General features: G+C 39.2%; 5 protein-coding genes across 5 annotated transcripts; 4 read left to right on the top strand and 1 right to left on the bottom strand.

Moving 5' to 3' along the window:
* Positions 1-7,920: 7,920 nt before the first annotated feature.
* Positions 7,921-10,385, bottom strand: evx1 (even-skipped homeobox 1). Its single transcript, XM_034160958.1, has 3 exons — positions 10,028-10,385; positions 8,898-9,124; positions 7,921-8,471 (listed from the first exon to the last, which is right to left on the bottom strand). Exons 1-3 carry the CDS (start codon positions 10,383-10,385, stop codon positions 7,944-7,946), a joined length of 1,113 nt encoding a protein of 370 aa, XP_034016849.1. The 3' UTR covers positions 7,921-7,943.
* Positions 10,386-30,770: 20,385 nt separating this feature from the next.
* LOC117501877 (homeobox protein Hox-A13a) lies at positions 30,771-32,257 on the top strand. The gene is made up of 2 exons (XM_034160844.1): positions 30,771-31,477; positions 31,796-32,257. Exons 1-2 carry the CDS (start codon positions 30,820-30,822, stop codon positions 32,041-32,043), a joined length of 906 nt encoding a protein of 301 aa, XP_034016735.1. The 5' UTR covers positions 30,771-30,819; the 3' UTR covers positions 32,044-32,257.
* A 10,407-nt stretch (positions 32,258-42,664) lies between these two features.
* hoxa11a (homeobox A11a) lies at positions 42,665-44,710 on the top strand. Its single transcript, XM_034160765.1, has 2 exons — positions 42,665-43,424; positions 44,210-44,710. Exons 1-2 carry the CDS (start codon positions 42,746-42,748, stop codon positions 44,440-44,442), a joined length of 912 nt encoding a protein of 303 aa, XP_034016656.1. The 5' UTR covers positions 42,665-42,745; the 3' UTR covers positions 44,443-44,710.
* Positions 44,711-49,750: 5,040 nt separating this feature from the next.
* On the top strand, positions 49,751-51,896 carry LOC117501785 (homeobox protein Hox-A10). Its single transcript, XM_034160743.1, has 2 exons — positions 49,751-50,757; positions 51,471-51,896. Exons 1-2 carry the CDS (start codon positions 49,890-49,892, stop codon positions 51,743-51,745), a joined length of 1,143 nt encoding a protein of 380 aa, XP_034016634.1. The 5' UTR covers positions 49,751-49,889; the 3' UTR covers positions 51,746-51,896.
* A 3,949-nt stretch (positions 51,897-55,845) lies between these two features.
* Positions 55,846-57,474, top strand: hoxa9a (homeobox A9a). Its single transcript, XM_034161408.1, has 2 exons — positions 55,846-56,485; positions 56,724-57,474. Exons 1-2 carry the CDS (start codon positions 55,939-55,941, stop codon positions 56,963-56,965), a joined length of 789 nt encoding a protein of 262 aa, XP_034017299.1. The 5' UTR covers positions 55,846-55,938; the 3' UTR covers positions 56,966-57,474.
* Positions 57,475-72,089: the final 14,615 nt, after the last annotated feature.

Here is a 72,089-nt window from a genome sequence, read left to right as displayed (position 1 = left end):
AGATATCCTGACCTGGATATGTTCCCCCCACCCCTGCACCCCTGTACCATTATCACCCTTTTCATCCTACCCAGATTTACATAGCTGAAACAGTGGAAAACAACATTTGCGTTCTCCATTCTGAAATGTCTGACCCCTTTTTTATGTAAATTCTCTCTTACCTCCCACCCCATCATGGACAGATGTTCTATCATATTTCAGGTTGACAGTCAGGTCCACATATTTGTAGAGTATATTTAGAAGGGGGACTTAAAGATACTTCAGAATAGGAAATATGTAGAAAGCTATAGATACATAAAGAATTCCAATATTGTTCACCGTCAATCAAACTGTGCTTCATCTAGGACCATAAAACATCCATGAAATATAGAATTTAAAGGTTGCTCTATCCTGATTGGGCCTTATCAAGGTTTAGGTAAGCTTTAATCAGTGCTGCCCTGTAGGAATGTTGCCTTTCAGGGGTGGGGGGAAGATTTCCAGGAGAGAAGATATCCTAGGGGGAAGATATACTGTTACACCGGTACCATGAGTGAAAACTGTAGTGTGTTTGATGTTTTCCACCACCCTCTCTGTTTCTGCCTGTCTAAAATTAGAAGCCCTTTGCTTGCGGCAGAATGCGGGAAAGACAAAATGGAGTGCATGCGTGCATACGTGTATCTGTGTGTAACTTAGATTTGGTATGCTTATCTATTTTGGGTCAAGGATGAATGCTGCCAAAATGGAATGTTGAAAGGACAATTTTTTTTTTTTTTTAGAGAAGTTACGGATGTTGTATAACAGCTAAGTGTGGGTTGTATGTCACATGACATGGATTATTCATACAATTTGCCATTGTGTTTTATTGTGGTAGTTCTTTTTGCCGTGCAATTTTGGTGCTATATGAAATGTGCTATTGCACGCCCTGACCACCGCGCACGCTCACACTACCAGGGGCGACATTTAGCTAAATGTGGCGGAGTTTGTTTTGCTGGCAGATGACAATTTGAAGGAGGTAACTGATGCTACTAAGTCTTCTAACACACACATACAAAAAACAAAAACAGATCCACTACGCTGTAGCTCTGGAGGCATGAAGAGCTGTTAGGCTGAAAAGCTGGATACATTTCTGATGTGATTTTTTGCTGGACTGACTTTTTTTTTTTAAGTACACGAAGTGCACGGCATCACGGACTACATCGTCATAATTATTTTTGAACTAGCTAACTGTTTTTGCAAGTTCCAATTTTGAACTCCAATTTAAAGTTCGTGTTGGACTGTTAAGCACCAGTGGAAAACCAAAATGTAAGTCCCTTTTCTGTTGTTTATAAATGAATAAAATATCAAATGACAAACATCTATTTTAGGCATTATCTAAAACAAATAATTAATGATTTTTCATTCTTTCAATGGAACAAATATTTAATTTGGTGAAAGATGGAATGTTCCATCTTTCACCTCATGAAATATTCATATCATTGAACTCATAAACATTCATTATTTGAATATTAGCTAACAACACTGAACAATGGATGTTGCTAATTACATTCTGGACTCACATGCTATTCCAGCAGGGGGCAGTAAATCATCTATATATTAAAAGCGTGAGGACGTGAGTGATTTTATTAAGTTCAATGTAAGTACATAATATAATTGTAAATATGTTAAAAATACATGGATGACACAAGAAAGTGAAAAAACTTATTTCCATTGTGGTCCATTAAAAAAAAAAATATGTGTGTATATGATAACAAGAAGCTAAACAGTTTATAAATGCATTAAGACAGTAAATTAACATAAAAAATTACATAATTAACAGGAAATAAAAGGGTTGAGTTCCTCGTCTAAATATTGTTGAGATCTAAGGTTCTAAAAGCATTATGGACTCACACATCATTCCAACTCATTATACAAGCTTTGCTTAATTTGTTACCACCCTTGAAAAATGTCAGCTACCTATTTTATAAACACTACCCAATCCAGATCCCATGGATCCCTACGGGCAATGCGCTAGTACCTGATTTTTGTACTATCAGCATTTTGACTCTGTTTTCTTCATCAGTTAGTTGTATTAAGTAAGCAAAACTTCAAAGCATAACTAAAGCACAACTTAAAATAATTAAGTAATTATGTACGTAAAAAATTTTAGTTGACTCAATGAACACTTTTAGCAGGGGTGGTGGCCAAGTGGTTAGTGTGCTTGGTTTCAATACAAAAGGTTCTTGCTTCAAACCCCACACCTACCACATTTTTCTGTGTAATGTGGAGTTGTGTCAGGAAGGGCATCCGGCGTAAATCATGCAAGATCCACTTCAGATCTGCTGTGATGACCCTAAATGAAAAACAAGGGAACAGCTGAAAGGTCTTCCTTTTACTTAATGAACACTTTAATTTAATTATAATTATGAGGTAAAAGTAGCCTATAATCAATTTTTTTAAGTTCTGGGAACAATTGACTTAAGTTCATGAACTCAAATTTTTTGTTCTCAGTTGATTGCCTCAATATTTTGAGTTCTGCTAACTTTTTCTGGTTTACAGTTTAGAACTGTATAATCATGCCACATTCGCTCATATGGTGACCCCAGAATCTTCTTTCTCCTTGCCTAAACATCTGACGGGTTGGTAGAGATCGGAGGAAAACAACTATCACTTCTTCAAGAAACAGCATCCAATCAGCAAAACATTACTGTATGATTAATTTTGTACCTCTAATTATAAGGCTTTTTTTCCCCATTATTTTAAGCATTAAATTGAGCGTCCCTTGTGCCATGTCTTGATACTGAAATATGTTAATGTGGAACTGCTTGTGTTTGGTGGAGCCACTGATCTCTCTGGAGAGCAGATGTTCCTGCACCTCATTGTGACAAATGTTTGCATCTTAGCAAAGCTACTTCACAAGTCACAAATGTGGAGCATTTTACTGTTTTGGAATAGGAAATAAAAACATTTTTCCTGCATTTTTCTAATGTTGCCTACATTTCGGGTTCAAGCCAGCTGTTGAAGCAGAGCAGACAGTTTGAAAGTTTAAATCAGACCATACAGAGCAATTGCAAGCTTTGTCTGAAAGTGGTATAAAAATAACAACAAACAAGTTATTTTTATAATTAGTATTATTAGCATTATAGCCAGTGTGATCTTATTGGTTGCTATATATTTGAATTCAGAGTTTTTATAATAAAAAATATTTTACATTTTCCTTTCATGTGAATATTGTGGCTTTTGTCTGAATTCATGTTTTATCAATGCAATAAATCATCATGAACTCATTCTTCAAATGTGTTGAAACTCTACTTGATGTTTGATGAGATGTGAAGAATTTCTCTGGATCTCCATAAACAGCAAAAATTGGTGAATTAAAATATCAGCATCCAATATTTCAGAGTTGATTTCTGCCTCTCAAACTGTTATTTTGAGACTCTTAGTGTTAAACCTTGCACAGTGTTGGAGTTGTTTATCAGAGTTGATCATATCAGTGTTGATTGAACTCTCTGAGGAGTTCTTGTGACATGAGTTGGGGCTATACGCAGTAAATGTAGCATATTGAAAATGCAGTGAATACATAGGATCCCATTCCCAATAGTGTTAAATCAGTTCTATTAATTGTTAAATTAACACTGTAGTATAAATAAAGTATATTTGTGCTATCAGAACACCATAGTCTTATTGATTTGAACCCACAGCCTTCCACCAACACTGTCTCAAATTTAGCAGAGTTAAATTAACTCGAATGAGAACAAACAGTCTCACTCTAAACAGTGTTAAACTCTATTGTGCTAGTCTACCATAAGTGAAATATATTATTGTTATCAGAACACCATGAAACAGGTGGGATTTGAACCTGCCACTTTCTGTTCTGTGGCAACAACACAGTAAATTTTGCAGAGTTTAACTGACTCTCCAGTGACAACATTTTGTCCCACTCCAAAATATTGTAAAATTAGATCAATCCTTGGATAAATTTTATTGAGTCACTCAACTTGATTTAACAATATGAGCCTTAAGGTTGTGGTTCAAACCTAACCTCACTCAAACAAGTGACTCATTGGATGAACTCAATTCAATTATGAGCAGAATTTCCATCTGATTAATATATGTAGCCCCAACTCAAATAAAGTACATGCATGCAAGATGAATTAATTTAATTTAGTTGGGACTACATATATTTATTAGATGGAATCCAATCCAATGAGTCAGTTTTGTTGAGTGCTGTTCTGATATACAATACCCAAACAACTACACTAAAAAAAAATAACTCATTGGATGAACTCAATCCAATTATGTCCAGGATTTCCATCTAATAAATCCCCAACTCAAAGAAAGCACATCCGTGCAAGACAGTTGGGACTACATATATTTATTAGATGGAATTCAATCCAATGAGTCAGTTTTGTTGAGTGCTGTTCTGATATACAATACCCAAACAACTACACTAAAAAAAAATAACTCATTGGATGAACTCAATCCAATTATGTGCAGGATTTCCATCTAATAAATATAAGTATCCCCAACTCAAAAAAGCACATCCATGAAAGATAGTTGGGACTACATATAGTTATTAGATGGAAATCCAATCCAATGAGTTTTTTTGAGTGTACACTTTTTAAAATCCCAAAACACTGTTAAAGTATAGTACACTTTCATATATCATAAACTAAGATTGCCAGTGCCAGAAAGCTATTTTTATGCTGTTAAAAGTGTAACTATAATTTATAACCAGTTACAATTGCATAATAAAAATAACAAATTTTGCAGAGTAAAATTCAGTCTACATGGACATTTGGTCATACTCCTAATACAGTTAAATAAACTCAATTATAGTGTGAAATCAGCTCTATCATCTTGTTAAATCAAGTTTTTCAACCGCAATAAGAGTCATTCATAGCATGATAGAGTTGATTTTACACTGTGATAGAGTTTATTTAACTCTGTTTTGGAGTGGGACCAAATGTAGTCCTGGCAGAGATTATTTTGCTCTACAAAAGCTGAAGTAACACTGAAAATTGTGTATGTGAATTTAAAAAGGAATATGGGTTTGAAACCAAAAGTTGTTTTCCGGCTGAAATTGAAGTATATTAATAATAATATTATTATTATTAAAGAGCAATATTACAGTATTACTTTGAACAGGAAAAAAACTGCATTTTCTTCTTATTTTAAACAATCTGCAAGCACACAAGCCCTGTTTCTGTCCAGACTCCATCCTTCTGTTTTGGCTCTGCGCTTCCATTCGTCCCATTTTCCTCCTGCGCACTAACTGTCTCCAGTGCACCGTAAATAATGTTGATAAAGACGCCGCCGAAAACGACTTTCACGCGTTCCCTCGATTGATTTAACGTGACCTCCGTTTCCAAATGATACCGGGAGCCTATTTAAACAGATGAAGGCTTAAATTGTCTTGCTTGTATGCGCATTAATCTCCCATTCATCATCATTACTGTGTGATTGGTCCGTCCACGCCTTCGCCAGCCCCTTGCGTTACGGCAACAGCCTGCAAATTAGTAATGTAATCCAATTTAAACAGCAGCAGCCACACATCCATTTTTTTCTCTTTTTTTCTGCTGGTGGACAGCTGCATCGTTCCGCCTCCATCAAAACGTTTTGTGCTTGTTGAGGGAGCCTGGGAGTCCTGAGCCAATTCGCACTAATAGATCTTATAAGCCTGGTGTAATTGCTGTTATGTGCGCATATAGCCGTGAGGCCATCATATCTTGAAGCTCAGTCACACGCGCTTGTTCCGGCGGTTAAACGGCGCTGTTGGCGCACGATTGGACCGCTGAGGATTGCGCCGTTTATGTAGTGTGGAGAAATGGAGATCCATATGCGTGGCTGCGTAAATGTGGCCGTAATTCGCCTCGCTTTAATGTGTCATTTTGACGCAGCGTTACGCAGGGTTGGAGAGATGATCGCGCAACCAAACGGAAACGCGCAGCTTCGAGGATGAAGATTTCGGAGAGGTTATATCCGAGCGCACGATTCATCCGTCTTTATTTTATATCGGGCTACGATTTTTTATTACGCGCAAACCAAAAGTCGTTTTCTTGCGTGACCCTCGTGTTCCCATCAGCGGTTAATAGTTTGCATAAATCTGCCTTGTGGTTCGCCTCGATCCGGGCGCCTTAAACGGTGTATTATTCCAAACATATGCATTTTAATCAACTCGGTCACACTTACAAGAACTGCAGTTAATAAGGCCATCAATCAAAGGAGGGAGCTGGAGGAGGAGGAGGAGGAGGAGGAGGAGGAGGTGGGGGGGCGCTTGTGCGCGGTGTCTGATTAGGATGAACCTCTGCACCTCAGAAGGCATCCTGCGCATTTTGGCGCAGAGAATTCGTTTTGAACGAGCAGATAACCTGCGAAAAATAAAGTTCTAATTTTCTTAACCCGGGTGACAGCAGTTTGTTTGAAAGCATTTCACGCAGCATTTAAGATGGTTAAATCATAGGCTGTGTAATTTTTTTTTCCAGGTGTGACATCGAGGCTCACACTGAACGCCAGACATTTTTCCACACGAGCGCAAAAATTATTTTTTTATACCACCGACGACGTAAAAACGTGTTTTTTTTGTTTGTTTTGTTTTTAATGCAATTTGGTTGTGTTTCCACGGGCCTCGCCAATCCTATTACGCGCGGAAAAACTCCAATTTAATACGCGAGCAATTACAAGGTGGCGCTGATTGGCGACCCTCACCTCCTCCAAATCATCGATCTCGTTTCCATCTCCAATATCTTCAGACAGCTAATTCTGTCGTGCCTATTAAGTGTTTGGGGAGGGAGGGGACAAAAAAAATATGAGAGGCGTTAACGGAGCCCGGGGACCACTTAACTGTCACGGTCAATGTAACGGTCCCATCAGGACATATGAGGGCACCCTCTTGTTTTGACACCGACCACTTGAGAACAAAATTAGTGTTATTACCGGAGGAACGAGGAGGAGGAGGAGGGGAGAGGAGGAGAGGGGAGGTGCACGTATAAGAGGATGCTTCATCCTTTTATGCGTAATTGCGCAAAAATACATTTCATATAGTTTTCTCAAATGTGTAAGAGAGACCGTTCGTTTAAGTTTGCTTGTTTGCTTTTAAAGAGGTGTTCGGTAAGAAAGACTCCAGTGATGCTTTGACAGTGTTTATTGCAAATTAGAGGACAATCCAGGGGGGGAAAATCATACAATCAATTGTGTTATATAGTCTGATTCCTTCATGATTTTCTGCAAAGCGAGGAAAGTATTTAAAAATGGATTCGTTTAAACGTATAGTCTCAGTGTCCAAACTAAAACAGACAAAATAAGCAATTTCCGATTTTCTTCCCCTCTCTTTCCATCCTTCCTCTTCTGGGTTTACTCCCTCCCCGCTCCTCCTCCTCAAACCTTGTTGTAATCCGCTCCCCTGGCGCCTTGTTACCTTTTGGCAGCAGCGATCCCTTCGTAGTATTATCATTAATTCAATACTCAAAATTCACCCGGTCGTACATATACATCACTTCTACTAATTTTACTAGCATCTGCACATTCGGGCCCGGGGCCGCCACGAGGGCCCCGGCGGAGAGCTGCTTCTAATGAGACGTGGCCAGTCTGTTAACAAATCCCCTTGTTAAAAAGAGAGATGGAAAACATCATTCTCGTGTAACTAACAATACATGTAGGTCGATAAAGAGACTACAAATAATGATAAAAAAAAAACCTTAACGTCATCCATCACTGAGGACTAAATGTTTCTCCGGATCCCCCCCTTCCTCCTTTCAACAAATTAATCTTCGGAAAAGAAAAAAAAAATCATATGTGGTATTGCGTCCTCGCAGTCATTATTCAAGTCACTGTTTCTGACTCTACGGATGATTATATTTCCATGTTGTGAAAATTATTCTGCCTCATGTTGAGCTGACTTTACATGCTGCTTCAGTTGTTCTGATTCTATAATTTGATTTTTTTTTTTTTTAATGGGAAATTCTCTTTTATAATAAGAGCCAACGGTTTTATCTGGTCAGAGGCAGTTCTTCCCTCTGGTCTAATGTCAGCGATGGAGACTTGCTGAGCACTGAGGGCGTGAACGTGACAAAACCGTCAGTCCTGCTTGTCGGGGAGCAAGCGAAGTCCGAACCAGAGGGCCTGGATGAAAGCCCGTTGGATTGACTGGAGTGACAGGCTAGACAGGAGCAAGGACTCCCACCGGGACCGAGGCCGTGGGTCGGACCCGGGTACAAAGAGGGGTGTCTGAAGGCGCAGAGGAGCTCGGGTCTCTGGTAAGGATGGGACAGCATCCGGAAACTGTCGAGAGACCGCAGGGGACTGGAAAAGGGGGCGGCGGCCGCAGCCGATCCCGCCCCGACACCCAGGTGGGAGTAGTAGGGCAAAGGCAGGTGGGAGGGGAAGGGGTAAGGCAGGTTCCCCGTGGCCGCCGCGTGGCTCATCATGTAGGTGTAGAAGGCTGGGTCGGCGGGGTGAGGCCACGTCATGGCGAGACGCTGCCGCTTATCCTTCATCCTGCGGTTCTGAAACCACACCTAGGACGGAGACACATCGGAGCGGGCATTAAAACAACTCAAAAAAAAAAAAAAAAAAAAGACGAAATTTGGAGCCATCCCACAAGCCCAACACATGTGCGTAATTTTACGCACGAAATCAGTGCAGGATATCATGAAATACTTACAAAGCAATTAAGTAAAAATTAATTCAGCTGCAATCAACCAACATAACCAATTGAACCAACATAACCAATTGGAAGAAACAGCTATTCAGCTGAAAATGCATTTCTAAATCGTGCACATGTATGAAATTGCGATTTTAGTTTAGAAATGTTACATATTTAAATGTAATGCGTCATTTAAACATATACAAAACCAGCGCTTATAGAAGCGATTTATTTTCCAGAGCTGTCAATCACGGAGGCCTTATGACGCGCCACCCTTTATGACATCACGTTTGCTTACCTTGATGGTGGTTTCTGGGAGATTTAAGGCGGCCGCCAGTTCGCATCTCCGCGGCCTGGACACGTAGTTCTCCCGGTAAAACTCCTTCTCCAGCCGCGCGATCTGCTCCCGGGTGAACGCTGTCCGGTACCGGCGGATCTGATCGGCTGAAAAAGACAACGAACCCTGACCCGGGATAGCCTTAACCGGATCAGAACCACTCTCACCCGAAGAATCCCCATTTTGACCTGCAGCAACACACAGAACAATTAAAGCTCTTAGGATATTTACATACAATGCAGCATATAATCAATATTTTAAGAATAATAAAAGTAGCAGCATTTTAACATTTTCCTACTTTCAGATTTAATTTCATATTTTGAATTAAGGGCCATCTTTTGGTATGATTTTATTCACGCGGTGTTTTGCATGTAATTATGACAGGCCTTGCACAGGAAGGCCTTCAGATTGGAAAGATCCATCAAAACATCTTCTTAGCGACGTTCCTTTTTTTTTTTTTTTTTTTTTTTGCAAACATCTATAATAAAAAATGTAATGGTGATTATAGTTGAACATCTGCTGGCATTTTTGCTGCTCTTTTGATTGAATGATGCAGCGTCAATAATTTGATCATTTTTGTGACTATTTTTACAATTTCAAGGTGCCAATATTTAACGTGCACAATGAAATTCTCTGGAATTTGCAGGTGCATCATATTGCGATAATATTTCGAGTGGAATAAACAGATTTATGCAGCAGTTTTCTTATTCGTTGTGCTGTGCGCTCTGCGTAAATATTAATGCAAATATCTTATGTTTTCACGCAGCACGTTAATTTATTCCACGAGGTCTTAAAAAATAAGTCCAGCGGAAGTGGGCACGCTCTCAGTTTTTGTTAAAGTCGTGCTTTCTTGCTCGTGCTGTAAATGAACATTCAGGCTGATCTTATTGTCAGAGTCGGTGGTTTTGATTGTGGCTGTCACCTCAGCGTGCTTGCAGTTTGCAGCCACGCTGTCATTGGGCACAACTGCTGTCCCTGCAGCAACATTTCTCCCTTTTATTAAGAAGAAAGCCCGATTCTGACACGTTTAGTTTTCTTCTTCTTTTTTATTTTTCAATTTGCACCATAAAGCACGCAGCTGCCAAACCCACCTTTAGCCGTTGGGTAGTCCATGCTTTCAGGCGTGCAGCTGACATCTATTTCCTCGTAGAAGTCCGACTCGGTGTCTGAGCTGCTGCCGTCTTTGTGGGGGTGATCAGTCCGGTGTCTCTCTCCGGAGGACGCGCCGACCGGCCTCATATCGGCGCACATACTCCTCCGTGCGCTCTCCTCCGCAGCCTCCGTCCTGTCCCGCGTGTAGGGCGCAGCGCCGGGGCTCAGGCAGCTCCTGTGTCCCTGCTTCCCCTGCGGATCTCGCGCGGGGTTTCCGATCGTTTCCGACAAACTGGAGCCGGTCTTGCCGAGCTGACCTCCCTCCGCCAGCATCACCAGCTCCACTCTGCTCTCCATGAAGAACCCGAATTCAAGAAGCCTCCACTTCGCGGGAGAGAGAGCAAGCTGTCAAAAAAGGAGGCGACCGGTTGTCAGGCTGGAGGGGTGTGTGCGTGTGCGCGGGCGTGTATGTGTGGATAGAAAGTGGGGGGAGGGCGGGGGGCGTTGAGTCCCGAATAGAAGGAGAGGCTTGTGGAAAAAGAAAGGATGCGATCCGGTCTGACCCCGACAGGAGAGTACTACCGACTGCGGAGAAGGAGCTCTGCGAGGGATCACCATTTACCCTCTCTCTCTTCCTCCACAGCTGTCATTCTTAACAGGCCAGTCGTCATAATGGTCCCCCCGATGACGACACGAATTGATTGGGTAAGAGTAAACAGAAGGAGCAATGGAGGAGGAGGAGGAGAAGAGGTGCCCCAACAGTATCTATCTATCTATCTATCTATCTATCTATCTATCTATCTATCTATCTATCTATCTATCTATCTATCTATCTATCTATCTATCTATCTATCTATCTATCTATCTATCTATCTATCTACCCCCCCCCCCCCCCACACACACACACACACAATCATTAAAAATCCATTCACAAAAAGGTGAGCTGGTATATAAAATGCAAATGCAAATGAATGCAATGATTCTTACTTTTATTTTTACTTTTATTTCCCTGCAGACGGTGTAAAGTACCCAACATCATTCATGTCTTATAGGCAACTTCATTTAATTTGTTATTATACATCAATTCCTGCATTTTAAAGCCTGCAACACGTTCCAAAAAAAAAAAAAAAAAAAAAAAAAAAAAAAAAGAAGAAGAAAGAAACAGAAGCATTTACTACTTTGTAATGTTACCATTCCTTCTCACATTTGAAAGACTTGAGGATACCAAACAATGATGATTGTCAGGTGTTATTTTGTCCCATTCTTCCTGCAAAGGTGTGCAATGTGGTAATATTGATGGATTTTTTTTTTTATTATTTCAAACTTCTCCACACATAGGGATGTGATGAAGAAGAGTTCAGTGTCTCTTCTTCAACAGCTATGCCTTTGAATAATGTGTGTAGAATGTGGTTTTGTATTGTCTTGTTTAAAGATGCATGGATGTCCCTGGAAAAGGTGTCATCTTTAAGGCTCTAAAATCTCAGTGTTGTTTTCTGCATCAATTTTTCCACCACAGACGTGTAAATCACCTTTGTCAATGGCAATGTCACAACCCCATACCAAAATACACCTTGGCTGTTGGACTTGTTGCTGGTAACATCTGTGTGGTTGTTTTTGTCTTAGCCCGGATCACACACCATTCATTTCTTCCAAAAAAAAAAAAAAAAAAAAAAAAAGATCTAGACTACTGCTTTGTGTGACCACAATACACATTTCCACTGTGTGATGGTCCAACCCAGATGCCACCAAGCCCAAAGAAGTTGATGCCACGTCTGGAATGGAGTAAATTCATCTTTCCCCCTCAAAATTCTACTCACAACACTCCATAATGACAACATTAATTTTTGCAAATTTATATAAAAAAAGTGTTGCTGAACATCAGATTTCTTTTTTTTGTATTGTAAGCATTTGTGAATGTAAGTCTGTATTGTCGTGGTTAACAATGGTTTCCCAAAGTAAGCCCTTGCCCATGTGATTATATCAGCTATTGATGAATGATGGTTCTTGATACAGTGTCATCTGAGAGTTCAGAGATTACAGGTGTTCATCTTTGGCTTGCATCTTTTCTCACTGAAATTCCTCCAGATTCCTTGAATGGTTTCATGATATTATACACTTCCAATAATAATAGGAAAACTATTTTTAAACATTTCAATAATTTTCTCACACATATGTTGACAAACTGGAGATTCTCTCCCCATCTTTGTTCCTCAAAGACTGGTCCTTTTGTGGATTCTGCATTTGTACCAAACATGATATATATATATATACACACAACATACAATGCATCTGGAAAGTACTCACAGCACTTCATTTTTTCACATTTTTTTACAGTTTTGTTCCAAAATTGATGAAATTAATTTTTTCCCTCAAAATTCTACTCATACTACCCAATAATGGCAATGTGAAAAAAAGTTTATTTTTTTACTTTTTTTTTTTTTTAGATTTTTGCAAAGTTATTAAAAAAAAAACTAAGAAGTCACATGCCTATAAGTATTCACAACCTTTGCCATGAAGCTCAAAACTGAGCTCAGCTGCATCCTGTTTCAACTGATCATCCTTGAGATGTTTTTACAGCTTAATTGGAGTCCACCTGGGAAACTACAGCTGACTGGACATGATTTGGAAAGACACACAGCTGTCTACATATAAGGTCTCACATTTGACAGTGCATGTCAGAGCACAAACCAAGCATGAAGTCAAAGGAATTGTTTGTAGACCTCCAAGACAGGATTGCCTCGAGGCACAAATCTGGGGAAGGGTACAGAAACATTTCTCGATCTTTGAAGGTTCCAGTGAGCACAGTGGCCTTCATCATCTGTAAATGGAAGAAGTTAGGATCTACCAGGACTCTTCCTAGAGCTGGCCACCCATCTAAACTGAGCAATCGGGGGAGAAGTGCCTTAGTCAGGGAGGTGACCAAGAACCCGATTCTCACTCTGTCAGAGCTCCAGCATTCCTCTGTGGAGAGAGGAGAACCTGTCAGAAGGACAATCATTTCTGCAGCAATCCACCAATCAGACCTATGGCCAGATGGAAGCCACTCCTTAGTAAAAGGCACATGGCAGCCCACCTGGAGTTTGGTAAAAGGCACCTGAAGGAGAAACAAAATTCTCTGATCTGATGAGACAAGATTGAACTCTTTGGTGTGAATGCCAGACATCATGCTTAGAGGACACCAGGCACCATCCCTACAGTGAAACGTGGTGGCAGCATCATGCTGTGGGGTTTTTAAGTGGTGGGAACTGGGAGACTAGTCAGGATTGAGGGAAAAATGAATGCAGCAATGTATAGAGACGTCCTGGATGAAAACCTGTTCCAGAGCGCTCTTGACCTCAGACTGGGGTGAAAGTTCATCTTTCAGCAGGACAATGGCCTTGGGCATACAGCCAAGATATTAAAGGAGTGGCTTCAGGACAACTCTGTGAATGTCCTTGAGTGGCCCAGCCAGAGCACAGGCCTGAATCTGATTGAACATCTCTGAAGAGATCTGAAAATGGCTGAGCAGTGAGCACTGATGCTCCCCATCCAACTTGATGAGCTCGAGAGGTGCTGCAAAGAGGATTGGATAAAACTACCCAAAGATAGGTGCACCAAGCTTGTGGCATCATATTCAAGAAGACTTGAGGCTGTAATTGCTGCCAAATGTGCATCAACCAAGTATTGAGCAACACTTTGTTTGTTTTTTTTTGTTTGTTTTTTTAATAAATTTGCAAAAATTAATGTTGTCATTATGGGGTGTTGTGAGTAGAATTTTGAGGGAAAAGATGAATTTACTCCATTTTTGAATAAGGTTGTAACATAAAATGTAGTAAAATAGTAAAAGTGATGCGTTGTATACTCACACACACACACACACACACACACACACACACACACACACACACACACACACACACACACACACACACACACACACACACAAATCTCAACTGAAAAGTGTTTCTGCAAATTAAAACATTTCTATTTTGATTTATTCTTTAGTTGTTAATGTAATGGAAAATCACATTTTAAGAAAGCAATCAAAAATAAATTATAAATTATTAAAGAAATAAAAGGTTTCTTTGCAAGTGTAATGCCCGCAGCATGACATCATTAAGACAACTGAAGAATGATTGTAATCATCTGATTAAATGCAGGTCGATTTTCTTGTAAAATACAACATGAAAAATACATATTGCTCAGGATGAAAAGTGTTCAAACATTATGCTCATTTGCATACATTTAAAATATTAAATAATGAGTAACTTTCCATTAATAAAAACGGTGCTGTTTGTCTACATCATCTATGAATTTTATATAAATCATATATATGTGTGCATATATAAAACAGTCTGAGCTTTGAGTGGTTCGATGGGACGTTTCTGTCTTGACGTGCCACGTGATTTTCACACAGGGTGGCGCCGCCATGATGACGTGATGACAGAATCTATTTCTACGTTTTTAAACTGACTCTAGATGTGCATCACGCGGGGTCACGTGGCACATGGATGACGCTGCCCAGAGAGGTGGGGTCATGTGGTCCTAAAGAGGAGAGGGAGGGGAGGTGAGGGGGGAGGCAGCCTGCAGGCGGTGGGAGCTCCTGCAGACTTCGCTGTCCTCGTGCGCCCTCGCCTGTCCGAATGTGGGTAAAGACCCCGGAGGCGACGCGCCCCCTCCCCCTCTCCCTCTCCCCAAAATTCCTCTGGTTTCTCTCCACCAACTCTTTCATCTGGCCTGTAAAGGATGTTGTGAGGGGGGAGCAAACACACTCCCCCCCTCCCTCCCTCCCTGTGTGTCCTTCTCTTTCTCTCCCTCACGTGGCTCATTTTAACACTTTAGACAAACTGCTGTGAAACATTTCAGAGTCTAGTTTTCTAACATGCAATTTGATCTTTCTGTGTTATACATTGTGCTCATAAAAGTCACGATGTTTCAGCATATGTCTGCTCTGCATGCATGGATCTATATGTATATGCAGACTGTTTGGCCACATTATTAGGCATGCCTGTGCAACTTCTCATTAAAGCACACAAGCAGTAACCCACTGCAGTGGAAGAAATCTTCACCAAGTCCAACAAATCGCTGTGCAAGTGCAGCAAATCCAGTGAGAGCTGCACTGCTCACGGGAGACTGACGGAGCTTTGACTTGCCGGAGATATACAGTGCAGGAGAACCTGCATATTCTCAGATAACTCCAACAAATGGCTCGCACGAGTTTGGTGAAGCTCACTGTTGGTCATAACTTATGTTTGTGTTGCATGCTGGTGAAGAGAGATCCTGCATGTTTGCATCATAATGGTGCAGACATATTGGGTTGCAATGTATGATGGGAATTGCGTAACAGAAGAAAAAGCATGAAAAATGTGTGAAGCCAGATATTGTTCAGCCCTAATTATCAGACAATTTCAATTCAATTTATTTAATTTATATAGCACAAAATTGCAGCAAAGCTGCCTCAGGGTGCTTCACACAAGTAAGGTCAAACCTTACCAACCCCCAGAGCAAGCACACAGGCGACAGCGGTAAGGAAAAACTCCCTTTGATGATTTGAGGAAGAAACCTCAAGCAGACCAGACTCAAAGAGGTGACCCTGTGCTTGGACCATACTACCAACACACTTGACAATACAAATATACAGGAAAGTTTTGGAGTCCATGGCGGCGTCCAGGACAGCAGGCCTGCAGAAGAAGATGCCCACTCCCACCGGATGGAGCCATATCTCAAACAGAGAGGAAAAAAAAACAGAATTAGGTGGCAGAAAGACAACAAATACGGTATAAATTGTCAGCATTAAGCAACAAGAAAAAGAGTAATACTAAATACTAAGGTGATCTCCGGCCACTAGCCCTACGCTTCAGTAAAAGCCAATAGTGAAAGGTTTGGGGGGCTGGGCTAGCTTCAGGTGAGGGAGTTGGGGGGTTGTGCCCCAGAAACTTTAAAACATAGTGTTTTTCCTGCATTCTAAAGCAATCTGGGAAGCTAAATATGTCATTTTTAATACACAATTTTTATTTTACACACTGGAATTCTGTAATTGTGCATGCAGCAGCTTTTATCAACCATTCATTCATTCATTTTCTATACTCTTGTACTCCAGTTAAAGGTCAGGGCGCTGGAGCCTGTCCCAGCAGACATAGGTCATGAGGTGAGTTACACCCTTTGCAGTCTATCGCAGGGCTTTCGTCAATCAGCTGTCGTGTATATATGCAAGCCCACCCTGCATCACTGTCACTGGTTGGCATGTTCAGTAAGTGGATAGCTCGTTATAGCTATTATAATATAAATTTCTTATCTCCCAATCATGTGACAGAAGCTCACGTCATGACGTCTGTGGAGAGTCACACTCATCTCAAGTCATGAGTCAGGTGAATTGAACTTTTCCATTCCTTGAGATGCTTTGCTCATCATCCAGAAAAGCTTCATCATCTGTTGTAGTTGGAGTAATGAGAGACTGAAATATTTATCTTCTGTAGGGTGAGTGATGTCACAGAGAGGTAATAAAAATCATTCATTGGTCAGCAGAGGTCACTTGAATTGAAGTGTGAGTTGGTATAGTTTCATTTGATGAGAGGTGAGGACCATGAAAGGATCATGCCATGATTGTGTCAACATGGATTTGTAGACATATTTAGGAAGATCTGCTGAAGATTAATCCAAGTATCAGAATGGGGATCAAAGTGACTTTGAACACATGGTTTCCATGTTCTAGAAACTGTTGATCTACTGGAATTTTCCAGCTATCACTAGGGACTATAGAATGGTCAGAAAAAAGACTACACTGTTTCAAGCTGACAGAAAGGCACAGATAACTCAAATAACCACTTCTTACCACCAACATATGTGGAACACCAACTCTGAATGCACAACATCTTAAACCTTGAAGTAAATTGGCTACAGCAGGAGAAAACAACACCGGGCACCACTCCTGTCAAGTAAAAGCAGGAAACTGAATTGCACAGGCTCACCAAAATTGGACAATGCTTAGGTCAGGACTGGAAGCATGTGCCAGTGCCTCGTGTTGCTACATCCACCAAAGTACAGAACTGCAACCACCCAGGAGGACAACATGTTCATCTCCACATCTTGAAAGTACCACCTATCTTCACCAGCTAGGTTAAACATGGGTATCTCATTGGCCTTTTCCAGTTGCTAGGGACCTCAACACAGAAGTACCTGTGAGCTGGATCACACCCAGAGAAGCCTCCATATAGCCAAAATGTCATAGTTGATATTCCCTTCATAATGCAAGTGGTACACCTTATCTGAGTCTCATTAAGTAGCATTTCATTTGAATCATTCCAGTAGTGCCCAAGGACCCTATGAATCGATCAAGTACCAAAGATATCCAGGCCTCCAAGGCTCGCAACCATACAGTAAGACAGGAAGCACCAGGGCCGTAAAGATTTGGACTTTTGTTCTCCTGCATTAGTGTCACAATCACCAGACACATATCCAGGAACCCCAAGACTCCAAAAGCTCTCCCCAGGTTTGTCACAACCTCAAAGACAAGGAACATTGGAAAAAATGTTGCCAGATCTGATGTGTCTTGACTTCTGATACAACAATCAGAAACAGGAAGGGAAGATGTGTGAATGGCTGAATATAACCCACCCTCCAAAATTGCACAATTTGAAGTACCGAATTGAAAATACACTGAATGGAAACACGTGTATTTAGAATAAAATTTTTACACTCTCCTGATGTGGTTTTCAGGTGACTTAATAAAGCCACGTTTTTCCATTATTATAGGTTACATGGCATGCAGAAAAAGTCACAGTCCCTGTACAACTCCTCACTCAGGGGGAGGAGGAGTAACAGGAAGACAGAGGTCAGGAATGAGAGGAAGAGTAGTAGCCAGTAAACCAGTATTAATTAATATGTCTGGTATTTATCTTGTGTATTTCAACCGTGTCTCAAGGCAGTTCAGGAGACTGGGTTACGAAAAGTACATTACTCTATGGGTTCGTGGCAGGGGCACAAAAATGGGGCACTTTTCGTGAGGGGGGGGCACAGATTAATTTTGTAACAGAAGAAGGAAATGTGAGGTAAGGGGGGTCTGGGGGGATTGTGGTTAGAGTTTGGGGATGGTAGACACTTACGTTATGGTTATGGTTATGGTTAGAGTTAGTCACAAAAATGGGCTGTTTTTCGTGACGTATCTAATCTAATCTAATCTAATCTAATCTAATCTAACATGACATTCTAAAATACATGGTTTAGTGTGTGGGAACAGACAGTTTGTCAAACCTTAGAAGAGACAATGTTACAGCAATACTGGATTTGGAAAAAATAAAAAAAACATAAACATAATAAAAACAGATTGGTCATATAATGACACAATTTATATGGCAGAATCTTATAATGGCAGAATTTACCCATCTGTCACCATGACTATTAAAAGCTGAGTTTTTGCGAGTGCATCGCTGGAGTGACGGTTAGTGTGAGAAGACAAAACCCAGCAGTCTACATTTTGTCTACATTTTATTTTTAGTTGCACATATATTTAAATCATTCATTTTGTTAATTTTTATTATCTGTTAATTTGGTTAAAAACTACTTGCACCTTGGAAAAGCACCTTTTGGATTTGCACTCAAATCTCATTGCAATGTAAATTACAATGACAATAAAGGCGATTCTGATTCTGTTGCATTCCATCATTCAGTGTAAATGCTGTCATTTTGCTAACGTGTTTTGTCAACATTTTGAAAATAAAATATTGCATAACCTTTGCACAAATCTGTCATGAAAACACAAGAGTATGCATCAAATGGAAAAATGCTATAAATACAGTCCGTTTACTGTACATTCATAGTGTGATGGACCTTAGACCAACTCCATCCTTCTTTGCTTAACTGTTATATGAACTGATATGGTGCTGGGGAAATGAACATCCGTTCAAATAATCGTGGCACTGGATAGCTTAATTCACTAAGGGGGTATAGGCTGTTTGAGTGTGGGAGAGTCCTCCAGTTGTGTAGAAGGTAGATGTTGGTGACACCGGTAATTCTGCGTCTGAGTGTGTGGCTATGAAGTGGAATTTGCTTGAGAACAATTCCAGAGCCTCTGTTAGTCAACCTGTTCCTGTCCCTGGGGGCTAAATCCTGCTAGATGGCAAGAGTGCATATCATGCTGATGACACTCTGTTTTATTTGGTTCTTTTACAAAATGATTAAAGACCTACAGTGTGTCAACACTCTTAGAGAACCCTAACAACTAGGTGTGGTGCTATTTTTGTCATTTCAACATGAATGAGACAAAGTTTGTTCTGTGGGCTCAGGTTATTCTAGCAGGAGGTATTATTGTAGGCATCTCCGGTCTTCCACCAAATGACTGTAAAACAAATACAGCTCTTTTAGAAAGAGTTCTAACAGGAACCAGGACATGTGAACACATTACCCTTGTTGTTATTTGTACACATGGCTCTGTGTTGGTGGCAGAACAGCTTCTAAAGTGTTGCTTCTGATGTAGAGGTCAGTCAGTCAGTGTTCCTGAGCCATATTACAATTCTGGCATTCTCTTACATTACAAAGCCAGCAGGCCTCTTAGAGCCTGAAGTAGCAGTCAGTTAATGGCACCAAAAGTTAGAACCACACAAGGAGAAACAACATTTAGAGGACATGATGAGATATTGTGCAGAAAAAAATCACTTGAGATGTAAAAAATAATAATAATAATAATTAAAAATAGTTTGGTGTTTGTTTTCGTTGTCAACAATAACAACAGCAACAACAAAAACGAATTTAAATGTGGAAATAATCAAACAAATACAGTATAATGTGTGAGTATTTTTTCCACATTTATTAAACAAGATAATCAATTAAGAAGTTACAAACTCCACTTTTGTGAAAGAAAGAAATAATAAAGAAGAAAATTTGATCTCTTTGTACACTCAAAAAAATGGCTCTTTGGATTAACTCAATTCATTTATGTGTAAGATTTCCATCTAATAAATTTATGTATCCCCAACTCAAAATAAAGCACATCCATGCAAGATAATGTAATTTAATTTAGTTGTGACTACATATATTTATTAGGTGGAATCCAATCCAATGAGTCAGTTAATTCAATTATGGGCAGACTTTCCATGTAATAAATATATGTTGTCCCAACTAAATTAAATTACATTATCTTGCATGGATGCACTTTATACAGTGCAGGGGCGTAGGTTTGCATATGGACCATAGGGACAAGTCACAACCAATATTTTGGGTTGGAAAATAGTCCCTACCAATATTTAGCATTTTTGTTTATATAACAAAATCATTCGCTATTTTTTTTCGAACTCGATACTATAATTTTAGTCGTCACGTTTTGTGTTTTCGACGTGCCAGAATGACAGGGTTACCCATGTTGCAATTTCATTGGCTCACGTTCTTCTCACATGGACGTAAACAAAGAGCATCTCGTGGCAGGCAGTGCTTCATTTGTAAAGTGGGAGGTCCCGGAGCGCAGAGGATGGGTGGCTCCGGTGCAGTGTTGCCAGATGTACGATAATTATCGTATTTGTACGATAGTTTTGCCCTCTGTACGATGTACGATCAATAATGGGAAAAAACCCAAATATGTACGATAATTTCTGTTGGTTGCCCAAACACGCATCTCTCTCTGACACCCAAGAATCATTTTGCAGGCGTTGCACTCAGGCGGCATCAAAGACACAACACACACAGGGCTGCTGCTGGCTTTGGGCTGCCGGGACAGTCATTTGAATGAGTTCCCATCCAATCTCTGCAGGACAGGACAGGAAGATTCCCCAACCAACAACATTTTTTTTTTTTCAAAACTGTATTTCAACAAATGCAATAACAAACGAACAAAATACAAGAGCAAAGAGATATACAAGAAAAAAAAAAAAAAGTTCAAGTTCCTTATGGAGGTGTCAACATTTTTTCTGTGTTCAACAAAATCTGCACAAGTGGCCATGGCATCGGATGACGACAGCGACCTCGAGGTTGAATTCGACTCTTTCTAGTCTGGTAATTAACATGTTTGTGTTACTTCACAGTCTTGCTTGTGCATTTGCGTTCTTTTTGTGCCATAGTTTCCCCATTACTATAATTACTGTTTAAAAATGTGACAAAATTCTTTGTAAATTAAAAAAAACAAAAAAAACGCAAAAATAGCTACGTTGTATGCGTTTTGTTTGTGTACGATAATTTCTCCCAAAATACGATAATTTTGAGGTTTTGGTACGATAGTTTCATATTTCATATCTGGCAACACTGCTCCAGTGCAGAAAAACAAGAAGGGCGGGGGGGCGGTAGGGGTTGCGAACAATGCTGTGCGCCACACTTAAAATAAACTGCACACCCACACAAACACGCACACACACCTTCACAAATGACACTAACATCCTGCCTTTTCCTCAAAAAATACTACATTTATGTTTGCTGTCTGTCTCTGTACTTTTCTGTCACTTTTGCGCTCTTTTTCATACTTTTCCCTCGTTTCAAAAGTCACCGAACGCGCTTTACCGTAATATATGCAACATATTGGAAAGCACGGGTTCTTGGCTTGCTGTCAGTGTTGAAATTTTTCAGAGTGAGAACTTACGGTAATGAGAATCAGCGGCGCACTAGTGTGAAACTTCCGTGTTTTTCCTCTGCGTTATGACATCACAGGCTTTTTTTTTTTTTTTTTGCAAATTAGGTTGCCAGATACCTACAACTGCATTATTGATGAAGAGAATAGATTATACATCTTGTTTGCAAAAACTTTTTTTTTTGTTAGCTCCACAAGTATTTTTTTTTTTTGTTGTCTTGTTCTCTCAGGTGTAGGCCTATAGAATAGATTCGTGATTTTGGGTGCAATTTTGTTATTTAAGCTATTTGTTTGTTTGCCTACACACTTAATATTGTAAATAAAGTGTTAAATTATTCAGCATTATGTCGTCATATGTTATGTATTATGCTGTACTTGTGCGTCTAATGGTATGAGTGGGTTAGGGGGTGATGGTGGTGAGCAGGGGGGCCGGGTGGGGTGTGTGGTATTGTCCCTACCAAAGCTGAGACCAAACCTACGCCCTTGATACAGTGCATCAGTTTTTGAGTGTATGAAGAGTTCAGATGCAAAACCCAGTTTTTTTTTTTTAAATGGAGAAAAATGCAGTTGAAAATGGAAATTTAAAGGAAACCATATGCGGAAATGCACAAACTTTCATCAATAAAATGAAAACAATTTGTTCAAATTCTTTCATGTTTTGCATACTGACAGTCCCCTTGACAGCCAAGTACATGTTGGCCTCAAATAAAAATTTTTGGTTTTGAAGATACTGGGTTTTGCACCTGAACTCTTCATATGTCTGGTATAGGCACATGATTGCACAAGAATATTTAAAATGATTCTTCTTAAAACATCATTAAATACAATATATTTTCTTAGCAATTGCAACGGAGCATTCAAGCAGGGTCAGAAAAGCCACACATGGATTACTTGTGACCACCAAAAGAGAAGTTAGGGTACACAGATTTATAAAAATCAAACAGAGGCTTTAAAAACGAGCTTAAGGCCTATTTTATGTCCTTGTTTACACAGAACACCTGCAATACTTGTGAAGCAACGCTCCTCTCTGTTAGACACAATCACAGGTGAAAAGTAATACGCATGATGTCTGAACACTAAATAAATGTATTTAAGGTGTGAAAACGCCCAGAATGTATAAATGTATATACATGTGACGTGTAAATGTATAAATAAGAAATATTATGGGAAAAATATTAAAATAAATGGTATTTTATTAAGTGTAATAAATGTAAATACGTGTAAGTAAATGTAATAAAATAAATGTATAAATAAATATTATTAAAATAAATAATAAAAATATTTGCAGTTTTCTGTTTTTAAACATGGAAAACTGCAAATATTTTATAAATTATACATTTATTTCTAGTTTGTAAAATATTTGCAGTTTTCTGTGTTTTTAAAACTTTAAATATATATATAAAATACTGTTTGTATAACTATAAACATAGATAAGATGTTTTAATGCCAAAATAAAAAATACTGAATGTGAAAACCTGTCACACAATTTACTCATGTATATATTTCTATTAGAAATTGTATATACGAGTACTTAGCAACTTTTATCTTGTATCCAAAGGTTTTAGACATATTTAATCTATTTGGCTGCATCTCTCTCCATTTGTTCATCCTGCTGCCTGCAGTTATATCTCGATCGGAACTGAAAACACGACACACTAATGAAAATGCCTGAAGCTGAATGTGAATTCACATCACTCACAAGTACAAATGGCAGAAAGGAACAGAGAAAATATTTGTTGTGTGTGTGTGTGTGTGTGTGTGTGTCAGAGTCTGAGGCACACTTTTATTACGACCTGCGGATTCAAAACGCACGCCCACATGAAGTATAGATAACACGTTATATTTAATCATGTAAACCCGAGGTGCCCATGTTCTTTTCTTTGAATGGCCATAAATTTATCTGGATGGAGGGCCACGAGCCAAAAGTAAAAATGTTGGGGTGTGAATTACATTACAAACAAATATATCACAATATAGAGAAAATGAACATTCGAAATCTAAAATAAAGTAAAAATAATAATAAAAAAAAAAACTTCTTAACTGTAATTTATTTGCAGAGAGCTTGTTCATTGCCACGGTGGGTCAAAACAAGGAGAATCTGGGGCTAAAATTGTATCCTCGCTGCAGATTATATGTTCATTTTGTGCCTTTTTCTTCCACATTTATATGTGCAAAAATAAATAAATAAGAAAAAAAAAGAAGAAAAAGTATATTAATTTTAAATAACCAGCCGAGCTGAGTGTTTGCTTATGCAGAAGCAGTTTTTTTTTTCTTTTTTAGTGACTATTTCTAGAGCAGCAGTTATGCAATTTGCAGATTGGACGCAAGAGATCAACCGGGAGATAAGAAAGAGTTTTTTTGCGCAACAGTCGATTGACCTTGATGGTTTACAGTAGTCATCACTTATACTGTGTGTGTTTTAGATTGTAAATGCGGGTTGGGATGCGAGCGTGTGACTGTGCATGCACCCGTTGTGGTTAATCTTTAAATTTGCCTCGCAGACATGTCGAAGGTGGCGGGAACGGAAGTGGGGAAACTGGACTTTAATCAGTGTTTAAGCGTGTGAAAGATCAAAGTTGGGAGGGGTGGGGGGCGGAGGGGGAGTGCGCCCCCCGCGGCAGACACTGCAGAACGCGCCCCTCAGTTTTACAAGCGGAGCCCAACTTGAACTTGACCATGGAGTCTGCGCAGTATGCACGCCATCAAACCCAACAGGCATCAAGGAAAAATAAATAAAATAAAACACAAAATAAAAAAAAACTGCGAGGTTCAGTGTGGTCTGTAGACAAGGAGGCTGAAACGCCAATAAAGTAAATAAATAAAATAATTTGAGAAAGAAGAGAGAAAGCCTGGATATCTTCATCCTGTGGCCCCTCCCCTCTCCTTTGCTTCAACTTGGCCTTGAAAGTGGATGACGCAGCTACCAGGGAGTTAACTGTCTGATCTTGGAGTGAAACATGTTCTGGTGACGGTGCAGCTGGAAGTTCTGTGCTGTAAGAGCAGTTTTTTTATTTATTTATTTTTTTAATCCTTTCTCCTTTCCTGCAAACCCCACAAAGGACTTAGCGAGTCTGTGAGATCAGGCCCGCGTTTCCCCATTAAAACACAGAACATCATGGAGGATGGGAGGATGGCTTACCACCAATTCAGCAGCAGCGCGGCAGCGCGCCAGGTGCAAAGCCTCCACGGTTCACGAGCGTGCGCGCCTGAAAGTCTTTCCAGTGGCATCTTTTAGGAAAACTGAAGTTCCTCTGGTTGCAAATGGATTGTACTTAAAGAGATGCGGGGTGTCTGATTCTTTTAAATGAGACCACATTTGTAAAATTTTGGTTATACGAGTATGTATATATCTTTTTTTTTTTTTTTTTGAAACGTTGTGGTCAGATGACGACATTTTTCCTCCTTAAATTTACAAGGTGTGGTGCAGATGGCTTCAACACGACCGGGCCGTGTGTTTAAGTGACGTTCCATACGTTCACCTACTAACACACACACACACACACACACACACACACACACACACACACACACACACACACACACACACACACACACACACACACACACACACACACACACACAGAGAGATACGCGCGTGTCATTTAATATTACTCATTTAGGCGGATTTTCGATTTATTTTTGGGCATTGTCAATTTAAATTTGTGTTATGATCATCCAGGCCTTCACTTATATATAAATATATATAAATACGAGTATATATATATATATATATATATATATATATATATATATATATATATATATATATATATATGTTTGTATGTATTTCAAAAGTTACTGCAAAGAACCAATGCTGCGTTTGGCCTAAAGGCCTGCTTGTAAGGATAAAAAACAGCAATGACCAGGATGCATTTTACTGCAGTAAAAACAAACAAACAAACAACAACAAAAACACAAAAACAAAAACAAAAAACCAATATATATATAATTTATATTTATAATAATTAATGTATAATTCACTTTTCCCCCGCATGTAAACCTTATTTCAAAAGGCTTAAATAAGGCTTTCAAAAAAATAAATGACTGTATGAGCGAATAGATAAATGAAGTGTTTTAACATCTACTGTTGTTTAATTTAAATATGTCGATATTTGGTGTTTAACACTTTATCGACCATACTTTCTGTTTTTGCTTCAGCACCCAAAGAATGGAAAAATTAAACAAGCATCTTCATTTACATTTAAGCAGCGTCAATGTAGTTGACATTAATGCTTATCTGTGAAGAGACTGTTTTTTTTTACACTGGTAATATTTGCCCAAAAAAGTGTTCTTGTTTCACCTTGTATGTGTGTACTTGGGCCTATCTCATTTTCCTTGATAATAGCACATACGGGGGGGGGGGGGGGGGGGGGGGGGGGGTCAACTCCATATGACACAGAAATTTCTCAATGTCCACATGGGTTTATTTAGCAACATCTGGTTATTTCTTTCTTAAAGGTGCATATATATGTGCCATTTATGAACATTCATCTTAAAATCTCTGTCCAGCCACTGCAACCACGAACACTGCTCCTCTTCGTGCGTATATGTGATGAAGCTTTCCCTGAAAATAAACTATTTATTCTGATATTCCTGCATGTGCCTACAACCTCTGGCAATAATTATGGATTCACCGGCCTCGGAGGATGTTCATTCAGTTGTTTAATTTTGTAGAAAAAAATCAGATCACAGACATGACACAAAACTAAAGTCATTTCAAATGGCAACTTTCTGGCTTTAAGAAACACTATAAGAAATCAGGAAAAAAAATTGTGGCAGTCAGTAACGATTACTTTTTTAGACCAAGCAGAGGGAAAAAAAATATGGAATCACTCAATTCTGAGGAAAAAAATATGGAATCACCCTGTAAATTTTCATCCCCAAAACTAACACCTGCATCAAATCAGATCTGCTCGTTAGTCTGCATCTAAAAAGGAGTGATCACACCTTGGAGAGCTGTTGCACCAAGTGGACTGACATGAATCATGGCTCCAACACGACAGATGTCAATTGAAACAAAGGAAAGGATTATCAAACTCTTAAAAGAGGGTAAATCATCACGCAATGTTGCAAAAGATGTTGGTTGTTCACAGTCAGCTGTGTCTAAACTCTGGACCAAATACAAACAACATGGGAAGGTTGTTAAAGGCAAAAATACTGGTAGACCAAGGAAGACATCAAAGCGTCAAGACAGAAAACTTAAAGCAATATGTCTCAAAAATCGAAAATGCACAACAAAACAAATGAGGAATGAATGGGAGGAAACTGGAGTCAACGTCTGTGACCGAACTGTAAGAAACCGCCTAAAGGAAATGGGATTTACATACAGAAAAGCTAAAAGAAAGCCATCATTAGCACCTAAACAGAAAAAAACAAGGTTACAATGGGCTAAGGAAAAGCAATCATGGACTGTGGATGACTGGATGAAAGTCATATTCAGTGATGAATCTTGAATCTGCATTGGGCAAGGTGATGATGCTGGAACTTTTGTTTGGTGCCGTTCCAATGAGATTTATAAAGATGACTGCCTGAAGAGAACATGTAAATTTCCACAGTCATTGATGATATGGGGCTGCATGTCAGGTAAAGGCACTGGGGAGATGGCTGTCATTACATCATCAATAAATGCACAAGTTTACATTGATATTTTGGACACTTTTCTTATCCCATCAATTGAAAGGATGTTTGGGGATGATGAAATCATTTTTCAAGATGATCATGCATCTTGCCATAGAGCAAAAACTGTGAAAACATTCCTTGCAAAAAGACACATAGGGTCAATGTCATGGCCTGCAAATAGTCCGGATCTTAATCCAGTTGAAAATCTTTGGTGGAAGTTGAAGAAAATGGTCCATGACAAGGCTCCAACCTGCAAAGCTGATCTGGCAACAGCAATTAGAGAAAGTTGGAGCCAGATTGATGAAGAGTACTGTTTGTCACTCATTAAGTCCATGCCTCAGAGACTGCAAGCTGTTATAAAAGCCAGAGGTGGTGCAACAAAATACTAGTGATGTGTTGGAGCGTTCTTTTGTTTTTCATGATTCCATCATTTTTTCCTCAGAATTGAGTGATTCCATATTTTTTTCCCTCTGCTTGGTCTAAAAAAGTAACTGTTACTGACTGCCACAATTTTTTCCCTGATTTCTTATAGTGTTTCTTAAAGCCAGAAAGTTGCCATTTGAAATGACTTTAGTTTTGTGTCATGTGATCTGCTTTTTTTCTACAAAATTATACAACTGAATGAACATCCTCCGAGGCCGGTGATTCCATAATTTTTGCCAGGGGTTGTACAAAATATCGAGCATGCAGCTTTAGCAGACTGTAAATTCAACATTTAAGAGCGCTGCTGGAGGAACCGAAACGCCGAAACAAGGGAAACACATCTAAAACACAGGTCAAGGTCACCTTATGATTAAAGGTTTCCACGTAAGAGCAGCGGCGGCGTTCAAGTGGCTTTATGTATGACAATTCCTTTTCATGTCGTCTTTCCTCATCTCATCATCCGCTACGTCCAGGGAAAAGTCGCCGCCCTGTGGCGCACTGCTTTGACCACAAAATCATATTAATCATATTAGCCGTTATGTTATATATAAAAAACACATTTCCACCACGTGCCATAAACAACTTGGAAATTTGTAAACCGTCTGAGGGACAAATTTTATGTCAGAATTTGTGCGACATAATTTTTCCTCCATGCTTGGGGCTGAGAGGCTGAAAACAGATGAATGAGTTTTGATTCATGACCAGTAAAAACCCTGCAGTGGCGCTCAGAGTGGATTCCAAAGAATCTCCGGGGTCCTTCAAACGGTTCAAAGGCGAACATCAAAAACAAAAGCAATTTGTCTGCAAATTGCCCATATTTCATCCTTCATTGAAACTATGTGTAAGATTTTGGATGTCTGGGTGAAACGCGCGTGGTTTTGTTGGAGCGGTGCGTGCGCTTCGGGATGTCTTGGGTCTGAGCTGACAAGGATGTGCGCGCTGCATGGCGATGGCGCATTGTTACCACTGCAGCATTTGCAAGCCACAGTCTGCACAGTGATCCAAGCGTGTATAGCGTTGACTGCGCAAAATGACAAAGGGAGTAAAACAAAACACGACGTGTGTTTATTTTCAGGGTTGCAAGGGAAGGGCCGGGTGGCTGCTGTAACAGGTTCGGCCTTGTAGTCCCGTGAGTCATGCTGTAAGTGTTCAGTGTTCATTCAGCGCGTCCAGTCGGTTGTGATCAATGGTTTCACATGTGACATTCCTCAACCAGCCGAACGTGCTGGATGAGGAATTCGCTTGTATAAAAAAAAATAAATAAACCAAAACAACAAACGTTACCATTTCTTATCACTTTTACACATTAACATATCTCATAACCATTTAATAAGCACGATCCTCACATTTGCCGCATTTGAGATTCATCTTTCTATATTCTATTCTATTCTATTTCTATATTTCTATATTGACCTTTACACATTTTTTTTTAAATTTCTTTGATAGTAATAGTGCCATCAGGAGAGATATACCTTGCTTATAAAAAGCTAAAAAATGGAACAAGCGTGTAGACCCAAACAATCTACAGGTCAGCCTTGTATTGCAACAAAACAGATTTTGTAAAAAAAAAAAAAAAAGTATAAATTAAATGTTTTCTTTGATACACTGTACCAGTGTCATCAGAAGAGCTGCACTTTCACTAGAAAAAAGAAAAAAGGAAACATGACTCAAGTATGCATAATACAAATACTACGTTGTATATGTGTGTATGTGTGTGTGTATGTATATATATATATGTGTGTGTGTGTGTATATATATATATATATATATATATATATATATATATATATATATATATATATATATATATATATATATATACATACACACACACACACACACACACACACACACACACACACACACACACACACACACACACACATATATATATAAAGCCTGTCGGAAGCCACACACTGTTTTAAGTAGTTGGAGTGTCTGTTTCAATGTTGTAACATAAAATAACCTTGCAAATATATTCTCCCAAACACGTCAGCACTCGACCTACATTTACATTTTCAAACTCTGGTGACAAACCGCGTGAAAGCTCCCTATCTAACAAAGACGGAGGGCTACTGATCGTAAACTAGCAGTCACGTCCACCAGTGCTTTCTTTTCAGAGATCACAACAGTTTCACACGTATTTGCTAAAAAAAAAACAAAAACAAAAAAAAAGATTCCGAAAACATCTGCAAATTACAAGCAAGATTCTTTTTTGGTTTTTCAATGCGGAGGCGACGTTGCGTGCATGTTCGAGTAGAACGTGTAGATAGTGGGAATGATAGTAAATGTTAATGTCCACCGATTCATTGGGACAGGAATTCTCACCCCACTTCCTCTCAAACGGTTCCTTCAAAGTCTGAATAGCCCGACAGGCTGGACGGCGAGACGGTAACTTTCAACTTGACCTTGGCCTCCAGCGGCGTCTGTGTCCTATGTTTAAAACACACATACGCGCACGAAGCTACCACAACAGATTTGTCTTCACAGATTGATTTTTAAACAAAAGCGAAAACATATTTCTCTTCATTGCACCTAAAACCACAAAGTGAAAATAAAAAAAGTTATTTACAAATAGTTGCATGTGTATGTAAAAGTGAGATTTACGCACTGACGCTTACGCACTGAGGTTAGAAAAATATTAGCTCCTTGTGGATTCTAGAGTATTATACGCTGTAACGTTATAGTAACATATAGTAATGCGTGTTTAGTATGTTACACTCAGCTGCTAAGGCGACGCAGACAGAAACGGACGCTTGGCGTTCATGCGTAAAATGTCCTATTACGCACAGACAGCTCGCTCGCTGCTGTAATTTGTAATCATCAGCTACTTTTCAGGAATCGACTTTCTTTCCAATCTTACATAAATATTAGTCACCACTAACCAAATTTATCATTCATTTGATAATCTGTAATTTGACCTCATATCTAACAGAGATGTGCACATTTTTTCCCTTAAAAAAGCATGGTTCTGCTGCAACCACCTAATTCAAAAGTACCTTACTCCGCCGCATTTTTCTCCATTTAATTATCTCCACTCGGGGATGTTTACCGTCCTCTTTGCATAGCTTGGTCACGTGGTAACGTTTGAGCCAATGACAGCGCGACCTCCGCGCTCTTGAACGCGTCAGAGCGCCTTTACTCTCCGGGAACCAGTATCTCCCTTTTTTCAGTCTGTAGGCTTTTTAAAAAAGAGCCAGAAGCTTCAATGTTGGATGCCGTGCTATGACAACGTCACTGCTCCTCCGTCCTCGCTGGGTCGACCCCTCGGTGATGTTCCTCTACGACAACGGCGGCGGTTCCGATGAAGTGAGTAAGAACATGGAGGGTTTCGCTGGTGGCAACTTTGCTGCAAACCAGTGCAGGAATCTGATGGCACACCCCGCGTCCCTGGCACCAAGCTCGTCTTACTCGTCCAGCGACGTCCCCACCTCCGGCATGGGCGAACCGGTGAAGCAGTGCAGCCCGTGTTCCGCGGCTCAGAACTCCTCCAGCGCCTCGCTGCCGTACGGGTACTTCGGTAGCGGATATTACCCGTGCAGGATGTCACATCACAGCAGCATAAAGTCGTGCGGAGCGCAGCCCCCCTCCGCGTACGGGGAGAAATACATGGACACGTCCGCCTCCGGTGAAGATTTCACCTCTCGGGCGAAGGAATTCGCTTTCTATCCGTCTTACCCTACAGGTCCGTACCAACCTGTGCCCAGTTACCTGGACGTTCCCGTGGTACCAACGATCAGTGCGCCTTCGGAGGCCAGGCACGAGTCCCTGCTGCCTATGGAGAGCTACCAACCGTGGACTCTGGCTGCGAACGGGTGGAACAGCCAGGTTTACTGCGCCAAGGAGCAGCCCCAGCCTGGACACATCTGGAAACCTCTTCCAGGTAGGCTACACCCGTCAGGGCACCGGACTGAGTTGTTGGCCAACAAAAGGACACGCAGTGGGGCGTGCAGAACAGCACCAGATTAATTTATATATTATTGTTAAATTAATTATTGTTATTTAGTGGCAAATTGCGCCAATTTTATTCTTTCTTGACATGTTGATCAGGTCATTATATTTACGCGGATGTCTGCTTGATTGAACAAGTCATAGAATGGGTCTTTAAAAAGTCATATTTTTGACCACACACTTTATTTTTTTGCATGAACACAAACGGAATCACGTGAATCATTTTGATCGATCTGCTTGTGTTTTCCAGACGCGGTGTCCCACACCGGAGGAGACTCGGGCTCGTACCGACGTGGACGAAAGAAGCGCGTGCCATACACCAAGGTGCAACTGAAGGAACTCGAGCGCGAGTACGCCGCCAATAAATTTATCACGAAGGACAAACGGAGGAGGATATCAGCGCAGACCAACCTGTCCGAGAGACAGGTGACGATATGGTTTCAAAATAGACGCGTAAAGGAGAAGAAAATTGTGAACAAATTGAAAACCATCAGCTAGTCTCTCCGTGACGTGATGGACAGCGTGGAGACTAACTGTAAAAGCGCGTGCGCGCGCTGCGCAATGCGCACTCACTTGGACACCCGGATTGGAACATTTCAATCGCTTCCTGACTCAACACGATCCATTTGTATGTTGCCAGATGATTTTCCGGAGATTCTGGAAGAAAACTGGACCATTTATGTCCAAAATGTCTTGTAAAATACCGAGTCAAGTGGGGAGAAAATTATATATATATATATATATATATATATATATATATATATATATATATATATATATATATATATATATATAATCTGCAGAATGTGTGGCTTGTTTTTTTTTTTTTTTTTTTTTTGGCATGTTCACTCAAGGAAATGTGACTCCTATTATGTGCCACCGAGCTACACCTTTATCTGCAGTTTTATTGAGAGTGCGAAATGCGGAGGTTCACAGGAACTGACATGGATTTGTACCTTGGACATGTTAAATATTAATCCACCCCGCTCACACGCTTTGCTTTTATGTGCTCTCATTGATATCCAATTCATGGTGCAGTTCTTATTATAATGCTAAGATAATCACCCGGGATATTTGTTCATATCCACCATCGCTTTTATAACGTGTGCGTATTCATCATGAGGTTGTATGTAAAGTCAATTCCGGCATGATATTCAGGATATTTTGTCTGTGTGTCGGTGTTAAAGTCCGTCCCAATAAAAAATATGGACTTGGTTGAATTTTATCTTGGCAAATTAACCGTTTCAGTCCCATCACAATGAGAGACCACATCTTTTTGCTTTTACATTGACATGTCAACTTAAAGATCGAATTTAAGACGATCAAAATGTCATAATATTAGATTTATGTGACTTTTGTATGTTTTCTTTATGTTTTTCCCACAGAAAACCAATTTGACTGCAAAAAATCGACACAATTCTATAATTAAATTGCAATGTTTGAAAACACCAGAAGTTAGTTGACGCCAATCTTGGCAGAAATGTATGGTCGTATCGCCCTCTAGCGATGGTTTCGAGATATTCCCGAATAGATTATCAGTGTCCACAAATGACAATAATAATAATAATAATAATAATAATAATAATAATAATAATATCAACAACAACAACTTGGGTTGGACTTAAGCCGCATTAAACCAACACGAATAAAAATATATTATAAAACTTTCAAATAGCCAAACATGTTTTTAAAATCCGTTATTAATACTATGTATTTTACTTCCCGTTGCAGTACAGTAGAACTATAATTATTAATTCAAAATTATAGTACGATCGTTCAATTTTAATAATAATAATAATAATAATAACAACAACAACAACAACTTGGGTTGGACTTAAGCCGCATTAAACAAACGAATAAAAATATATTATAAAACTTTAAAATAGCCAAACATGTTTTTAAACTCCGTTATTAATACTCTGTATTTTACTTCCCGTTGCAGTACAGTAGAACTATAATTATTAATTCAAAATTATAGTACGACCGTTCAATTTTGTGCACGTTTGACTACGTAGGCTATATTTTTTCTTCTATAACGTTGTTTTGAATTTCTGTACAACGCCTTAAACGTCGACAGAGCAAAAGATATTTAAACTTTGAAATTTTGACAAATTTTCTTATTTAATAAATTATTTCAGCACATGCTGGGAAGTGCAGTTACCCTACGTATAGAAGTAACATTATAACTTAGAAATCTGACAAAGCGAGCAGCGTCACTTTGCCTCAATTTTCTAATAAGATCCGCATTGTTGTTATTATTATTGTTGCTGATAATAATAATAATAATAATAATAATAATAATAATAATAATAATAATAATAATAATGTTGTTATTGTAGTTGTTGCATATATTTTATGCTGATTGTTTAGGCTAAATAGCCCAAAAAGCAAAAACACAAATTCTTATAATCGTGAATTTCTTTGATTGGAAATTATAATTTAGGATTTAAACACTTAGTACACTTTAGTCTGCTTGTGAAACAAACCTGGTAGATTTTCTGAATTCTTGCGTGGTTATATAATTCATTTATTAGAATTAAGAAAACACAAAACATATATGCTAATAGATAGATAGATAGATAGATAGATAGATAGATAGATAGATAGATAGATAGATAGATAGATAGATAGATAGATAGATAGATAGATAGATAGATAGATAGATAGATAGATAGATAGATAGATAGATAGATAGATAAACATTGGCAACTGTGAGAAATTATTTTATTCAGGGTTTTCATTTGAAACCGGACATTAATTTCAATGTATCGTTCACTGATCACATCACAGATCCATGGTGCAAAATAAATAAATAAATAAATAAATAAATAAATAAATAAATAAATAAAACAAACAAAAAAAATTTACAAAACTGACATTTAAACGTGAGCACTAAATATTTTTCCTTCTTTTCTTTGTACGGTTGCACATAGAGCAATGAAACGCATTTGAGGCCAGAATTTACATCAAATATAACAATATTTATTTCTGTATGTGTGTCTGCTTATTTGCTAAAGTCGAGCGCATCGTTGTGTTCACGTGTTCTCGTGCAGCAAACGGCTGATGCGTTCAGTGTCCCACCTGCGGCCGCGTGGCACAAAAACGTTCACAATATTTGACAAAAACTATTTAATTTGACGTGTGTCACCTTTATGAACTGGAATGTCTCCTTACTGTATTTTACATGCTTGTATTTACACCTTATAGCCACATTTGTTTTCTCCCCTTCCGGACACGAAACACGTTACATGATAACGTACCACTCGTCAAACGGGCGGTGAAAACAGATATCCACACTGCAGACAAACATTGCAGCCTTGTTTAGTTTTGTCCACTTGCTACCTCTCTTTAATACAAAGAGCTCTTACAACTTTTGGACGTTGAACTCAACTTTACAAGTTGAGTTGAGCTGTAAAGTTGAGTTCAACCTCCAAAACTTGTAAGAGCTCTTTATATTAAAGAGAGGTAGCAAGTGGACAAAACTAAACAAGGCTGCAATGTTGAGTGCAGTGGCTCTCTGGCTTTAGGCTTTTAAAAAGCTGAGTGTTTAAAAATATTTTAAAAAAATAATTGCAGAACAACAACATAAATATACTCTAATTTAGTCGAAATAAACAGACAAAAATAATAAAAGAAAGAATGATATATATACATATATATATATATATACATATATATATATATATATATATATATATATATATATATATATATATATATATATATATATATATATATATATATATATATATATATATATATATATATATATATATCATCTTGAGACCTGGATTTGAACTGCAAATGTAGTTTTTGAATGAATGAATGAATGAATAAATAAATAAATAATTAAATAAATAATATATATTTATTGTATAGTTTATATGCTTTAAGACCTCAAATTGAGCTAGAAATGTAATTTTTGAATGAATGAATGAATGAATAATATATATTTATTTTATAGTTTATATCATCTTAAGACTTGAATTTGAACTGGAAATGTAGTTGTTGAATGAATGAATAAATCAATCAAACAGTAAATAATATATATTTATTTTATAGTTTATATCCCCTTAAGACTTGAATTTGAAAAGGAAATAAAGTTGCTGAATGAATGAACAAATCAATAATAATTATTTGAACTGGAAATGTAGTTTTGAATGAATGAATGAATGAATCAATAATCTATCTATCTATCTATCTATCTATCTATCTATCTATCTATCTATCTATCTATCTATCTATCTATCTATCTATCTATCTATCTATCTATCTATCTATCTATCTATCTATCTATCTATCTATCTATCTATCTATCTATCTATCTATCTATCTATCTATCTATCTATATATATATATATATATGTTATATCCTCTTAAGACTTGAATTTGAAATGGAAATGAAGTTGTTGAATGAATGAATGAATGAATAAATACATCATTCAATAAATAATACATATGTATTTTATAGTTTACGTATATCCTTTTAAGACTTGAATGTGAACTGGAAATGTAGTTTTGGAATGAATGAATGAGTGAATAAAACTCCCCGCATGTGAACGCAGGGTCTCAGGGAGGTCAAAAATATTCCAGCTCAAAATACATTTCTCTCTTTTTTATTCTTACATCAGTGATTTTATTAGTCATTTAGCTGATGCTTTTATCCAAAGTTACTTGTAGTCACGAGGAAGGGGGGGGGGGGGGGGGGGCACGTGCTGCCGTTTGATCGCTGCCACCGGTTTGGATCACTTTTGTTCTGTCAAATCTGTACTCGGCCTACTTGGAAAGGTATTATTATTATTATTATTATTATTATTATCATCATTATTATTATTATTATTATTATTGTCCTCCCATCTTATAAAGCCGCATATTCCACTCATGGGTCACAGGGAGTTGGAGCCCATCCCAGTGGTCACTGAGCTCTATTCCTATTCGTCTTCTTCTTATTATTATTATTATGACATTTATTATTTCAGCTAATCGCTATTTCAGATAATTACACAATATATATGTTTTAAAATGTTTAACCACATTAATTTAAATATCCCTGGATTAAAATAATATGCTCAACTATTATATTTGTAACAGCCCACAATGTAACAAAGCATACAATAATATAAATATATAAAGGCTACAACTGATATTCCGCTACCCTTTTTCTTACATTAATATTCTACTGCTTGTAGCAATAATAATAATAATAATAATAATAATAATAATAATAATAATAGGAAATATGCTTTGAAAACAGCTACAATCAAGAATATGTGCATGATTAAATGTAGAGGGTTACTTTCATTCACCACATGGCAGCCTTCTGCACGGACACGAGCTCACCTGCGGTGTCAAAGCACTCCCACGTCCTGTGACGTCACACACAGCGGCGCTCATGTGTGTCACATAAGGACTCTGGAACGAGAGAGGAGCGTGCTGTGTGGCTTCCCAGGACATTCCGGCGCAAACACACACACACACACACACACACACACACACACACACACACACACACACACACACACACACACACACACACACACACACACACACACACACACACACACACACACACAGTAGATTTATTTGCGACAGTAATGACGTCACAGGTTCACGTGCTCATTGGTTCATTGGGGAGAACCTCTGCATTTCATTGGCTCTGAAAGGACCAAAACAAATCTGAAACTCCCGCCTTCATGAGTGACGTTAAGCCAAAGCACCCAGCAGAATGCTCCGCCCACCCGACTGTGGGGGCCGGACGGACTTTGCCTCACTGTGAAAGATTTAAACTTTGCTGCCACACTCAGGCGAAAGTGTGAATTTTTCCTGAAGAGGTTTAAAAGGTTTAACGGTCTTCTTAAAATGAATAAATAAACATTTAAAAAAAAAAAGCTGCACATTGTCCTTTGACCAAATTCACAAATGACAGGTGAAGAAAATTATAATCTAAATGTTTATATATTACAGATATTAATAGGAAAAGCTGTCAATTTTTTAAAAATATCTTCAGCTCTTACTTAATATGCACTCAAGCCCTGACTCATTGGATTTCCATTAAATTCTCTTGCATGAATGTGATTTGTTTGAGTTGGGGCTACATTTATTTATTAGATGGAAATCCTGCTCATAATTGAATTGAATTCATCTAGTGAGTCATTTTTTGAGTGTGTAATGAAAACAGGTTCTGTTTGCTCGCTGAGCTGAAACATCTTAATTTTTTAAAGTGCATAATCAGAAAACAACATTCCAAAATTGATGCAATAGGAACTTTAGTGACAAAAAGCTTTTCAGATGAGTGATCAGACAGACACATTGACCTTCGCAGTGCGTAACGGAGACCTGCACCCTTCCAACCAAAAACCGAGCAAGAAAAGCATGAAGTAAGTAAAAACTGATCCAAAACGATGACAACAATCAAACGACAGTATTGACCGAAATTAACTAAAATCTTCCTCTGTGTCAAACCACTTTCTCTTCGCGATCTGCCGCCGCTGTTCCGTCATAAAACCTCACTGTGTGCATTTCTATATTTTATTTACTGTGGATATTCATGCTATATATGTGACATCCTGCAGCCACGTGTTAGATTGCGTTTTCCAGTGTTCTTTGTGTCTATTGTGTGTGTGTGTGTGTGTTTTGCCTTCACTGTTATTATTTGCGTGCAAAAGAATAAAATGGTGATAATGAAAATAAATACCATGCAAATCTTGAAAAAGAACAATGCATTATTATCTTACAGTGCTTATATTTTTCCGCCACAGGAAAAAGCTCTTAAAAAAAAAAAAAAAAAAAAGCTCTTCTGTTTTTGCTATCTTAATATGAACGCCACGCAATGTTCAGATTCCTATTCTGGAACATATGATGCAGAATTTATAATTAAAATATCGCGTCGTTATTGCGCCAAATAGAATAACCTCTGTGCGTAAAGGTCATATAATTTGTCTGTATTCAATTTCAGCACGAGACCAAACACGATTTATCCTGTCCTGCGTGGACCCAAATATACTAAACTTTGAAAGAATTCGTCAAATTACCACGTTCAACCAAAACAAGACGGTGTTTATCCATTTATCAGACTACAAATAGGAAATTAAAAAAAGGAGATTCAGCAATGCATCAACATTAAAATGTTCAAAAGTACAAAAAAACTGCGTTATAAGACGTCGAATTTGGAAAAAAAAAGAGGAAAACTCGGGTATTTTAACCGAATTATAAATATTATTCTGTTACTGGTGAGCAAATTAAGTCAAAGTGCAACAATGTTTAAAAAAACTTAATATTTAAATAGAATTGCATCTCCTCGGCAAACCACACCGTCATCTATACAAATACACATTCTTAAATTTGTAAATTAAATTAGTCGTGTGTTTTTGCGCTTCAGCTGAAATGCGAAAGTGGCGCGTGACGTAACCTTCTTTCTTTCTTTCTTTCTTTCTTTCTTTCTTTCTTTCTTTCTTTCTTTCTTTCTTTCTTTCTTTCTTTCTTTCTTTCTTTCTTTCTTTCTTTCTTCCCTCCACTGTGTCCCTTTGTTCACGTTCAGTTATCCTGACGCCTCCTTTTCCAGCGGCCTCTGCAGTTTAATCCAGTACTGTGGTTCAGTGGCGCTCCCGTTGACCGTGGATTTGGTCCCCGTGTGGTCTTACTGGCCCCTCTGTCGTCGCCATCGTCATCGGCCCACATTTCTGTCACCTGTGGATAAATCAGGAGTTGAACGCCAAAAAGAAACACACAAATGAAACGTGGATGTCTGTTTCCGTGGTTTGGAAGCTGTAAACCTTTAATGCAGCTCATTTTCCTTTCAGTTGTGCACTTGTGACTGCAAACTGCAAAACGGCCGTCATGTTTAGACAAACTATTTTAATTCTTCTGTGATCTTTATTGATGTGCATTGTTGTGTTTAATCTATTACAGTTGCACATTAATGAGTGAACGGTTGGCGCCCGTCTCCTTCTTTTTTTGCGCGTCGGGCTGCGGGGTGTCTATTCGCTCAACAAACCGCGCTAAAAGGCTGTTTTTATTTTCACATTAAAAGAATATACACAATATAGGATTTGTGGCGCAGGTGTGGTGCTGTTTTTTTTCCTACGTCATAAAATGAAAACAAAACCGACACCCTAAAGCTGTGGGTTTTATTTTGTTTAAAGTACAGGAGGTTTCTTTGTAAGACACTGAATGCGCCTTTTAAAGCCTTTAGGCCTACCTGCTTTGGCGTTAAACTGTATTTTCACAACTTTGACTTGTTGTCTGACAAGCTTTTACAGCGTGTACAGATTTAAATGTCTACATATCACATTATCTGTCTGCCAAGAATAGTTCCTTCTTAAAGTATTGTGTGCCACATCGAGTTTGAAACCGGCATTTAATTCAATCACATATCTTTTACGCGTAAAACCTAATTCGCATTGGCTATATAAACAACGGTGGTGTAGTTTCCCTTATTTTGTCTCTTAAAAAACATTATATTCTCAAAATCTGGTCGTTTGAACACACATAGCTCATACGTAGAACACATATAGCAGCGCGTAAATGCGCAAAATCACAAAAAACACTACATGGTCAAATCCCAATTGGTAACGCATTCAATAAATCTAAACTATGGAGAGTTTAGTTACGTAGATTTGTATTTAGACTCACGTTTCAGTCAGTCTTTTGACCTCAAGCTGCAGCGTAAATGCGAAAGCAATCAAAGTAACTCCATCCGGGGCACAATGGGGCCTTGCTCTCTGTGAAGGGCTCTTATCCCTCCCCCGAACTTGAAGTCGACCGTTCAGACAAAGCTTTGGCTTTGAAAGCTTTTCCGCTTAGACGCAGTCTGCAGTCTGGATCACCAAAATCACGATCAGAGAATCAGAACATGCTCTTTTAAAACAAAACATTAAAAGTGAAATACACCTTTGAAATACACCTTACTGCATGTGCCTGCTTTCGGATAATCATGTTTACAATTAAGCATCGGTAAGACAAGCTGATCTAGTAATTAAACAGTCTCTTTGTTACCTTAGCCGTGCGCACAATGTGATCTTTTCCTTGGTCTTGGAAATCCACCGTTGCTGACTTTGAGTCCTTGTAGGTGGCGACTTCCTATCACGCTTGGCCAGTTTTGTGATGTCTGTCTGGCCGATGGGGGTGGGGGGGAGCACAGCAAAATACGATGGCAGCTATAAAAACCCAGGTCTATGCACTGCCGGGTTTGGCTTTCCTGGGCATCCTGTGCTCAATTACAGCTTAAAAGCTTCAGCACAACTCGTAGAATTTGTCTGGATTGACTAGAGGCGGAGCGTGTGGTTGCAAAGGCAGTAGAGCTGTTTGTGCGCCCTGCATTTTATCCAAATAAAATGCTCTATAACATAGTCCTGGTCCGAGGTTTGTTTCCCTTGTTTTTATACATCCATGCGTAAAAGATGCATGTGATATTTTAAAGTTTTGTTTCAGATTTACCGCCCAGGGCCCCTTGTATGCACAAGTCTATGTCCAACTCTGGGGCCGCAGCGATATGTTTCTTAATACGAGCTGAAGACCTTCATTCACAGCACATTAGAGTCAGGTTGCAGCCTCGCCAAAACTCCTTTAAAGATGGCCTCATCTTTGAGAGGCACTGAGACATAAAAAAAGAAAAGAAAAGGAAAATCATTTTGAAAGTCAAGAAGCAAGGCAGAGTGGCCTTTACATTATTTTTTTCCCACATATTTTTCATATTTTTGCTTAAATACTTGATCACAGTAGCTACACATTGTTCACTATATTCATACGAAGAGATTACTGGAAAATGTTTGTTGTGTACTATATATATATATATATATATATATATATATAAAGCTGAGCAAGCGCTGCTTGTTAAAATGTGTATATTTGCGCCTAAAATCGTGCGTAAAATGGTAAAAGTTTGGATCCTACATGTTTTGGAATTGGCGTAATCCATTCAATGTAAAGATAAAGAAAAACAGTTACGAGCTTATTATTTAGAGGCTAAATTGGATTAATTTAAATTAAAAAAACAATATTTAACAGTCGGATTTTTGCAAAAGTGAGTTTCAGACGATTTTAGCTCATGCGCTATTTTGTGGTGCTCTGGTTTTGTTTATTATTGTGATCAAGGACAAAATATGATCCGTTTATTCATTAATTTGTTTCGTAGGATAAAAGACAATAAAACTGTAATTATTTAAGTTAAAAATTGCTTACTCCAGAATTATTTTATATACCGCTTCAATGAGTTTTGTAAGAGCGTAGTTTGGACTGTTCTACAGATGTATGTAACGCATGACTGCAGCCAGTTGAAACATTAGCCGCTACTTTGAACATGACCCTGATAACCAAATGTCCACTCAGCCAAATGGTGTGTTGTAAAGCTCCAAATGAAGACGACACATTTCTAAAAGCGGACATTAAAGAGTGGGTGGCTTTCTATAGGTGCTCCAGTTTCACATTTAAACCCAGTAACTCTGGATTATTTAATTTTATTGTCACTCAAGGCTTCAATGATGAGTTACACTGAATCCCACACATATTACACACACACACACACACACACACACACACACACACACACACACATATATATATATATATATATATATATATATATATATATATATAGTCTTGCATAATAATAATAGTATAATAATAATGATAAGATAAGCAAAGAAATGTAAAAAGAATTACGCTTACGCACAGATTTGTTTCCATATCTGGGTATGTAGGCGCACAGAACATCTGGGAAACTGGTGCTAATATTTTCCTAAAGCTTCGATTTAAAGGCGCCACCACGGTGTTGTTTTCTTTTTTTGACTTTGTCACATATTAAGGAATGGACGCACAGCATGACTTTAAAAACGCACTTTCTCTTTCCTACACCGTTGCATGCAGCCACACACACACACACACACACACACACACACACACACACACACACACACACACACACACACACACACACACACACACACACACACACACACACACACACACACACACACACACACACAGAGCCTGAAAAATCTGTCAATTTCTGCCACGCGGTCACGTGATCTCCTCCTCAGTGGAGTGGATAGAGATGGCTCTCCACGTCATCTTACGCCTCCAAATTTCTACCGAGCGAACCTGCTTCAAAGAGGCAACAGCCACGGCGCCTCAGAGCCATGTTCAGGGCGGTTATAGAGGAATCAAACCACAACCATACACTTATAGCAGACGCTGAACGACGATGATGGATTTTGACGAAAGGGTCCCCGTCGGATCGAACATGTATTTGCCCAGTTGCACTTATTACGTGTCGGCGGGGGCTGATTTCTCCGGTCTCCCATCTTTTTTATCCCAGACCCCGTCCTCCCGTCCCATGACATACTCCTACTCCTCTAACCTGCCGCAGGTCCAGCCCGTCAGAGAGGTGACGTTCAGGGACTATGCCGCCATTGACGCGTCCGGTAAATGGCCGCACCGGGGAAACTTGCCCCAGTGCTACAACAGCACGGAGGATATGGTGCACCGGGACTGTCTTTCGGCGCAGACGGCCGTAGTAGGAGACGTGTTCGGTAAAAACAGCCCCGCAGCCGCCGCCGCTGCAGCGTACCACCACCATCATCACCATCACCACCACCACACGAGCTCCGGCTCCGCCGCCTCCAATTTCTACGGGAACGTGGGCAGAAATGGCGTCCTGCCACAAGCCTTCGACCAGTTTTACGAGACTGCGTACGGAAACGCGACCGAGAGCTCATCCACAAACGGCTTTTCAGGGGAAAAAACGACGTCGAAGCAGCCGAGCTCTGCGCCGGAGGACGCGCAGTCGTGCCGTGACGCCGAAGCGAAGGAGCCGCGGGAGGACACGAGCAGCCCCGAGTTATCTTCCGGAAACAATGAGGAGAAATCCAGCAACGGCGGCCGTATGTATTAAAAGTCAGAGCCTTTTGGTTAGGAGAGAAAGTTTGCAATCTAGCGTGATGCTATTAAAACTTTTATATGCTGTTTTATAAGCATATAAGGTTTATAGAGGGCCTGTACCCCCCTCACCACCACCCCCACCCCCAACAAAACTTTGTTATAAACTGCAGGATCACGTGTTTGGAATTGAAATTGGCCGTGAAAGACATCGGTCCGGTGATTTTTCTCTAAGAACCACTCATATTTCCAAAAGAGCACTAAAAATATAAATTCCAACAAGGACGGATTTTACGCATTTGTCCAAATGTGCCTGTTTCACGGTTTCTTATCCTTAAAAGAGTTACACGCAGAGACGGTGATGTCTGATTTAAAGCTCAACAATTTTGCTAAAGCTGTTAATGTTTAAAAAATAATAATAAAACTCCCTTTTTCTTTATTTCAAACCAGTATTTTCATTTTCACCGTGTAACGCAGTTTATTCTCATATTCACCTTCCAAAATTGAAAGGTCGTTGTTGAAAAGGTCAAACCCCCCCCCCCCAAGTGTCTTGTCAACACAACCAGCAGAAAATGTCCCGATAATCTTTTCACTGTAATATAATATCACATATGACACATGAAATGTTGAAATAAGAAATATATCATTGCTGGTTTATGTCGGGGAAATCTGCTCACGTGTGTTCCGTGTAAGCATTCAAAAGCGTGTAAATCTTTTCATGGGCAATTTGAAATGTTCATATTTTCTTTCTTTCTCTTTCTCTCTCTCTTTTTTTGGGGGGGCTTCACAGATGGACAGAGGACGCGCAAGAAAAGGTGCCCTTATTCCAAATATCAGATCAGAGAACTTGAAAGAGAATTCTTTTTTAGTGTGTATATCAACAAGGAGAAACGGCTGCAGCTCTCCCGAATGCTCAACCTCACCGATCGGCAAGTAAAGATTTGGTTTCAGAACCGCCGCATGAAGGAGAAGAAACTGAACAGAGATAGATTACAGTATTACACGTCCAATCCTCTGCTTTAGGTGTCCAAGCAGCACTCCAGCAGCACTGGGACTTGACTGCTTTTACAGACTCTCCAGTGCGCCACAATGGCTGCGTCATGCAGGAACAGTGGCAGCAGCAGCAACAACAATAATAACAGCCGGGTGGTTTCGTTTCAAGTTCGAGGATGACCGGATTTGGTGGCCAGAATTATCTAATGTCAGATCACGACCTGACACCAGTCTGTGGATTTCGATTTTGCTCCCCAGACGCGTTTTGGACTCAATAAACTTTACGCGTAAAGGACGCCAAAAAAGATGAAAAAAGAAAAGAAAAAAAAAAAAAACCGTGACTATTATTGTGATTCACAGGCGCCTTTGCTTATTCTCTTTTCACGTTCAAAATTAACAGTCATTAATTGACTGACCCAGTGTATTTTGTAATCAAAAGATGTATTTTACTTTTTTCTGTTGTAAATCAGAAAATTGTTGATTGATATTTGGTGGCGAATACGTGACTTTAATAATTGAATCATGTGGAACTTTGGTGTGACCAAATAATGAGTCCGAATGGATCAGAATGTATTGTGTTTCAGTTTCGTGTGCTTATTTATTTTGTAGCCACTTGTTTACTGTTTTCCTTTGTTGCCGGCTTACCAAGTCAAACTCCATTTATTCAGTTCGCGCTGACCTCAAAACGTGCTTTGTTGTATTTCTGTCCACAGAGGGCTAAGTAGCAATATTTTTGCGCAAATATCAATAACCAAATTGTTGTTTTGATTTTTGAAGACTATCAATGTGTGAATGAAGGCCAAACCAGAGAGATAAGCTCGTCCACTGGACTCTTGTGGAGTTGCACTGAGGTACGGCCCAACATATTCACGCATCGGTCGGCTGTTGATATTACAGTTTTTTCTTGACTTTTGATATCTTGTTGTATAATTAAAATAAAAAGCAACACGTGTGCTATCAGGGCAAGGCCGGTAAGTTTCACCGCACTGCATAAACTGCTTGGTATGCCCAAAAGTATTCTGTATTATACTATATTTCCAAATAAAACACAAATGAATATTGAAATAAATCGATCTGTGCGTGGTGATTGTTGTATTTTGTCGTGCAAATGTTTTGTTCTGCATTTTTATACATTTACGCACACGCGAAACATTTTACGCACGTAAAACCAATGCGTAAACCTCAAAGGTTTGCGTTAGATTTAGCACAATTATGTATTGAAGCATAAAAGAAACACGTAAAAATATGTGCATAACTATACAAGTTGATACATACGCAAAATATTTGTGCGTGGTGGTTTTTGGCAAATAATTTTATGGATTCACTCAGAGATTTTATGCACGCAACATCGATGTGTAACACTTGCGTTAGAATGATCAGAATTTAAAGCACTTACGCAAACGGGAAACATTATATATATTCAAACCCCACACCAAGAATTGAGACCTAACTTGGGATTTTTGAGGAAATACGCAAAATATATTTGAGCGCTGGTGATCTGAGCACGTTTTGGGGTTAATAGAGGCGCAAACTGCCTCAAGCAAATGAAACACGTCATTAATCTGTTTTTAAAATTTGAACATAATTCTAAACAAATAGTTTTAAATCATTAGATGTTGAATTAAATATGTGACTGTGATCTGAACATTGCACCACAGCATTTTGAGCTACAGGCTCTTTTGCAGCATTCAGTGTTGCATGAATGTACCCTTTTTTCTCTCTCCACACCATTTCACAAACGAGCGGCCTCTACACAGTTTTCTGCCTTTTTCTTCCAGCATGTGTGTGCGTGTTCGCGTGCGCTTTGATGTTGCACAGCCAACCAACGTGCTGTGGCATACAAGCTGTCATGTTTGGCTTTGGAACCGCGTTTCCAACAGCCTTCTCCTTTGGCCAGGGTTGCCATATTTGCAGTTGTTATCTGTGCGTTTATAGGAGCTAGCCGCGGCGCATTGGCGTTCATATATGACAGTCAAAAGGGCCATAAACGCAGGCAGAGAGGCTGAAGTTTATGGTTGCTTCTCTCTGCCATAGTCCGGCCTTGCCTTGCGCATCCTTTACTGCGCGCTGGAATTCCGTCTCTAATTACGGGACATCCTCCCCGTTGCCGCGGCAACGCGGCCATAAAAGCTGTCTGAGAGTCTGGAGCATTTGTACAATTGGAGTGCAGTGCAATAAACCGTCTGAGACCCAAGGTTATTGACTGTGTTACCAAGGAGGCGACAGCAACGACAGGGAGAGGAGGGACGGAGAAAGATTCTGCTTCTTGTACTTTATTTGCGAAGCTTTTCCTCTCGCGCGGTTTATCCACCTCGAATCAGTTTGGTGAAAAGGGCTGGACTCAGGAGCAGACTTCCCTCTACCACCGGGCGGCGCTATTGGGACCAATGTCACGGCCGTGGATCTTGTCATCTCCAAGCTCACCTCAAATGAGTGAAGGTAAAAGTTGTTTTTCAGCACAGCCTGAATTGATGGGTTAAAAAAAAACAAAACCCTCGGCCCTCCTCTCGTGCATGCGACTCGCCACTATGATGAGAACATTTTGTTTCCACAGTTCATTCTGCTGCTCACTGGGCCGTGCGGTGGAGAAACTCTTGCTGGGGGCCCTAATAAGGCAACACATGTGTGCCAAACCTTCGTGCTGCATGTGCTATTCATTTTGCTGAGCTTAAGCCTTTTATTGGTTGAGGTACAGCTTGTACTTCCAGAGATCTGCAGTCCAGTCCAGTCTGCCCTTTTTGGTTTTGGATAACTCAAACCGTATAAAAGGGGGATGCAATTAGTGTCTCAGGATAAAATTCTTCACATGGCCTGCATACTAACACGGCTCATCCTGAATCAACTTTTCCATGCGTGCTCATTCTCACGTTTCTTCGTCACGGAATCCTTCCAGAACACATTTTTCTCTCCATGCGTGCCAAAGTGCAATTAGAGGAGTCGATTTGAGTCTGATAAGGCAGAAATCGCGTCTCAGATTTCTTCCTTTTCCCTCTCCGGAGAGGATATTCGGTGTCAGAGCAAGTGGCTATTTTTGACCCCAATGCGCGTGAACCGAACCCCATTCTCATTTGTCTCCCGTGAAAAATAAACGCTTCCGCTGGATGTAATAAAACGCGGCATTATTGTTCATAACTGCACTCTGGACGAACATGATACGACTCAAACGGCCGCTTCGGCCACGATTATACAGGCCTGATCAAAGCCAGTGGTCAGAGTAAACACTTTTAAAGCTATAATAGACGGGCAGCTGTGAAAATGAAGATTTAATAGCTACAATTAATAACTGCAGCGCAAAGATACCGATAGCACCCCCCTTTGCCAAGACAACACCGCAAAGCGCGCGGGCCAAAACAATTTAATCATCGGCCACACGTAATTAATTGATAGATTTAGTTTCCTCATTGGATCACATGTCCCACAAGGACCAAGCCACTGTTGGATAATGCGCACAGATTTCGTACCTACTGCTTTTAGCTAATTTAGCAGGCCAGAAACATAATTTTATGGCATTTGGTAATTTACTAAAAAGAACCAAAAAGAAAGAAAAAAAAAAGCTGCGCGCACACGGCCTTTGTCTGTAGAAACCGCTCCTTAGTGCACAAATACTTAATCACGTTTTCCCCTCAGAAATTGGTTATTGTTCCACAGTCGTGTGCATATAAATAACCCGCAACCAACTTCCAGTCATTTAAGCACTTTGAAATATTTGCGTTTTGAACAGAATTGATTGACAAATTTCCACGGCAGTGTAGTTTGAGGGTCATAAATAAGCTGTCAGCGTTTTAGGAAAGAAATAAGGAAGAAGAAAAAAAAATCTAAATAGGCCCCCGTTTTATGAATTTCCTCCAAATTTCAGGCTACAAACAAACCCGGGGGGCTGCTGAGCCACCTGGGTCTGGTAATAGCAAACCTGGCAGAGATTAACTTCAACCTGGAGAGAAAGCAATAGAGAACACATGCCAAGGACACCGCAAAATGGAGGGAGAGTTTTATTGTGGCTCTTATTGCCAAAAATTGGACCAACAGGGTGACCTGTATGTAAGCTTGGCTTTCACAAACCGTGATTCATATTTTAACGCTCAAGCAAATTTCAAATTGCACAATGTTTTAAATAAAAAAATAAAAAAATAAAAACAAACAAACAAACAAAAAAAAAACACATAATGCATAATAAATAAAAAAATATTTACTGTGCGTAATGGCAACTGAAATACATTACAATTAATTTCCATATAGCAAAAGGACAAAACAAATATATTTAAATATGTAAATGATCAAATTAAAATTATTTTCATAGTTTGATGTCAAATAGATTATTGTACAATTCGGTTTGGTTTTAATTTTTGGTAAAAATATAATACATGTAAAATACAAGCATAATCACCGATTATAACACACAATGTACAAAATACACTTATTTCCAGTGTGGTCATCTGGTACGCATATAATTAAGAGAAAGCCAGTGTATAATTTCTAAAATATCCTTACGCATATGACCTTAAAAAAAAATCTGGAAATTAAAATGAAAACGTACGATAACTAGTAGGATATTCATGATTATTGGATTTAAACCTAATAGGAATGTTTACAGGTGTTTACTCACGGCTCTATCACAATGAATTGCGCACAAATCACCAACAGCTCAAACTCATATTTTAAAATGCATGTATGTTTGACGTTTATTTATAATTACAAGATTATTTGAGACACTGTCCTTAAAATAATGATGTAAAAAATTAATAAATAAACGAAATAAACCCGTATGTCAACTTGCTTTGTGTATCTGCAGTCATCATCAGTCTTAACACCTTTTAGTTTTAGTGCTTGTCTCCGGGCTAAAGGATGCACCATATAAACCAAGTCACTTGCCAAAGGCAAATTCTATACCTACAGTTAAAAACATTTTATTACCACTGAGTCCCATGCCTTTGTTATTTTATGTCTTTGTCAGGGGGCTCAGCAGCACTTTTAAACTTGATTTTCCACCTTGAGGCCACAATGCAAACAAATATATTTTAAAATTCTTTATAAAAATACTTCTAGGCGTGTGATGTCTTTATAACAGTAAGAGATTAGAGGTTTAATAAGCATGCTACTGCAGCTGCTGCACCTTTTGTTCAGCTTTGTGGTGATATTTTGGTGCAATGATGCAAATTAGTTGCTTGTTTACAGAATGCATCCATGCAGTGCTGTCTGTTTCTTTTTATTTCTTTTTTTAAAATACATTTTGTAACTTTGTAGCTTGTCGGACCTCACTCTGTATATATCCGCTGCATTAAAACGAGGTAAGAGAACGCACTGATTGCTGCACTGTCTCCTTTCTCTGCCTCAACCGCATGATGGATATCGCTTCAGCTGCTACGTAGCCTCAGAGTGGGAGGGGACTGCCCTTCTCCTAGCTTTTCCATTGGTTTTTACAGCCTGCACGGTGGAGAGGGGGGCGCCGCTAATCATATCCAGCATGTTTTGCACAAGAAATGTCAGCCAGAACGGGCTATCTACTGCCTTCGCCAAAATATCCCACAATAATGTCATGTTCGGACAGTCCGTCAGGAAATGCGTTTTTAGTGGATTCTCTGATCAGTGGTCGCACTGAGAGCAGCGGAGGTCACTACACAGGGAGCGCGGTGTGCGTCCCGCACAGCACCGCTGCAGAAGTGCCTTATGGACTACACAACTACGGATACTTCCCAGATGTGGGTAAGCGGGGCGAGGTGGCACCCCAAAACATGGTTTCCACCTCAGGCGCGTACATGTCCAGCATGGAGATGTGGATGGACGCGCAGAGGTCGTGTCGAATGGACCAAGATCACTCGGTAGGTCCGCAGGTCGCGCCCTGCTCGTTTCCACAGAACATTAAGGAAGAGAGCACCTACTGCCTGTATGAGCAACCGAAGTGCCCTAAAGCTTCGACCGCCGAAGATCTGACGTATTCACGGTTAACTACAGGCGGTATGGGCTCCACTTCTTGCACAGTTACCGATGGCGGCGGAGGCGGCGGGGGCTCTGTGCCTGTGCCGGGCTACTTCCGCTTGTCTCAGACGCACGCACATTCTCATAAACTTTACAACACCAACGGCCCCCAGCCGAACCCTTCCCATTCCCATTTTGGCCTACACCCCACTGCTCCTGCTCGCTTCCACACGCCAACAACAGCACCGACTTCTGCTCCAGCCACGGCGCAGAAAGTGAGGAACGCCGAGGAACCCGTGTCCTCAGGAAACGAGCTGCAGCCCGAAGCTGCAGCGGGGACCGAGGACGTGCACGAGTCCTCGGATACAGAGGTGTTCTCTGCTGATGAGACAGACGAGGCTGACAAAGAGAGACCGGCTAAAGAAACAAAAGGTAATCACATCAGTGTGCGGTCCCGTTCGGAAGCGGCGCAGTTACTCATGGTGTGTTTATGTGTTTATTTTTTTAAGGAATGTCAAGATTTTCTAACTAGTTAAGCTCCACATAAACAAGTCAATGTTAATTTTCGAAATTTACCATGTATAGTAATATCTCCTCCAACACATTGGTTTGCGCAATGAATGCGCAAATTGATGTGCGTAAAACTGAGACGAGGAGTGAAAAGATAATAAGGCAACTTTTTTGTTTTAATTATTGAATTAATTTCTTTTGATAAAGTCTTTGAAATTATAAATATGTTATAAAAATTTAAATATTGTTACATATATCCTGCATCTGCAATCTGAGCATGTTTAGACCGGTGCGTAAAACAGGCTACGTGTTTCCGTGCCACTCTTCCTAGTCTTTTTATAACACTGAAATATTTTTCCCCAGTGGAACACCAGTGGAAAATGATATGTGGATTTTATTTTAATAATTGTATTTTCCAAATGTTACTTAAAAACTTCAGCTATGGTGCGTTCAACAAAGAAATTCATGATTTTACGCACAACGCAAACACGCGCTATGCATATCACAGAATTTACACATGAACACAGTCACACTCCAGATGCTCTCTAGTGTCACCCATTCACCCATCATGTTACAGCGTGTGTTTTCCTGAAAATAAACAAACAAACATGCACTTATCTGCCATTTTTCTTTAGGAGACTCTAAAAGTGAAAACACGGCCAACTGGCTGACAGCAAAAAGCGGGAGGAAGAAACGCTGCCCATATACCAAGCACCAAACCCTCGAGCTGGAGAAGGAGTTCCTCTTCAACATGTACCTGACCCGAGAGCGCCGCCTAGAGATCAGTAAAAGCGTCCACCTGACAGACAGACAGGTTAAAATCTGGTTCCAGAACCGCAGAATGAAACTGAAAAAGATGACGCGAGAAAACAGGATCCGGGAGCTCACGTCCAACTACGGATTTTCATGATGAAAGAAAATTATCTTAATAAAATAAAATAAAAAGAATGAGGCAGGTTGTCCACATAGTGACTCATGGTTGAGGCACAACTTTCCAAAAAGCTGCAGTGCGTCGTCCTCTGTGAGCTACTGACAAAAAGTTAAAAGAGAATATATATATATTAATGTTTTTGTTGTTGTGTTTTTGTGTTGTTCAGTTTATGTCACCTTTGTGGTTGTCATCAGTGGAGTTTAAGTAACGCAACTACACACATACAAAAAAGGGAGGAATACCCCCAGCAGCGTGACTGACATTATATTCTTACATTTAACAAATTCATCTGAATAATCAAACAAACAAATGATTATTTTTTATCATTTGGATTGCATGCACTACATTTTGCAAAGAAACACCCTGGAAGAATAATTCATGCATACATGGCCGTTATGTATTCTGTGTATAAGATTAATAAATGTGTAAATTCAGCATCCAGAGGACGCACACACCAAATGATACGACTGAAGGAGTCATGATTTTTTTTTGCTGTTGTACATTTCTGTGTATATATGTGTTTTTGTGTAATGCTTAATAAATTATCAGACCGCATTAAGGAGTAGCTGCTTTTATTTGGGCTGTTTTTGTGCGTATATGTGTGTGAAAGTCATAAGGAATAGGGGATGGGAGGGAGGGAAATATGTGTTTGTATATTTCTAAGGACTGGAGTTGTTTTTCAGCTCAGAAATGTTTATGGAGGCTAATGCAGTGGCCATCGGAAATAATTAGGATATTAGGCTATAACGTCTATAAGCCGTCTAGCTGCATGCCCAGCCGGCTATTGTAGAGTTTTATGACTGGCTGCTATATGAGGTTTTCTCCCTCTCCTCTAAGAGCTGCTTCAGTCGTGGGAGAGCCTTTCAGACGGAGAGGAGGCCCGGCTCACAGCTTTACAAATCCGATGTGTATACTATCAGGATAAAACCTTACTGGGGAAAAAAATATACGATTGGATTAATAAATCGAGGATCGGGTAAGTCCATTCATCATTGAGAATTTGTCGCGCTTCATCACCTCACCAGGTTTACTTTTAAACAGTCCAGACTGCCTTATTGTTTCCGATCTCTGGACACTTGATGACGGAACCCCTGCTTTATTAATGTGGCTGACTGTGTGTGTTTGAGGCCCGCTTTGACTGTCGAGTGGTTTAGGTAGTTTCATGTTGTTGGGGTCCATTTATAACTCTGCAACATGAAACTGTCTTAATTGCCACAGTTACGCACGACGAAGGAGATCAGGCGCACAAGCATGACGGGGGGTTGTTTTGTGTGAGCTGAGCTTTGTTTTGGAAGCATGTTTCAGGCTATATATCCTCGCTGTGGTTTCTTTGCTGTAAAATGTCCAGTAGTTGGATCTCTTTCCGCTTGTTCTCCGTCGCCACGCCTGCGCCCCGAGCTGGCGCACTGGATGAATCAAAGCATGATCTGCAGTGCGCGTTGTCGATTTTGGATTAAAAGGATCAATTCGAGCCTCTTTTTCCGCCCTCGTCACTGGTTATGGTGACGCAGACACGCCAGACAAGGCCTCGGTTACGACCACTGCAGTGGAGTGGAAGGGGAAGGTGAATGGGGCAACAGCGACCTCCGCGGGCAATGAGACCGGATGCATCCGCTGCGCAATAGTGGCTCAGACAAAAGGAGGGGAAGGGCTTTATGGCGATATTTAGATCCGCCAGACAGGCTGTTATCAGCAGAAGCAAAAGATGTGAATAGCCCCTGCGGTAAACCGGCTGAAAAAAACAGGCTGAATTAGGTTTACAGCCCGACACCCATTGGCACAGCGGCGTTTTTTTTTCTTCCTTACTCTGAAGGTGTTTGCCTATTCTAACTTTTAGTGCACAAAAAAGCACCTCCTCCCTCCTCTTGTTTGATGTCCTCGTCCAAATAATGTGTGATAAACTAAAACTACACTGCACATTACGCACACATTGCACCTTTTTGTGTCGCTGAGTTCTAACGCTCCAAATTGTCGCATTACGACGCACAGATTTCTTTTCTGTTGTTGGATTGCTTGTGGCCTTGTGGGGTGTTGGCCAAGCGTTTCCGTTTATTTGCTGGTAATAAACCAAACACGCAAAATCGCAAGGTTGCTGAGCTGTGCATCTGATAAGCAAAGGCGCGGCACAGTCAAAGTTTACAGACAAAACCGTTCGTTTCAAAGCGGTGCAAACAGTGTGACCTTTATAATATTTTGCTCTTATTGCTTTTTACTTTTCAGTAAATAGTGAAATAGCGTTTGTTTAATTCAGTTTGTGCGTAAAATCTGAACGATAAAAGCTTTACACTACGGCACAAATCGCTTTTACGCATGGAATTTATTTGTTTTATTGTAATGATAGCCTATAATGACGGTCAATACTACAAATATTTATTTAGTTTTAATTTATTCTATCTTCTTGTTTTGATCACAGCGGGCACGATTCCCTGTTAAAAAGAGGAAACCACAATCACCACGTTACGCACATGTTTATCTCTGTAAATGTAACGTTAGACCGAAGCTGCGGCTCCTGCCAGGCATTTCGGTTAATTTGTTAATGGTGGAACGCACGCGGCCCGTGCAAGTGATAATGGCGCTGCAAAAAATAAACAGAATAACCGGTAGATTAACGGGTAAGTTATAACACTATACTTTAAAAAATACCTCACAAATGCGCACCGTCTTCATTCGCAGTTCCCGTCTGGACACTTTTTATTTGTTTATTGGTTTATTTTATATTTTATTGTTGTCTTACGCAGTATTTTTAAGTACAAAATATGTTCAGTGCAGCATGTACGGCATAAAATGAAATGCACAAATGTTTTTACAATTTATAATCGAGAAAAATGAAATGGTCACGTGTATATATATCCGGTTTTTTATTTAAAATAGTTATTTTATGATTTGTTTTTTTTGTGTGAGAAAGCCCTCACTGATTTCTCGTGTTTTTACTGGGCAGAATAAAAAATAATCATTTGATAACCTGTTATGAGGACTGTATAGGAAATAGCATCAATTCCTTAACCCCACCCAAAAAAGACAGAAAAAGCAATAAAATGTGTATGTATAGATTGGGTTTTTAAATATCTATCTATCTATCTATCTATCTATCTATCTATCTATCTATCTATCTATCTATCTATCTATCTATCTATCTATCTATCTATCTATCTATCTATCTATCTATCTATCTATCTATCTATCTATCTATCTATCTATCTATCTATCTATCTATCTATCTATCTATCTATCTATCTATCTATCTATCTATCTATCTATCTATCTATCTATCTATCTATCTATCTATCTATCTATCTATCTATCTATCTATCTATCTATCTATCTATCTATCTATCTATCTATCTATCTATCTATCTATCTATCTATCTATCTATCTATCTATCTAAATTGTTTATCGTACATGAAAATGTATTTATATGCCAAACTTATGTTAACTTTTCATGTGCAAATCGTGCTGGGCTGCAAATATAATTAAAGCGTGACGTGCAAATAATTTAAATTTCGCATAGATATTTATGTGCATGGCTGTAAGTTCTGCACGTGTTTTATTTTTGCAGCACAAAACTCTGACCATAAACCAACACCTACGAGGCCTAAATACATAAATATCAAAGCCATTGTGCAGATTTAATTCCGCATCAGTGTGAGAGCTCTGCACTGCTTTTCTTTAATATGAGGGTAGTTAAAGTGAGTTTTGGTGAGCAGCAATGGTGTGCGGCGCTTACGTGGCCTATAAAATACCTCATAAAAAATAAGCCTTCCAAAAACGCCGTTTTGGACATTAAGCATGGATTTTATCAACGACGTTTGGCATTGAAATATTTTTCAACTTTTTCATCTCACGCTGATCTTGGTTATGCGTGGATCATGCTTTAAAACTAGATATTGTTGTAGTAGAGAGGGTATTTAATGACCAAAGGGATTGATTTATCCTATATTGTTCAGCCTTTATGATCACGTGCGCCCTCTGCCCAATGGCATGGCAGCTTCTCTCCCCATTACTAACCCGCTGTAGTTCTCCGAGGGGCCAAGTTGCTACTTGATTTCTTCACATTGTTATTTTGTGAGGCTAGGTTTACTGCGTGTTAATGTGTGCGTGGTGTGCGCGCGCTTTTACTTTTGCATGTATCTGCGGTACGACTGCGTACATGCCATAATATCATTTATTTGCCATGTCGACTTCCGGAACGCTGTCTAGTTACTACGTAGATTCTCTGATTCTGTCCGAAAGCGAGGAGCTCTCCGTATCGAGGTACCCCCCCACTCCGGGGCTCCAGCACGCCAGACAGCCTGCCCCCATCGGCGACCACAGCGAACTCGGGACTTGCAATTTTCCAGCCAAACCGCCGGTATTCGGTGCGTCATGGAGCCACGTCCCGGCTCAGTTCCCAGGCGCCGTCTCCTCTGTCTATCATCACCACTACGGGCACCCCCAAGGCCAGGTCGTCGGAGATACGGATGGCCGCTATCAGTCATGGCTACTGGAGCCCATGTCTGGTTCCTTGCCCGTGACCGGATTACCGCCGAGCCACCACTACGGGATCAAACCGGAGGGGCTGCGTGCTGACGGCGCGTTGCCGGGCTCCCACACGGCGCTTCTACTTTCCGATTACGCCAACGGGACGGTGGCGACGGCAACACCGGCGGAAAAGGACGCGCTGAGCGGTCAGGCAGGAGACATGAGCGTGGAGGGTGAAGAGAAACCGGGCCTCGATCCAAGTAAGTCACTGCTGCTTCCTTATTTTGTGTTTTTCCCCCTCTCTCCTCTCCACCCCACATGCGTTGAAGATGCCATTCTGAGCGTGCCATGCCAATTACGCGCCAAGCTCCAATATCTTTATTAGATTCTAAAACGAGATGAACTGAGGCGTCGTGCGTATTTGGGTGTGTATTTCTTTTTTCAGTGTCTTTTAGCTGCCGGCCTCACACCATGTTGTCGCACCCCCACTCTTTCCAGATAACCCAGTGTCCAACTGGCTCCACGCGAGTGCGACGAGAAAAAAGCGCTGTCCGTACACCAAGCACCAGATCCTGGAGCTGGAGAAAGAATTCCTCTTTAACACATACCTGACCAGAGACCGTAGGTATGAGGTGGCGAGGCTACTAAACCTCACCGAGAGACAGGTTAAAATCTGGTTCCAGAATCGCAGGATGAAGATGAAGAAGTTTAACAAAGACGGCGCACAGAAAGATGAGTGACTGAACCGTTATATCGATCTATGGAGTTTTAAATTTTATTTTATTTTTTAATCCATTGTCTTATTGCTCCATATAACAGAAGCTTATATGTCTTGTAAAAAGAAAGCATGTTGGGCTTCAGTTTGATTACCTTATTATTATTATATTGCACAATTAACAGTGCCCTCTCATTTTTTTAACGTTAATTTTAATTAATACCTCGTTAAAGTCGGTCATGTGTATTAGTTTGCCTGGTCTTTGTGCTTATTTGTGTGCGTGGATGTTTTTAGCTGTGGTTGGTAGTTATTTGTTTTCAATTGAGCGTTTGTAAAATGTATATTTTTTCTTGTTGTTTCTCCCTTAAAGCTAGTTTAAATCCAGCTTTGGAACCGTAGCAAAACAGTCGAAGTATTATAAAAGTCTAAACAAGCTCTCGAAAGGCGCATTAAATTATGAGATGCTATAACAATTGACTACCTAGATGTCTCTCAACTACCTACAATAACCTATTCCTCCTCCTCCTCCTTCCCACCCCCTCCGGATTCTAGCAGAATTGTTTGCATTGGAGCTATATGAATTTCAGGGAGTAACATTTTGAAAGAACATATTTGTTAGCGAAAGAAAAAGGAAATTAAACACTGTAGGCTACTTAAATACCTCACGGTCTGCCGACCGTCTGAATGTTGGTTCACAAATGTAATTTGTACTTTATTTATTAAATAAAACAAATTATATCTGCGAATGCATGCGCGCTACCTTTTTATTTCATTATTTCATTTGCTCCTGGAATAAATGCTTCTAAGGGGAATGTCAATTTAAATGTGATTTTTACGCACATATAGTTCAAGTTGTCATTAACACATTATTCTCATACTTGGTGATATTTCTCAGGGTTTTTCCCATCAATTAATTTTTCAGGTCATCGTGCGCGCACAAACACATTAATTCATGTGCGCACGCCTCCCGAATGTGAGTGCGCGCGTATCTGGATTTGGGACTGCCTCTTGGCAGAGGATGCTGTTAGCTGTATACAGTCATAAAAGACAATTACTGCTATAACCTTTTATGGGGTGCAAAGCGCTGCGAGGCGAGAGGACCCAAAAAAAAAAAAAAAAAAAGACATCGGGGGTTCCGGCAACTGAAGCCCAAAAATAATGCAGCCGATGTGATATGACAAGACGAGGAGCGCAGACTGTTTTGCATCCATTCTAAACAAAAAGCAGCCTGAGATATTTTTAAAAACAGGCTGCGTGTACGCCTACTTTTAAAAAAGAGATTCCCTGTGTGGAGCCGGTTCAAGTCTCTGTTCAAGTCTCTGCATGTTGCAGGGAAAAATATTTGGCGCAAAGACGAAAACGGGAGAAATCCAGTGCGATCTACAAACTGTGGCTCACTGTCACAGCCCTGTCCGCTGTTCTTCAGTTTCTGCACTTTGGACACTAAATTGGACTCTATAGTCCAACTGGGCTGCTGTTGTGACGCGTCGGGGGACGCAGATGGACCCAAACTTCAAAGCCGTGAGACTGGGTTGCAATAAAACGTCCGGTCTGTGCTATACTGTCTGGCATTCCAGTTTTAATGGTTTTATGGCCGTCCAGACACAATTAGGCCCCCCTTTTCAAGAATGGCACCCATTTGTTTTTGTTGTTTTGCTCTTGTTGTGGGACTGCGCGCCGGACAAAAGGCTCAGCGGAAATGATCGGCTTTATTGGATCCTCCCCGACGCATACGCACAGAACTCACGGTCATTTGGAGAAAGGCCTTTGTTTCTACCTGGGAACCTTCCGCCCTCTTGCTCCTTGCCCTGGACGCTCCTAAAAGGAGAAGGAGCAATAAAGGCCACAGCAAGTTCCGCACATGTGTCAATCATCAGCTCAGAAATACATCCAGGCAAGTAGATAAAAAAAACAAAACAACAACAACAACAAAAAAAAAACAACTCACCGTCAGAAAATCACTGCGCTTTTTTGTTTGGTTTAATTGTAAGTTTAGAACACAGCAAAAAAAAAAAAAGAAAAAAAAAAAGGACGAAACAAAGCACGTTTCCACCCCAACAAGCAGAACATATAAGCAACCAGAAGGTGGCGACACTCTTCCGTAATTGTTCCATTTATTATGCACTTCTTTCTTTGTCATAGTGCAACAATTTTCAATTTTGTGTGCGCAAGTGTTTGAACACAATTAATCTGCTTAATATTTTGTTTATCAACACTAACAGGAATGATCGCAGTTCCCTTAATCGTATTTTCATGTAATTTAAAGGGCCAGTTAAATTATGTTTTCACCAAATTACTACAACGCGCACAGCCAACAATATGAACAATGAAAAAAAAAATATATATATTCGCTTTCACACTTCTGGCATATATAATTATAGATATAGGTTTTAGAATAATAGCGATCATATATTATTATTATTATTATTATTATTATTATTATTATTATTATTATTATTATTATCATTATTATTATTATTGTTATCATTATAGTGAATATTTAAAAAATGTAAATATTTGATCCGTTATAAATTTGGATAATATAGTAATATAAATAATTATAATTATAAAATTGTGAATAGTGTAGTAGTGTTAATAATTCTATATAGTTTAAGGATGTATTTAATTAGAATTAGTCAATTTATAATTTTGATGAAAAATAATATATTTGTGTCACGTGTTTCAGTCAGTTCAACATGCTCACCTTTGAAATAAGTAGGGTTAAAGCAATACCATATGAATACTGTATGGTTTAGAATAATAGGTTTTTTAGGCTTCTCCCTTTTTGTTGATTCGAAATAAAACAGCAACAGAAACAACACAAAAGTCTTCATTGCCTCGATATGTGCAGCCCAACAACACACACATTCCCATGGATGCAGAGACAGAACAGACTGAGAAAATAATGTTTTAAGATTTGTCCTCAACGACATGACAGGGAGAGATTTCAGGTCATGTGGCGTTTTTTTCCCAGACAGCCTGATCTGGATCTTATTCTCTGTGGGATTAAAAGAGGACTGCCGGAAGCCCGGAGAGGGCTGACCGGATGATAACCATTGAACAGGTCAGTAATATATGATGGAGTCACACCATTAAGCACGTTAATGACAATCAATCAGGAGAATTTTTGTAATCTATTCTGTATTTTACCAGTGCAGTGATTTAACTCATGGATAAACCAGCCCGCATTCTGGATAAGATCAAGCCTGGAGATATGGCCAGTAACACAAAGTCTGCAAGATCAAATTATGAATGACAGTATCTATTTAATCTCTTTCAAAATGTCAAGATGCAACATATTCTTGTGAAAGTACTCTGTGTGTGTGTGTGTGTGTGTGTGTGGGTGTCAGACAGAGTGACAGAGTGAAACACAACGTGTGAATAAAACTGCTTCTAGAAAGGCTTGAAACACAAACTGAAAAAGAAAATGTGTCAGGAAATGATTTACTGTTTTGAAAGCATCAAACATACCAATTAAATAAAATGCTTAAGAAAATGACTGGCCATTTCGAAAGGAACAAAATACTAAATGAATATTTTTTTTCATAAAATTATTAATCATTTTTATATAGTCAATGCATGAAATGATACAACTGCTTAGAAAATGCCCCAAACACTATATGAAGCAGTTGTTTCAGAAAATATTCACTGTTTGAAAATGTATAAAAGCATAACTGCTCTGATGTGCAAAATGAATAAAAAATTTAAAGAAATAATGACTTCTATGAACCTTTGTTTAAGAACTCCAGAACCACAAAATAAAATTTCCTGTTTTGTAAAGAACAAAATACCAGATGAAACAATTGTTCCATAAAATTATCAATTTTGAAATAATTAATTCATTAAATGAAACAATTACTTTTTTGGAAAGTAATGTTTAGAATTGTTCTGAACACTATTTGCAACAATTGTGTCAGAATATGATTCATTCTTGCAAAATGCTTGTAAAATTGTATTAAATAATTGCTTCCAAATTATTCTTTATTTCAAAATGCACAAAACGTGATTATGTCAAGTTTGAGTGGACAGTCAGGGCTAATTGATGCAGAAAATGATTAAAAAATGCCTTAAAAACCAAATAAACCTTCTGCTTCAAAACTGTTATTTTGAAATGTTCAAGGTATTTGCTTCAAGCAATTGCTTCAGAAAATGCTTCATATTAAAACAGAATAAGATAATTAAGTAAGAAAAAAATTCTATAGTACTAAGATCCAAAAACTCTTTCAAATGAAATATTCTCATCAAGGCAGGGGAAAATATTTCACTGAGATAAAGGGAAACATGACTTACATTTCCACATGATCAGAATGTGTCCAACTAACATAATTTTCTTCTGATTATCATTTCTAAACAGAAAAAAATTCACTTTCGTTGCAAACATTCTGATCATTCTGATGATTACATATTTAAATTGTGTAAATTCAAAAGACTTTTTTTCCAGTATTAAAAGGGGGAGAACATTGTAGTGAGCGGTGTCCTTCAAACATCACTGCCAAATGTAAGTGAAGCACTTCAAACAAGACAGCTGACAGATGATACCGCTGTTTTGATTTTGTATAACAGCTTGTGTGCTTTGACCCAAAAACACATTACAAACTATAACCACACATTCCAACCTTGACAGAAAAAGTGCATTAAATCATTTTCTCCAAAGTGCACGACAGCTCACATGACCGAGGGCATGGCAGTAAAGACAGATCAAAGGGCTTTAAAACTTATCACTGTAAACCAGAACAAGTTAGCAGAACTCAAAAATATTGAGGCAATCAATTGCCATAATATTTTTGAGTTCATAAACCTAAAAGTCAGTTGTTCTCAGAACTTAAAAGTTTTGATTATATGCTACTTGTACCTCATGATTCCAATTAAATTAAAGTGTTCATTAAGTAAAACTAAGACCCTAAAACTAAGCTGCTCCCTTAATTTCAGTCATAGTCGCCACAGCCGATCTAAGTTCAATCTGTATGTTGACGTGATACAAATTTTAGGACAGATACCTTTCGTGACGTAACTCCACATTACATGGACAAATAGAGCAGGGATGGGATTTGAACAGGGAACCTTCTGCATTGAAGCCATGCACACTAACCACTTGGCTATCACCCCTGCTAAAGGATTCATTAAGTTAGCTCAAATATTTACATATATAATTACTTAATTCTTTTAAGTTGTGCTTAAGTTATGCTTTGAAGTTTTGCTTACTTAATATACAATTAGTTCAAGTCAATCAAAAATTATGAAATTAATTTACTGAAAAGTAAGACCATGTTACACAAGCTTGATATATTTAAGTAAGTAGAATGCTTTGTTAAAACTTTGAGTTTGCACCCCTCACTCACTCATTATTAATTTGAACATTAGGGTTTACAGTGTACCTTAAAGGTATGGCCGGTAACGGGTAGCAGTGCTTCCATTCATTCAACTTTAGAGCAGAAATAAACATATTTACAGCCTGGTCTCTATAGACAGTTTCCTCCTCCATGACTGAACGGATATTAATTTTTTCCCCCCAACTTCTTAGTTTAAGACCTTTTAAGCCACAAAGTGCTGCATAATTGTGGGCGTGGTCGCTTTGAGTGACAGCAGCTGAGCTGAACATCTCCTCTTCTCAGTGTGACCGTAACTCAGAGTCTAGTCCATGCAGCTGCTAGCTGTTGTGGAGGCTGTGTCTATTTCGTTTGGAGTATTTTATTACCAACATCTGGAATAATATGGCTTGTTGTGTGGTGAAACGTCTAATAGATCATATAAGACCTCTCTGCTGCAATAGTTGCACGGAATAAAATTCATATCGGGTTTAATGTAGCAGGCTGACTTTAGCACTTTTAGCAGCTGATGGTAGCTTCATCAATTAGGTCCACTTAATGCATGATTAGTGAGAAAATAAGCGGCTCCTAACTTTAATATTACTAAAGCAAATAGTTAGAACCGCAACGCAGTCCCCAAAAGTATAATTTAATAAACACTCAAACCAAGGTTAGCTTGTTAGGATAGGTGGTTGGACTTGAAGAAAAGGGCGTATTCAGGTTCAGGTCGTACACTGAGCACCCCCATGCTCCACCTCTTTATGCATTAATGAGTTAATCTTGAATCAGTGCGACAGCTGCTGCCAAGATGGCAACACCCAGACACCAACTTCATATCAGCTGTTTCAGGTCTCTATAGAAACCCTATGGGTGACATCATGCAGGTTTTGTCCAGTACATATTCAGCCTATGGTCACTACACGACCAGTGCTATGTCTCTTGTAGATTCTGTACATGCGCACACACACTCTGTTTATTTACTCATTTATTTTTTGCCAGAAAACCTCTCACATTGCAGTGTGATTGCTGAATAGCAATGTCACAAGTATTTTGTGCATTTGTATCTGAAAAGCAGTGGATTTTGTTTTATGCCTACATGTCCATAATCAAGTGTGATGAGTGCCCAATATTGTGCTGAGCTTACATGCCCTCTCAACAGCTAAAATGAGTAGGACATGCCCCAGTTCCACCTGCACCGCATCATGTGTCATGTATTTTAGACCTTCAAGATATGGCCCTTAATCTCCAGGAAAATGCACATTAATTAGCACAGAGTTAGACTTAAAGATGTGAACAGAAGTTTACAGAAGTTTTGGGGAAGTGGTGGTCTAGTGATTAAGTGTTGGGTTTGAGACCAGAGAATGAACGAAGGGCCCTTGGGCAACGTCCTTAATCCTCTAGTTGCTCCCAGTGTGTAGTGAGCGCCTTGTACGGCAGCACCCTGACATTGGGACAAATGTGAGGCATCATTGTAAAGTGCTTTGAGCATCTGATGTAGATGGAAAAGTGCTATATAAATGCAGCCCATTTACCATACAGCCTATCATGGCTATAATGGGATTCCTCTGAATGCTTATCAATCAATCAATCAACTTTTTTCTTGTATAGCGCCAAATCACAACAAACAGTTGCCCCAAGGCGCTCCACATTGCAAGGCAAGGCCATACAATAATTATGAAACACAGTCTACGTCTAAAGCAACATAACCAAGGGATGGTCCAGGGTCACCCGATCCAGCCCTAACTATAAGCCTTAGCGAAAAGGAAAGTTTTAAGCCTAATCTTAAAAGTAGAGAGGGTATCTGTCTCCCTGATCTGAATTGGGAGCTGGTTCCACAGGAGAGGAGCCTGAAAGCTGAAGGCTCTGCCTCCCATTCTACTCTTACAAACCCTAGGAACTACAAGTAAGCCCGCAGTCTGAGAGCGAAGCGCTCTAATGGGGTAATATGGTACTATGAGGTCCCTAAGATAAGATGGGACCTGATTATTCAAAACCTTATAAGTAAGAAGAAGAATTTTAAATTCTATTCTAGCATTAACAGGAAGCCAATGAAGGGAGGCCAACACGGGTGAGATATGCTCTCTCCTGCTAGTCCCCGTCAGTACTCTAGCTGCAGCATTCTGAACCAACTGAAGGCTTTTTAGGGAACTTTTAGGACAACCTGATAATAATGAATTACAATAGTCCAGCCTAGAGGAAACAAATGCATGAATTAGTTTTTCAGCATCACTCTGAGACAAGACCTTTCTGATTTTAGAGATATTGCGTAAATGCAAAAAGGCAGTCCTACATATTTGTTTAATATGCGCTTTGAATGACATATCCTCATCAAAAATAACTCCAAGATTTCTCACAGTATTACTAGAGATCAGGGAAATGCCATCCAGAGTAACGATCTGGTTAGACACCATGCTTCTAAGATTTGTGGGGCCAAGTACAATAACTTCAGTTTTATCTGAGTTTAAAAGCAGGAAATTAGAGGTCATCCATGTCTTTATGTCTGTAAGACAATCCTGCAGTTTAGCTAATTGGTGCGTATCCTCTGGCTTCATGGATAGATAAAGCTGGGTATCATCTGCGTAACAATGAAAATTTAAGCAATACCGTCTAATAATACTGCCCAAGGGAAGCATGTATAAAGTTAATAAAATTGGTCCTAGCACAGAACCTTGTGGAACTCCATAATTAACTTTAGTCTGTGAAGAAGATTCCCCATTTACATGAACAAACTGTAATCTATTAGACAAATATGATTCAAACCACCGCAGCGCAATGCCTTTAATACCTATGACATGCTCTAATCTCTGTAATAAAATTTTATGGTCAACAGTATCAAAAACAGCACTGAGGTCCAACAGAACAAGCACAGAGATAAGTCCACTGTCCGAAGCCATAAGAAGATCATTTGTAACCTTCACTAATGCTGTTTCTGTACTATGATGAATTCTAAAACCTGACTGAAACTCTTCAAATAGACCATTCCTCTGCAGGTGATCAGTTAGCTGTTTTACAACTACCCTCTCAAGAATCTTTGAGAGAAAAGGAAGGTTGGAGATTGGCCTATAATTAGCTAAGATAGCTGGGTCAAGTGATGGCTTTTTAAGTAATGGTTTAATTACTGCCACCTTAAAGGCCTGTGGTACATAACCAACTAACAAAGATAGATTGATCATATTTAAGATTGAAGCATTAAATAATGGTAGGACTTCCTTGAGCAGCCTGGCAGGAATGGGGTCTAATAAGCATGTTGATGGTTTGGATGAAGTAACTAATGAAAATAACTCAGACAGAACAATCGGAGAGAAAGAGTCTAACCAAATACCGGCATCACTGAAAGCAGCCAAAGATAACGATACATCTTTGGGATGGTTATGAGTAATTTTTTCTCTAATAGTCAAAATTTTGTTAGCAAAGAAAGTCATGAAGTCATTACTAGTTAAAGTTAATGGAATACTCAGCTCAATAGAGCTCTGACTCTTTGTCAGCCTGGCTACAGTGCTGAAAAGAAACCTGGGATTGTTCTTATTTTCTTCAATTAGTGATGAGTAGAAAGATGTCCTAGCTTTACGGAGGGCTTTTTTATAGAGCAACAGACTCTTTTTCCAGGCTAAGTGAAGATCTTCTAAATTAGTGAGACGCCATTTCCTCTCCAATTTACGGGTTATCTGCTTTAAGCTACGAGTTTGTGAGTTATACCACGGAGTCAGACACTTCTGATTTAAAGCTCTCTTTTTCAGAGGAGCTACAGCATCCAAAGTTGTCTTCAATGAGGATGTAAAACTATTGACAAGATACTCTAACTCCCTTACAGAGTTTAGGTAGCTACTCTGCTCTGTGTTGGTATATGACATTAGAGAACATAAAGAAGGAATCATATCCTTAAACCTAGTTACAGCGCTTTCTGAAAGACTTCTAGTGTAATGAAACTTATTCCCCACTGCAGGGTAGTCCATCAGGGTAAATGTAAATGTTATTAAAAAATGATCAGACAAAAGGGAGTTTTCAGGGAATACTGTTAAGTCTTCTATTTCCATACCATAAGTCAGAACAAGATCTAAAATATGATTAAAGTGGTGGGTGGACTCATTTAAATTTGAGCAAAGCCGATAGAGTCTAATAATAGATTAAATGAAGTGTTGAGGCTGTCATTCTCAGCATCTGTGTGGATGTTAAAATCGCCCACTATAATTATCTTATCTGAGCTAAGCACTAAGTCAGACAAAAGGTCTGAAAATTCACAGAGAAACTCACAGTAACGACCAGGTGGACGATAGATAATAACAAATAAAACTGGTTTTTGGGACTTCCAATTTGGATGGACAAGACTAAGATACAAGCTTTCAAATGAATTAAAGCTCTGTCTAGGTTTTTGATTAATTAATAAGCTGGAATGGAAGATTGCTGCTAATCCTCCGCCCCGGCCCGTGCTACGAGCATTCTGACAGTTAGTGTGACTCGGGGGTGTTGACTCATTTAAACTAACATATTCATCCTGCTGTAACCAAGTTTCTGTTAGGCAGAATAAATCAATACGTTGATCAATTATTATATCATTTACCAACAGGGACTTAGAAGAAAGAGACCTAATGTTTAATAGACCACATTTAACTGTTTTAGTCTGTGGTGCAATTGAAGGTGCTATATTATTTTTTCTTTTTGAATTTTTATGCTTAAATAGATTTTTGCTGGTTATTGGTGGTCTGGGAGCAGGCACCGTCTCTACGGGGATGGGGTAATGAGGGGATGGCAGGGGGAGAGAAGCTGCAGAGAGGTGTATAAGACCACAGCTCTGCCTCCTGGTCCCAACGCTGGACAGTCACAGTTTGGAGGATCCCAAAAAATTGGCCAGATTTCTAGAAATGAGAGCTGCTCCCTCTAAAGTGGGATGGATGCCGTCTCTCCTAACAAGACCAGGTTTTCCCCAGAAGCTTTGCCAATTATCAATGAAGCCCACCTCATTTTTTGGACACCACTCAGACAGCCAGCAATTCAAGGAGAAATTATCTTTTAGAGGAATATAATAAAAAAAATATAAGAGTTTTGTGCACGTTTTAATTTATTTAGGGGTTTTCTTGAATCAAAACAATGTCAAAATTGAACATATAGGGTCACAAATATACAATAACAAATCAGCAGTGATTGGACCCAAGATATTCCATGTTTTGCGTCAGTGTGTTTGGCAAAGGTAATTTGCAATTCTGTGACGGCACAATTAATGCACAAAAGTCGAGTGAGATCTCAGACCAGCGTATGCTGTCTTCAAGATGCCCATGCAGTTTTCAACAAGGCAATGAAAAATCAAATTCTGCACACACTGCAAAAACATGGCTGTGGAAGAAGGCGTGACGGATACTGGATGAACGTGACTGCAGTTGTGACCTTTTTGCAATAGGGAATGGGTGTAGAGATTTACATTGAAAAATGCACAGATGGCAACCCTCTACTGTTGCACATGTTTGCAGGAAGAATGAGACAAAATAACACTCATGCCCCATCACTTGGTATCTTGAAAGCCAAAATGTCTTTTAAGTGTTGTGAGAAGGAATGTCACCATTTTAGCATCCTAAATTTTTTTTTGGAAGATGTTGCAGGGCTGAAATGCAGGAATTAAAGTATATTAACAAATGAAATTATGTTGACCACACAAAGCAGGAAATATCTTGCATTCATATGGCCTGCAATGAAACAGAAGCCAAAGTAAATGCAAGAACCACAGTTTAGTAGGTCACAGATTTATCCAAGTTACCCATGGAATGTTTCTTGGAGCCATTTCTAATCAACTGCAGACTCAAAGATTATCAGTTCAAACAATTCTATGTACGTACAAGTTACTGGGGGAGTGTGGAAACCTTGCCAAAGCAGTGGTGAGCACAGTTAATCTAATATTGGGTGACCAAACGTCCTGTTTTCCCAGGACATGTCTTGGTTTCTCTGAGAAGCCTATCTGAACTTGTGACTTTGGTTATAGATAGTATTTTGTAATATAACAATTTTCTATCCATACAGAGGAAACATACTTTAAATGTATTGAAATTATAAAGCATCTTTGAGTAAAGCTATTGCCAGTCGAGTGTCCTGGTTTTTTGATAGTCAAAATATGGTCACCCTAATAATAGTTAACCTTGATATCAACTAATTGAAAAGTTAACTGTGATAAACTAATAAACTGCTAAAATATTTAGCTGAAGCTATCTCTAACTAAAATTATGGAATCACCGGCCTCGGAGGATGTTCATTCAGTTGTTTAATTTTGTAGAAAAAAAGCAGATCACAGACATGACACAAAACTAAAGTCATTTCAAATGGCAACTTTCTGGCTTTAAGAAACACTATAAGAAATCAAGAAAAAAAGATTGTGGCAGTCAGTAAGGGTTACTTTTTTAGACCAAGCAGAGGAAAAAAATATGGAATCACTCAATTCTGAGGAAAAAATTATGGAATCACCCTGTAAATTTTCATCCCCCAAATTAACACCTGCATCAAATCAGATCTGCTCATTGACACTGACCCTATGTGTCTTTTTGCAAGGAATGTTTTTGCAGTTTTTGCTCTATGGCAAGATGCATTATCATCTTGAAAATGATTTCATCATCCCCAAACATCCTTTCAATTGTTCAAAATATCAACATAAACTTGTGCATTTATTGATGATGTAATGACAGCCATCTCCCCAGTGCCTTTACCTGACATGCAGCCCCATATCATCAATGACTGTGGAAATTTACATGTTCTCTTCAGGCAGTCATCTTCATAAATCTCATTGGAACGGCACCAAACAAAAGTTCCAGCATCATCACCTTGCTCAATGCAGATTCGAGATTCATCACTGAATATGACTTTCATCCAGTCATCCACAGTCCACAATTGCTTTTCCTTAGCCCATTGTAACCTTGTTTTTTTCTGTTTAGGTGTTAATGATGCCTTTCGTTTAGCTTTTCTGTATGTAAATCCCATTTCCTTTAGGCGGTTTCTTACAGTTCGGTCACAGACGTTGACTCCAGTTTCCTCCCATTTGTTCCTCATTTGTTTTGTTGTACATTTTTCGATTTTTGAGACATATTGCTTTAAGTTTTCTGTCTTGACGCTTTGATGTCTTCCTTGGTCTACCAGTATGTTTGCCTTTAACAACCTTCCCATGTTGTTTGTATTTGGTCCAGAGTTTAGACACAGCTGACTGTGAACAACCAACATCTTTTGCAACATTGCGTGATGATTTACTCTCTTTTAAGAGTTTGATAATCCTCTCCTTTGTTTCAATTGACATCTCTCGTGTTGGAGCCATGATTCATGTCAGTCCACTTGGTGCAACAGCTCTCCAAGGTGTGATCACTCCTTTTTAGATGCAGACTAACGAGCAGATCTGATATGATGCAGGTGTTAGTTTTGGGGATGAAAATTTACAGGGTGATTCCATAATTTTTTCCTCAGAATTGAGTGATTCCATATTTTTTTCCTCTGCTTGGTCTAAAAAAGTAACCGTTACTGACTGCCACAATCTTTTTTTCTTGATTTCTTATAGTGTTTCTTAAAGCCAGAAAGTTGCCATTTGCAATGACTTTAGTTTTGTGTCATGTCTGTGATCTGCTTTTTTTCTACAAACTTAAACAACTGAATGAACATCCTCTGAGGCCGGTGATTCCATAATTTTTGCCAGGGGTTGTACTAACTGCTATTTTCTTTCTGCAAGCCTGACTTTGATGTCCAGCAACTTATTATGTCCACCAAGGATGTAATAAAATCATCAGAGTTTATTTATTTGTCTGTCTGTTAGTAGAATTATGTCAAAACTACTGCATGGATTTTAACAAAATTTTCACCATGGAAGACTCTGCATGGAACACGTATGCTGCAATGAATGACAACTGGTCACTGAGCAGTAACTGACTGGTGCTAAATACTGTTGGGAATGACATTTACAAGTACCTTGCTTGGCACAGAGAGCATTTTAGCAAGCCTGTTGCAATGCACGCAATCTGACTTTTTCCTTTCCAGATTTGGACAACAACTCCTTTCTTCCAGTCTGTTGGGAGGACACCTGTCACCGAAATGAAAACAAAGATGGTTTGCAATGCCAAGACAGTATGGTCTCCACATGCCTGAAGAAGCTCAGCCCTTACGCAACAGATTCCTGCAGCTTCACCCTCAGCTGATAAATATTCAAAAACTGACATATATTGCAATATAGGTAAAATTGTTAACACATTTTGCATTTATACGAGTGCTTTCATAATTCTAAAGTAATGTTCACATCTGAACATCTCATTTTGGAAGCCAGAATAGTGACCTTCACATTTTTTCATCCTGGTTTTCCAGTCCTGGTTTTCAGTGAACTTGACTTGGCCATGCCACAAGGAGATAATTATTTTTTCTGATGTTCAGGCACAAAGAGGTCATTTTAACATGCTTTGCTTTTTAATGAAGGTGCAATGAAAATTTTTGACTAATATGTCAAGGAAACGATGAAACCTGTCCAAGACTGATGATGCTGCGTCCCACTCAAGGACCATATACTGTCTGCAATCACAGGTTACTTTCATCTTTTCCTTTGTCACACAGATTCATCAGTTGAGTGTTGATGGTCATTAGCAGTTCATCCCTTAACAGAGACTCTAATGCAGTTGTTGCATTGAGTAATGAACTGCCCTGGAAGAAATATGACTTCCATCATAGAAACCAAATCAAAGTCTTATTTCAGGGAGTCACACCCCCAGTACCCCCTCTAGTTCAAACCATGTTTAAAAACCTTAGACGGATATTAGGGTTTTAAATTTGTTTTACTTAATAAGGTGGCATGGCGACTTAGTGGTTAGCACATCAAGAAGGTCCTGGGATTGTTTCCCACTAGGTCTTGGGAACAGGGATCTCAGAACCACTACAATCTTGGACCCAGTACGATCTTGGTAACACATTTATTAATCAACTGAGATCTTGGAACCGCTATCTCTAAGAAATAAAATGTTGAATTTAATTGATAAAGTTAAGGTAACTTTTTCCACATAACTTTGTCAATTAAGTGCAACACAATATTAGGATTTAAGTAATAATGTTTCATTTGATGTAATTAATGTCAATGACAAAAAGTTACCTTACCTTTATCAGTTAAATTCAACATTTTATGCCTAAGAGTGTATGTTTCATTTCTAAGAGTCTACGGTCCCGGTACTACATATATCAATGTCATATGTTTTCATTGTCATACTTTTTTGAACTCATAGAGACTAACACTGAAGGGTTTTTATGTGAGGAACACCACATTAATAAATACATTTAGCATGATAGGACAAATATTAAGCAAGATGAATGCGTATGAAACACATGAAATTACTTGATGTGTTAGAGACCTACGCGACCCCAGGACAGCAGCGGTTCCCGAGATTATACTGGTTCCGAGATTGTAGCGGTTCCGACAATGTAGTGGCAGTACCGCTATTATAGGTTGTTTGGTTCCGAGGTCTCCAGTTACCAGTTAGAGTTAAGGGAATGACCTAAAATTTAAAAAAACAAACCACATCATGTAAATATGACTCATTTTGTGACGGGAGCATGAAAAAACCCTTAATTGTTGGAAACAGGTATAGAAAAAGAAAGAATGAATAATCAATAAATCACACGATGCCTTGACTTTTTAGGGTTTTTTTTTCACATTTTTTACAGTGCACAATCAACTCTATATGATTTAAAAAACAAAACAAAAAACAAAACAAAAAAACATGCATGTGTTAATTTGTGTAAATTTATCACATTTACCTTTAACAAAATGACTTATTGACACCTACATCACATTTCATGTGCAATTACCAAAACATGCCTCATGATGATATGAATCTTATGTTAAATTTTAAA

Source organism: Thalassophryne amazonica, chromosome 20 (assembly GCF_902500255.1).
Source record: "Thalassophryne amazonica chromosome 20, fThaAma1.1, whole genome shotgun sequence".
NCBI classification, from domain to species: Eukaryota; Metazoa; Chordata; class Actinopteri; order Batrachoidiformes; family Batrachoididae; genus Thalassophryne; species Thalassophryne amazonica.
The sequence above is the reverse complement of the archived record's forward strand: the minus strand, read 5'-3'. Positions and strand labels throughout refer to the sequence as shown.

What these genes read in the sequence shown, in the direction of transcription:
- LOC117501877 (XM_034160844.1), top strand. Translation starts at nt 30,820, where the DNA reads ATGACAACGTCACTGCTCCTCCGTCCTCGCTGGGTCGACCCCTCGGTG. An exon ending in CATCTGGAAACCTCTTCCAG is followed by an intron (nt 31,478 to 31,795) that starts GTAGGCTACACC and finishes TGTGTTTTCCAG; the next exon opens with ACGCGGTGTCCCACACCGGA.
- hoxa9a (XM_034161408.1), top strand. Translation starts at nt 55,939, where the DNA reads ATGTCGACTTCCGGAACGCTGTCTAGTTACTACGTAGATTCTCTGATT. An exon ending in GAAACCGGGCCTCGATCCAA is followed by an intron (nt 56,486 to 56,723) that starts GTAAGTCACTGC and finishes CACTCTTTCCAG; the next exon opens with ATAACCCAGTGTCCAACTGG.
- hoxa11a (XM_034160765.1), top strand. Translation starts at nt 42,746, where the DNA reads ATGATGGATTTTGACGAAAGGGTCCCCGTCGGATCGAACATGTATTTG. An exon ending in GAAATCCAGCAACGGCGGCC is followed by an intron (nt 43,425 to 44,209) that starts GTATGTATTAAA and finishes GGGGCTTCACAG; the next exon opens with ATGGACAGAGGACGCGCAAG.
- evx1 (XM_034160958.1), bottom strand. Translation starts at nt 10,385, where the DNA reads ATGGAGAGCAGAGTGGAGCTGGTGATGCTGGCGGAGGGAGGTCAGCTC. An exon ending in GGACTACCCAACGGCTAAAG is followed by an intron (nt 9,125 to 10,027) that starts GTGGGTTTGGCA and finishes GTGTTGCTGCAG; the next exon opens with GTCAAAATGGGGATTCTTCG. An exon ending in TCCCAGAAACCACCATCAAG is followed by an intron (nt 8,472 to 8,897) that starts GTAAGCAAACGT and finishes TCTCCGTCCTAG; the next exon opens with GTGTGGTTTCAGAACCGCAG.
- LOC117501785 (XM_034160743.1), top strand. Translation starts at nt 49,890, where the DNA reads ATGTCAGCCAGAACGGGCTATCTACTGCCTTCGCCAAAATATCCCACA. An exon ending in ACCGGCTAAAGAAACAAAAG is followed by an intron (nt 50,758 to 51,470) that starts GTAATCACATCA and finishes ATTTTTCTTTAG; the next exon opens with GAGACTCTAAAAGTGAAAAC.